At 33.1% G+C, this 60,327-nt stretch overlaps 5 protein-coding genes and 2 non-coding genes across 20 annotated transcripts; 3 read left to right on the forward strand and 4 right to left on the reverse strand.

Annotated features, from left to right (window-relative positions):
• Positions 1 to 14,078: 14,078 nt before the first annotated feature.
• Positions 14,079 to 17,917, reverse strand: LOC132050676 (uncharacterized). Of its 4 annotated transcripts, none has more exons than XM_059442048.1 (3): positions 17,522 to 17,917; positions 15,570 to 16,665; positions 14,079 to 14,365 (listed from the first exon to the last, which is right to left on the reverse strand). In XM_059442048.1, exon 2 carries the CDS (start codon positions 16,581 to 16,583, stop codon positions 15,573 to 15,575), a length of 1,011 nt encoding a protein of 336 aa, XP_059298031.1. In that variant the 5' UTR covers positions 16,584 to 16,665; positions 17,522 to 17,917; the 3' UTR covers positions 14,079 to 14,365; positions 15,570 to 15,572. The 4 variants fall into 4 exon arrangements, with proteins under 4 accessions (XP_059298031.1, XP_059298033.1, XP_059298030.1 ...); XM_059442050.1 differs by lacking the exon at positions 17,522 to 17,917 and adding an exon at positions 17,151 to 17,165; XM_059442047.1 differs by lacking the exon at positions 17,522 to 17,917 and adding an exon at positions 16,908 to 17,057.
• A 7,709-nt stretch (positions 17,918 to 25,626) lies between these two features.
• On the reverse strand, positions 25,627 to 26,503 carry LOC132051253 (nuclear transcription factor Y subunit B-1-like). Its single transcript, XM_059442495.1, has one exon. It carries the CDS (start codon positions 26,317 to 26,319, stop codon positions 25,786 to 25,788), a length of 534 nt encoding a protein of 177 aa, XP_059298478.1. The 5' UTR covers positions 26,320 to 26,503; the 3' UTR covers positions 25,627 to 25,785.
• A 12,189-nt stretch (positions 26,504 to 38,692) lies between these two features.
• Positions 38,693 to 41,490, forward strand: LOC132050677 (glutathione S-transferase). Its single transcript, XM_059442051.1, has 3 exons — positions 38,693 to 38,943; positions 40,066 to 40,114; positions 40,666 to 41,490. The coding sequence occupies exons 1-3, from the start codon at positions 38,797 to 38,799 to the stop codon at positions 41,109 to 41,111; spliced, it is 642 nt and encodes a 213-aa protein (XP_059298034.1). The 5' UTR covers positions 38,693 to 38,796; the 3' UTR covers positions 41,112 to 41,490.
• On the forward strand, positions 39,910 to 39,982 carry TRNAA-AGC (transfer RNA alanine (anticodon AGC)). Its single transcript has one exon. It is a non-coding gene; the product is annotated as a tRNA-Ala (tRNA).
• Positions 41,491 to 43,232: 1,742 nt separating the features above from the next.
• Positions 43,233 to 43,303, reverse strand: TRNAG-CCC (transfer RNA glycine (anticodon CCC)). Its single transcript has one exon. It is a non-coding gene; the product is annotated as a tRNA-Gly (tRNA).
• Positions 43,304 to 45,457: 2,154 nt separating this feature from the next.
• Positions 45,458 to 48,821, forward strand: LOC132050679 (universal stress protein A-like protein). Of its 4 annotated transcripts, none has more exons than XM_059442055.1 (4): positions 45,458 to 45,780; positions 47,001 to 47,095; positions 47,789 to 47,910; positions 48,456 to 48,821. In XM_059442055.1, the coding sequence occupies exons 1-4, from the start codon at positions 45,588 to 45,590 to the stop codon at positions 48,541 to 48,543; spliced, it is 498 nt and encodes a 165-aa protein (XP_059298038.1). In that variant the 5' UTR covers positions 45,458 to 45,587; the 3' UTR covers positions 48,544 to 48,821. The 4 variants fall into 4 exon arrangements, with proteins under 4 accessions (XP_059298038.1, XP_059298039.1, XP_059298037.1 ...); XM_059442056.1 differs by having other exon boundaries at positions 45,459 to 45,774; positions 46,998 to 47,095; XM_059442054.1 differs by having other exon boundaries at positions 45,464 to 45,780; positions 46,998 to 47,095.
• Positions 48,822 to 49,502: 681 nt separating this feature from the next.
• Positions 49,503 to 57,966, reverse strand: LOC132050678 (serine/arginine-rich-splicing factor SR34-like). Of its 8 annotated transcripts, XR_009413497.1 has the most exons (15): positions 57,811 to 57,966; positions 56,406 to 56,494; positions 55,915 to 55,980; positions 55,742 to 55,816; positions 55,247 to 55,364; positions 55,117 to 55,163; positions 54,946 to 55,003; positions 52,600 to 52,649; positions 52,430 to 52,486; positions 52,240 to 52,334; positions 52,051 to 52,149; positions 50,786 to 50,870; positions 50,595 to 50,701; positions 50,300 to 50,519; positions 50,029 to 50,161 (listed from the first exon to the last, which is right to left on the reverse strand). XR_009413497.1 is itself a non-coding variant. In XM_059442052.1 (14 exons), exons 2-13 carry the CDS (start codon positions 56,487 to 56,489, stop codon positions 49,934 to 49,936), a joined length of 1,011 nt encoding a protein of 336 aa, XP_059298035.1. In that variant the 5' UTR covers positions 56,490 to 56,494; positions 57,811 to 57,965; the 3' UTR covers positions 49,503 to 49,825; positions 49,932 to 49,933. The 8 variants fall into 8 exon arrangements, 2 of the variants coding, with proteins under 2 accessions (XP_059298035.1, XP_059298036.1); XM_059442052.1 differs by lacking the exons at positions 50,595 to 50,701; positions 50,786 to 50,870 and adding an exon at positions 49,503 to 49,825 and having other exon boundaries at positions 49,932 to 50,161; positions 50,300 to 50,333; positions 57,811 to 57,965; XR_009413493.1 differs by lacking the exon at positions 50,786 to 50,870.
• Between the last annotated feature and the right edge of the window lie 2,361 nt (positions 57,967 to 60,327).

A 60,327-nucleotide genomic window follows, 5' to 3' on the forward strand; every position in this document is an offset into this window, starting at 1 on the left:
TTATATATTGGTGCAACTCAAAGCGAATACAGGACTTGCAGTTTATGGATTTCTACAACAACCTCAAGTTCATATACATTAATATCTGGATTCATAGTTAAATATTTTTAGATATTTAGTAAGTTTCTTAATACAGATAAACTCAATGAACTGAGTGCTTTAAGGCTAGATCCACCTCTGGTGCATCTCCTACAATTTTTCTCATTTAGCATTTTGACAGTTCAATGAATTCATCTTGTTGTGTTGCATTTTTCTATGTTCGATGAAGCATTTAACCTTTAGGGCAAGTTACACATTTGGCCGGTCGGTCTAAAATTATACATTTTCCGACTATTACTTTAATGGCGGATATATAGCGTAAAAATTCCTTTAATTTAAGCAATTTCTAGCATTTTGGGACCATTGCAATGACATGAACAAAGTTTTCAATATACTAGAACTGCTTGTCATGAACCAACATGCTCAAATTGATTCCCAGATTGCAGTAATACATGTTCATGACATGTTCTATCAAATATGTTTTCAAGTACTGTATTAGCAGGGTATGGAGGACTCAGATTAGGGTAGAAGGCTAGTAGATAGTATCGTTTATCCTTTCATATTAGTAGTCACATTATCGCGATATAAGTTCTTATGCTTTGATTTCTGCTACTATCTCGTTATTCGTGACTTTTGATTATCTTATTTTATCTCGTGATAGCCACCGCTTCCTTTGCAACCGCTTCATCATGGTTTAGTCGCTTTCGTTATTTTCATTTCCATATCTCTTTGAATTTTCTTGGCCTTATCTGACCTCTTTTATGCTTTCTATTGACCCGAGGGTCTTTCGGAAACAGCCGTCCTATCTTGGTTGGAGTCAGGTCTGCGTACACTCTACCCTCCCCAGACCCCACGGTGTGGGATTTCACTAGGTTGTTGTTGTTGTTGTTGTTGTATTAGCAATTCATCTGAAATGGTTGCTTGGCTTCAAAAGTTTTAGTTATTCACAAACTAGAGAAATTATCAAAACAAAACAAGTAAAATCAAAAGCATAGAAAAAAACAATGTCGAAAAGGCGACCAGATTCTGGTGGGCAAAGTTGGGTAAGACCAGATTCTGGTGGGCGAAGTTGGGTAAGTATGGGTAAGTATCTGGTGGTGGTAGAATGCGTTTGTCGCCATTGAAGTATACTTTTCGAGGAAATGCCCATCCTTGTTTAAGGGTAAAAATGTCTTTATCTTCCTGGAGAAGCACTTCTGATTGAACATTTCCAGTTGGCCCTACTTCCATAAGTAAGTCATTGTAGAACTTCACACCATAAAACATTCCTGTGTCATCTACATGGGAAGATTTACACAAGATTATTAATGTCTTTTCTACATCAGGCTCCTTTTTGCAACTAAGATTAATTTCACGTATCACTGAATTTTACTCGCTATAATAGTCAAGTCACAAAAGTATTTCTTGTCACGTTGAGATAACTGAACTTTACCTAGTATAACAATAAAGTGGTCACAAAACTATCTTTTGGCACATTAAAGTAAGCTAACTATGTGTGAATTGCTCAAGGAAAAAAATGACGGGAAGGTCAAATTTCTGGTGCAGGGTAATTTTTTTCTGCATTTTTGCTTCATTTAAATGTTTCATAACTGTCTTTTGTTTTATAAAATATGGGTAGTCAAAAAATTTACACTTTGGATTTTTGTACCTTCCGAGCTAGCAATTTGGCCTTTTAGTCATTTATGTTTTCTGAGCGATTCACACGTAGTTCAAACAAAATATAGTTTTGTCACTTTATTGTACGTTATAAGTTTAATTTGACTAATATTTTTTTTGTTACTTTACTGTTATAGTGGGTAAATTTTGGTAGCCACGTGAAATTTATTGTTACATCCATGCAGTATTTCAGAGAGTTCAAGGACTTACTTATCGATTGATACGGAAAGAGAGGCTTGTAATCGAAGCTAAAAACTTGAGTTACATTATTAAGATTTGGATGCTAAGCAACAAGAGTCCACTGTGTGTAATTGACCCTGTAATTGAAGTTGGTAACAGTAATCTTGAGTCTCCAGTACTCCTTGTAGTTTAGCTTCACATGCCAATGGATTCTAACAGGACACGTATGTTGTGTACGCTGTAGTAATGGCGCATTGTCTTTCCTTGGAGTGTTTACCCCAACCACACGGGGGCGGAGCTACACTAGCCGAAGGGTATATAAGTAAAATTTTATTGTATTTGTAGATATACCGTGAAATGAACACCCTTCAAACAATCGGAGTTAGTCTGGCAGTTAAGGGTGTTCAAAGCACCCTAGAGGTTGCAGGTTTGATCCCCGAGTTACCGGTTTTGCTGCTTATTTTTAAAATGCGACAGACCAAATGCTAGCTTAATTTACTTATTTTTTTAATAAAAAATGGAGCACTCTATGTTTTGAATTACGTCACAGTACAAGGCTTTTAGAATAATAATCTTAGTTTTTAATAAATTTATTTTAAAAAAGGGAATTTTTTTAAAAAAAAAATAGAGTAACAAATTTTCTATGACTTAGCTAATATTAAGTAGTTAGATTTAAAATTTTCTGTGCACCCGCTCATCAAATTTTTTTTTTAAAATTATTTGCTACTTCAAAAGTTGAACACCCTTATCAAATATCTAGCTCGGCCACTGCCACCACACTGAGTAGTTTGGAATCGCTCCTGCGCTCTTGTGAATTAGAATCATGTAAGGCGAAAATGTAGCATAATAAACATATCTTTTGTGAAGAAGAAGGATAAGAATCAACCTAGCACTTCTGAGCTACCGATGTAAATCTAGCATACTTATATATATACCACTTCTAATTCTTGCAATCTCCACTATGTCTATATACCCTACCATGGCCCTGGTCAGCTTATTATCATAACATTATCCGAACATATGTTGTGGAATGTGCAATCCGATCCAAATATGAATGCATGTGTTGCGAAACGTGCAACCTGATCCCAAATATGAATGCATGTGTTGCGGAACGTGCAACCCGATCCTAAATATGAATGCATGTGTTGCAGAACGCGCAAACTGATCCCAAATATGAATGCATGTGTTGCGGAACATGCAACCCGATCCAAATATGAATGCATGTGGTGCGGAACGTGCAACCCGATCCAAATATGAATGCATGTGCTGCGGAACGTGCACCCCGATCCAAATATGAATGCATATGCTGCGGAACGTGCAGCCCAATCCAAATATGAATGCATGTGCCGCGGAACGTGCAGCCCGATCCAAATATCCCCTATAGGTACCCTTTGTACACTTCTAGTGCTCATTCTTTATCTATTAGCTTCTGTGCTCTTCCCATGATGATTACTTATCCATTGACGCCTACATGATTACATAAGACTTATAAGCACATTTCTAAGCCATTAGGACTTCTTCCCGATTAACTAAACCTTAATCAAATCCTGGGATACGTCATAAGCCTCTCTTCTAGCATTAAAAACCTCATTAGGGATCTCATAACTAGCATACTATTCATGTCTTACAAAACATTCCTTGAGAACACATTTCTAAATTCATCGGACTGACATAAAGTCGTTATACCTTCGATTACCATTATCGAACTATTATTATGGACATATCTCACCTTGAAGAAACAATAATCATAAGATGAGATCAACATCAATAATAAGATTAATAACCATAATCATGAGATAAGGATCAACAATATCATAAGAACATCCAGAACATATGCTTCTAATATTTCGAAGAGAGGAATCATTATGGACATACTTTGTGTAAGCTCGAAGCAATGGAATCATGACTTAGGAAAGAAAGGGACAGCCTTAACATACCTTGCTGCTTACTTAGCCACTTAAAGTCTACCTTCTGAGCTTGCAAATCTACATCCAAGATGATTCATACAACAATCAGGTCAAAGGAACACTTTCACACTCCTACTTAGCTAGTTAACAAGTTAACAAAATTCGGACAACATTTCCCCTATATTATCTACTCCAACCAATTCCAAAACAGCTCCTAAACATCAATAACACCATCAACAATAACATAATCAAGATACTACATGACAAACATAAACAAATCCGTCCAAAACTTCCTTTCAAAATCAACCCATAAGCCAACAACATCAAGATATCAAACTACGACCTTTATACTATATTTTCCTTCACTTTAAACCATTAAATTCCTCCAAAACCAAATCAAGATGAAGAACATACCTTATACTTGAAGAACTTTAGACACACCAACTTTCTTCAAGAACAAACTCACCACAACATCAAGTAGAAGCAAGAACAATCACTTTTCATGAACTAGTTTAGTGTAATCTTGTTGAATTCTTGATTCAAGAGGCTATGAGTGTTTAGGAGAAGTATATGGATGTTTCTAGATCTCAAAAGAAGTGTAAATGATGATAAAAGGGGGATAATGGGGTATTTATACCCTTTTCCACCGACTTTCCAAGTGGGCCCGCGGAGAAGCCATCTGGCAGCCTATCTTGAAACGCCCATAACTTTATACTACGATGTCGTATTGACGAACGGTTTATTTCATTGGAAACTAGACTCACTGAACTTTAATTTACATAGGTTATGTATTTCATAACTCCTCATAGTCTAGTAGATACACCTCCCTCAAGTTGGATCAGAATTTCTTATCCCAAATTCTATCAAGTTTTCTAAAATTTCGACAAACTTAATTTCTTGGATTCGCTTGATCCCGAAACCTTTAGACACTTGCTTATCACTTGTTAAAAGAATTCCTTAACCTTAAAAGGGTTCCATGACCTCTCCGAGGTTACATTAGTTTACTTACGACGCAAACGACGCGAAAATTTTCGAGGTGTAACAACTACTTAACCATAATTTTAAGCAATAGAGGTTATATTTCCCAAAAGTATGTTTAGGCAGGGGTTTACTTTGAACCTCCAACATCTAAAAGCAAAATCAGGCATTGAAACAACGCGCCAAGATACGCTCATCATTAAGTGGTGTCATTTTCTTATTACAAAGTACTTGATGCATAGTATTAATATATATGTTTAGTAAGGTAACCCTATTCTAAAAGAACTAAAATCCTATTTTACTATAATTACAAATTCACCATAAATAACTATTATAATTATACTAGGATAGAGTTCCTACCGACTTAGGATTTTACCGACACACCGACATGACCGGACAAACTGGTCGGCTCACATTCGGTCTCAATAATAAAAAGTCAAGTCTACAATAAAGGCTGATTTACTGATATAGATAGAAAGACCAATATACCCCTATGGTAGCCAAGCAGGCATGTTGACCCTGACCTGCATGCTTATTACCTCTTATGTAATAGTAGTAGATAGTAGAAGTAGATGTACTCTGAAAGTATACGACATACAAAATTGTGTTGTGCAAATTTTTAGTAGGCGATTTTATTAATGGATAGACGCGAATAACTTTCTTACAATTTTTTTTGCACGGATTGCTCTTCATACGGACTGGTCTTTAATGTTTGCCCCTTAAATCACCGGTCTTTAATGTTTGCCTCTGCTTCTCTCTTAATGAAAATTTGTGGACCAAAGTATCCTTATTCACTGGTCTGCGAAACTAGAGATTCTGGGTTTGATACCCAACAGAGTTTGCATAAACTTTACCGTGTCCGGCATAAGTTCGGTACAAATTAAGTTATCTGACATAAATTGTGTAGTAACTAATTTGCTCGGCATAGATTAGAGAAACTTTGCCTCCCCCGCATAAGTTCTGAAGTTATGCCGGATAACTCAATTCCCACAGAATTTATGCCGCGCCGATTTTTTTTTTTTTTTTTTGGTTTGTTTTTTTGATGTCAGGAGTATTTTTAGCTGCTTTTTTGTTACTTAAAATCTTTGAAGGACAAAAATTAAAGACCAGCAATTTGAGGAGCAAACATTAAAGACTACCTCAAGATAGGGACATTCATGCGAATTGCCCATTTTCTCACAAGTCCTTATTCTTTTCTCAACCCCATAGCTCACCGCACACAAATAGTGAGATCTATGTGCGGGAAAGAATCTCTTATATACTACTCCCTCCGTCCCAAAAAAATGTCCTCTTTTGACTTGACACAAAGTTTAATAAATAAAGGAAGACTTTTGAAATGTGTGGTCCAAAACAAGCCTTAGATATTTGTGTGGCTGTAAATAATCTCATAAAGTTCAATTGTTTCTAAATATAGAAAGGGGACAATCTTTTTGAGACAGACTAAGAAGGAAAGGAGGACAATCTTTTTGGGACAGAGGGAGTAGTAATAATGTTAATATATAATTCAAACAAGTATATACTTATATGCACCATTCTTTTCCCAATAATTCCTTAAACCACGTCCGAGAGTCAACCTTCATTCCAAGACTCAAAATTAATACTCCCTCCATTTAAAAAAGATTGTCTTACTTTCCTTATTAGTTTATTTTAAAAAGATTGGCACATTTCTATATTTAGAAATAATTTAACTTTATGTGATGATTTACGGCCACACAAATATCTAAGGCTTTGTTTTGGACCACACATTTCAAAAGTCTTTCTTTATTTCTTAAATTTCGTGCAAAGTCAAACTAAAACAATGTTTTTGGGACGAAGAGAGTGGAAAAAAAAAACCTCATGGTTTTAGAGAAATTTTCACCTGGTTAGCTAAAATAACTTATTTCTCATTCAATAGACAAGCCCTAATATTAATCCATTTGGTTTACTGTTTTATCCACAATTTTAGAGTTAAAAAATAAATTATAAAAATATCTGCGTAAACCTCAAAATAATGTTGGAGGATAGTGGTTATGTATTTATTAACTAGTCGTGGTTGCCCGTGCTGCACCTGGGCCCAACATGAAAGTCTACATGTGCTTTGAGAAATGCAAGCTCTTGAATAAGAGAGAAGAATTTTTATGAAGAATCAATCGTTATTCATTTACTTAATATTGTATACGGTAAAAACCGGATGTATGCAAGACCGGTGAGACCGGGGACCGGAGATAAGAAGAGACAGGCGTGAGTACCGAGTCTTCCCTTCGGACTGGTGGAATTGCACCAGCTGCGGCTGATCTGAGAAAAGTGAAACAAATCTGTTTGGTCCGGTATCTCCGGACCAAATTACGCATCACAGCCAGTCCGGTTTTTCCATGACCGAGTTGATAGTGGTCGATAGTCCGATTTCAGCATGACTGAGTTGATCGTGGCCGTTAGTCCGATTAATCAGTTACAAAATCGCCACACGTCAACATCGCTCTGTCACATTGTACCGACAACCGTATGGGTGTCAGACCGTACGGCCCAACCTTATCCTTTTAGGGTTTTTTTTATTCTAAAAGGGCTTTATGTTGTATGCAAGGCCCATAAGGCAAAACTATAAATAGGGACATTTTTCTACTTTTAAGGGTTAGCTTTTTTGAGATCTAAGAGCATTGTAGCAACAAATATATATCAAAATATCATTTCTATCCTTGGCCCGAATCAGTGGAATATTGTTGTCTTTATCTTACTCTTCTATACCATTAAGCTTAATCATCCATAGCAACATATTTATTCAAGTCATTAACGCATATATTCATATATACATACCATTGCACACGAATCCATATATATATATTCCGCAAAAAACCAAAAATAGATTAAAGTTTATCCACATATCCTATACCTCACGTACAAATTCAATTGATTACCTAAATTTGGGGTAAATAGTTTGGCGCCCACCGTGAGGCTAGGATAATAGTGGTCTTTGATCTTGGCTTCTATCTCTTACCCATTAAGATTGAAAAATCTTTTTTTTTTTTGTCTCTGTGAAAACGGACCAAATGGCAAGCAGTGGATAATCTAGTCACGTCAATGTTGACACCCGATTTTGTCCCGCCTCTTTCCAAAATATTCATTTGTGAATAGTTATGTATACTTTACCTCAATTATTGGCTTTCTATTAATATGGTCGTTTTTCACTATCCAACTATAGTCATCGCCTATTACCGTTATTATTATTATCATTATTATTATCATTATTGTTATTATTATTTATTATTATTATTATTGTTATTATTTTACCATGCTGCGAGCACTTAATATTGTAATTGTTAATATTATTATAATCGCCATATTATTATTATTATTATTATTATTATTATTATTATTGTTACTATTATTATTGTTATTATCATTAATATTATTATTTATTATTATTATTATTATTATTATTATTATTATTATTATTATTATTATTATTTTTCATCATACTGCGAGCACTTAGTATTATAATCGCGATGGTCACTCTTAACATTTCTATTTATCATCTTATGCAAAGCGCATGGCATTTATTTTATTTAACGATAGCATTTCTTTACTGCACAACTTTCATGATATATATACACATTTATTGCATTTATTCGAGTACTGGAAAATATATTTTTACACACGCTACTATATAATTAAACAAGGAGTGTTCGTCATTTAATGTTTGAAATCTGGTCCTAATTGGGTCAATAATAGTCCCATCCCCATATCCCAACTTTTCCACGTGGATGCCACGCAAGCGCCACGTCTGTGCCAAGTGGTCAAAAACACACTACCAGCACACATCTCCCACATGACCAGCACATGCCTTCCACATTTCCCACATGTCCCTGCCACGTGTCGTCCCCATACTGGCCGGTATTTAAAAAAAAAATTCTAAAAGACTAAAAAAAAAAAGGATGACCCCTCCCCAGAAAAACCTAATCCCTTCTCTATGCCCTCTCCGCCTCCTGTGACTCAGTCCGTCGTCTTCCTCATTTTTGGGTCCGTTTCAGCTCTCATCGGCCCGTTTCAGACTTGGCCTGCCCAATTCGAGTAAGGGCTCTGCGTTTCTGCGATATTTGTTGACACCCAATTTTGCCCCTCCTCTATTCTAATTAATAAATCAATATCTTATTTTTACCTTTATTTTATTATAATTTCTACTACTATAGTTTTAAGTATTAACACGTCATACATCGCTACTTACTTATTATATAAGATATAACCTAGGTAATATTTTACTCTATTATCGCTTCGTTTATATTTTATGTACTAATGTTCATATCCTATATTAACGCTAAATTACGAAATCTATTATTATGGTCACAATTATTATTACTACTACTACGTAATATTTTTGATCTAATTTAGAAGCCAAAGAAATACGGGGCAAAAGATAGTTCAATCCCAAAATTTGGACCACAATAACCCATATTTTACACCCAAATTAGCCTATTACTACTTCAATTCGGACCAACTGAGTCCATTAGAGACCAGACCAAACACAACCCAACCAGACCAAACACAACCCAACAAAATAATAGCCCAATTTTCAGCCAAAATAGCAGCCCATCCGAAATACCCGACCCGACCAGACCGGCCCAATATTTTCACCCCTAAAACCCTTTAGCCGTCTCCCTTTCCCCTTCTTTCATCTCTCCCCTTCTCTCTCTTCACGCCACCCCTTCCTCTCTCTCCTCCCTCTTCATATCTCCTCCATTTCCAGTAAAAACCCCAAATCCCCTTTCACTATTACCAGGTTTTGCTACCCCATTTCGGATTAAGTTTAACTCATACACACAGCCCGACCTTGTCGTCTTTTTCCTCTTTCCTTTTTTTCAACAAGGATCGATTTCTCACAACAATGGCAAACTTCGAATCATCCCACTTTCGTGCAATATCTTTTTCCCCTCTCATCTTCAACGATCTGGTCAACACAAATGGCCAAAAAACTGTTGAAGTTTCTGAAAAAAATATCAACTTTAGAGATTTGATTTCAAACGTCTACTTCACTTCAAATCCCGCCCAAAAAAGAGGTGACAAACCCTAGTTTCGTCCACTATAAATACATCTCTAGTTCCTAGCCGAAAGGGGGGAGAGGGATTTAAAAAAAAAAAGGAAAAAAAGAAAGGAGGAAATCAGATCAGCAAAAGAGGGCATAGCCATAGCCTTATAGAAGAAAGAAAAAATCGTCAAGAAAGTTGTTCTATTTTTCTGATTTGAGACTCGAGTGAATTTGGGATTCGTCGCGTTCGAGTATAGATCCGAGACTCGAAAGCCCTAGTTTCACTGCGCCCGAAGAAGGTGACTCTCCCTTCTTTAAGTCATTTTCTTCAATTTTCCGATTTGCTTTTGTGTTTTATTTAGTCCAAATATGTGTTACTTAGCTTACTTTTGGGTTATAGCATGCTGGGTAGTTAATCCATTAGTCATATAAATACTTAACATCTGTGAGCGTCTATACGTCTACTTTGGTTTAGTTAAATTCTGGTATGGCCCTGTAATAGGTATTCATAGCATGTTTAGGCAGTCTAGTTTAGCTTAGTTGCATCATTTCTTTGTTTAGATGACCCGAAAGGTTAATTAGTCTGTTGGTTAAGAAATGCTGAATGATTAGTTTCGATTAGTATGTATAGCAAATATGTTTTGTATTAATTAGCTTCAGTCTGTTTATTTAGGCGTATGAATAGCCTAATCAGACAAGCATAGATACATGAAGATTAACCTGGGTTAATTTGTTTGAAGCATGTTCTATTTGTGATCTGTTTGGTTTATGTGGATTAAGTTAGTAGGAAATGGTTAATGTCAATACATTGTTGGTTCCGAATTTGGTTCTAAGTATATGTTAGCTTGGCCCTGTTTGCTGTCCTGTTATGGAGAATAAATGATAAAGTTTGTTGGGCATTCATGATGAGAAATGTAGTCTCAGGGTCTAAAAGATGATATTGTTTGAACATGGTAGTACTAGCTGTCTAGTTCACTTTTGGGACCTGGTTGTTGGATTTGTCGAGTCTCAAACAAGTCTTGAGCTGTTTGGTATTTGCTTTATTGCCATTAGTATTCCTTTTGTTTCAATATGGTGCCTTTGTTAAATCCTTGCAATACCATCTAAATAGAAAAAATGCAAATATCACTATGTCATCTGATCAATGCCATGTCGGATCGATCTAGAATACCTTAAAGCATGATACATAGTTTAAACAGTTCATAAGTTGGTTTTTGATGAATTTCGGGTGTTGGCATGAGTTTGAGTTTAGTTCACATAGTTTTCAGCATGATAAAGTAGGATTTAAACGATGTTAGCAGGTCTAAATAGGATTTACAAGGGTCTGAACTCAATTAATTCCTGCTCAAAAATGACTTAAATGATTATCATATTGCAACCAGTTTGGAATTAAGACTCAGGCATCTATTCCTCGTTTCGCTGCTGTAATAAATGACGCAATGAGTTTATGGTTTGAGTTTTATTTTTATTTTTATAAATAGGATTATTATAGATTTTGCGAAAGTTAAGGTTCAAAGTGAGTTGTTATTTTGTGTGGCTGAATCTGTTTAAAACTGACCATTGGAGAACAGTTAGAGTCTTTTCCAAATCCATTCTTATTCAGGCTGCCTCTGGAAAAAGCCATCCCCTCTTATCTGCATGACCTTTCAATTTCTGTGGCTTCATTTTCTATCGGTATGCTAGGCTTGAGGCTTCATTTGTTTAATCTTAATTGCATCTTTGGTATCCGGGCATCAGAACATTTTAAAAAATTACCCTCCTATGTGTCGTTGAGTGTCCTGGAATGGCTTGGGTTTGCCTTTATCAAACTTAGGCACTCCTGTCCACATGATAAATCTTGCTTATTCCCTCCCCTCATCTAACTGCCTACGCAATGTTAAAGTAAAAAAAGAGAACAGCAACGTGACACTCACACTATGTGTAAGATTAAATGTGTTCAAAAAAATCAGTGGAATCTTCGGATGTTTACTCTCTTTATTATCTCTTGAGTTTTGAATGTGCTAAAGGCTCCTTAACAGGTAAAACGTAGAATGAGCAGCTTAAAGTATCCGAGCATGCACTTTGTTTTAACTGGGCTGACAGCCTTAGCTTAAAAATTGTAAATCTCAGTCCACTTATGCCTGTATGAATTCGCTGAGTCTAGATGCGTGGCATGTTTATTTTTATCGTTCTTTTTCTCTTGTATGATCAACTTTCTTATGGTATATCAAGGGAATATACTCAAATATACAGAATGTATTCAGCCTATATGCATTTAGGTATACATAAGTTGGTACATTTGTGGTATATAAAGTGTATCATCTTATTGGTTTTGTTTTCATTCCTCCTAGCAATTGGGCCTCTGAACGACATTTACGCTTAACCCGTTATGTACACTTTCGGTTTAATAATTTGTTTCGGCCTAAACTTATTTCGCATTGCCCAGATAAGGCTTGTTTAGCTTAGATTGTTTATTTCGTGTGTTTGCTTGATTTACATACCTTACTTTGTTTAAGTGATGAAATTATATGCTTATCGGTATACTAATCCTTTTCCTTTTCATCTCTATGCATGACCACCACGCGTGAGTCCGAGCGACTTGTCTCCTCCCGCATTTGATGTTCGGCCGAAGCCCAACGAAACATTTTCATCGAGTCAGCCCATCAGGCTGCAAAACAAAAACAATTATGGGCCAAAGCCCAATAGCGTGAACAGTTCTCAACAGTTTTAAAATGGGGCAGCCCGTTCCCAACAACGTCATTGATCACAGCAGTCTAAAATGGGCTGAGCCCATTCAACTCATCTGCTCTTCTATTTTATTTTTGTGCATCTAATTTGTGTTGTATGACTAACACCTTTGTTTGTTAATTTAGATGAACTTTAGCAAATTAGTGGGGTTTAGTTTAATAATGGGTAATTGACTTAAGGAAAACTGATAATTAATTCCATAAAGTTTCATTTTCTTCTTTTTATACTAAAGTTATTTATAATACTCCTAGTATTTATCTTTCTTAGGATAATTGATTTTTTTTTTTAAAAAAATAGCATGACTACATATTTTGGGCTAAAAGAATCATGATCCACTCTTACTATCTTGGAAATTTAGAAATGTCATTGATACACAAATCTTCAAGTCTCTAATTAATAGTGAATAAATTACTATAGGTTTGGAGTTAGTTCAAATGTTTTTCACTAAAATATTTATCTTACTAGGTGATTAGTCAAAGAAAGCCTATTTATAAAATTATTTTTTGCATTAGCCATCTATCTATCATATCTAGTCATTAAATATATATATATATAACTGTTAAAATCAATTAACACCTAGTTATTAAGTTGTTTCAAACATTTGTAAAACGTTGCACCATCTTACACTTTTTCAACTTATTTATAATTAAACTCTTTTACGCAAAAAATTATAATTTTCTACAAGTCTTATTTTTAATAGCATTATTATATTTCTATTTATAATTTTAGCAACATATACAAACTATCTTCCAAACATTTAAAATGCTATATTTACACTTAGCCTAACCAATCATAAGTCCGGTCGGATTAACCATTATTAATGGAACTTAGAGGATGCCTAATACCTTCCCTCTAGGTTAGTTGAACCCGTACCTAGAATCATTCGGTTTTGTAGACTTTAAAAACAAATTAACTTTAGATAATTATTTTAATTACCTTAGGTGTCCTAATTCACCGTAAATAATTAGGTGGCGACTCCTTAACTTTAAATAACCCCGAAATTACCCGGATGTTGTAAACTATTTTGACCCCGATTAAAATAGGGTATGACAAATCAAATATCGATCAATTCATGTCCAAATGTTTACCTAGGAGCTGTTTCACCAGGAAATCTTTTTTTTTTTTTTTTTTTTTAAAAAATATTATATTAGATTGATTTTTTTAACATGTTTCGAAAATCTGGCACAAAATTTCAACTTGTTTACCAATTAAATGTATGTCCAAAATTTCTACTTTTACATGAAGGAAAATATTCAAAATAAATAGATATTTTTACTCATTTTTTGGTGCCTGATAAATAAATAAAAATGTTTTATTTTTTTTTTTTTTTTTTTTGCAAAATAAATAGATTTTTTTACTCATTTTTTGGTGCCTGATAAATAAATAAAAATGTTATCACAAAAATATTTATAGTTAATTTTGTATTATTTATAAATAAAATAAAAACAATGAAGCTTCCTCGTGGAATGGAAGGACCAAAGTCATGAGTGGACAGCTAAGCATATAATCAACCAAATACATAAAACTTTGATAAAAAGCAGAAGAAATTGGTTTGGTTATGAAGACTAGGACCCTCGACTACTCGAGACTTTACATCATCACTAAAAGATAAACAATAAGACAATTAGTTGAAAGATACAACAAAGACAAGTCAAGAAAACTCCAACAAAACCACGTTAGATTTGGTCCACCATAGGTCTTGTCAAAATTGGAAAAATAGACTTCACTCATATCCACTAATTAAAAGATGCCAAAATTCTTTGTTGAAGTGACAAAACAGATTAGCATGAAGAAAAAAAAAAATCACTATAGTCCTAAATTCATCATTCATTTTTCGGTTCATCATCCTCTTGATTCATGGTTGCAAAAAGCTGTGTCACCCCTGCAGGAATAAAAAAATGAGTGAAAATTAAAGGAGATAAAAATTCCAATTACTGCAGAGACAGAGATCTAATAAGTGATTTTTTCGCATCCGCCCAATCCTTAGAAGGCAGAATTACCCGTGCAAAATATACAAAGATAGCTAGCTCATATATAATCAGCGTTGGATGTTTTACAACAAAATTGTAGACACCTCAAAGGTGTGGCCTAGTGCCCAATAAAATATGTGAAGACTATGAGAGAGACCAGGTTTCAACTAATTTCATTACATGAGCTAGTAAAAAATAACACACGTATTAAAATAGCCGAGGTACGTCCCAATTGATTCAAAACAACACACGTATTAAAATAGCCGAGGTACGTCCCAATTGATTCAAACATTTGTAACTACCGTTGCAGGAAATGTGACGGTATATGTACAAAATACATCGACAATCAATTTATAAATTGAAGTATCAAAACAAATTGATCATGTTTTAAAATGCAATTGTACACATGAGAGGGACCACAGCTCAAAACTATGAAAGAAACCGAGGGTTCAAAACTATGAAAGAAACCGAGGTTCAAATCTAGTTCCATGAGCTAGTGAAGATTAACACACGTGGTAAAATAATCTAAATACATGCCAACAGACTCAAACACTATTGTTATAAAAGAAATGAGATCATCCTCCAAAAACAATCAAACATTCACTTTATTAAATTAAGTCTCACAAACTTTAGGATTAATCATCTATTTTCATTGTATTCAATTCACTTCATGGGATTCATCATAACCATAGACTAGACAAGAAGGGGTTACTCAGATCGTAAGCGCCCTTCACCTTCAACCCGAAGATTGTGAATTCAAGTCACCAAGATAGAAAAAGAAAAGCCCCCGGGGAGGGGTAAAAATAAAAAAATAGACAATTTTTATTCTAACAAACAGCATTTAATCATCCTTTTAAGCGAAACCCATTACGTTTAATTGCAAAGCTCCTTAGGGAAATAAGGAGAGTTATAATTGAACTCAAACTTATTACATATAAAATTTCAACAATAAGCTTGTGAAAGTTAAGGAGCTTTGAGATTGAACTCAAACTTATTATATGAAAGATCTCTATCGATACCACTGGATTGCAAGCCTAAGTTCATAGATAAAAGCTACAAACAAATAAATTAAACAAGGAAAAACAAAAAAAAAAATTATTCCTCATGCATACTTACATGTTAGATGTCTTTGCCCTCTGTGTGATCAACTTTGCAAGAGTTGCAAGTGTTCTCCTTCATTAATTCAGACAACTTTCTGACTCCACAACAACTCTCGACAATGCAATTATCAAATATATGAGTTGTTCTTGGATTAGGACCATGAGTGGTCACACAAGTGTAGTCCTCTGAACTCTCCATTTCACCAAAATCCCCACAAGTATTTTTCACCTCAATAGAACTGGGAATTTCAACTTTGAGCTTTGCTCCAAATAAGACAGGGAACTTTTCACTATTTTCTATAGGATCAATGAGAGCAAGTCCAATGCTTTCTGATTCCAACTTGTTATTTGAAGGACTTTTAGTGATGGGGTTTGGTGGTTTTCTATCATAACCGAAAGGGTTCCTAAGATTGAGATTTTGCATGCCATCATGAATGGAATTTGGGCTAGTGACAGATTCAACGTCATACAGCCGACCCCGACTTGTTCGAAACTGAGGCGTTGTTTTAATAGCTTTTGATTCCAACTTGTCATTTGGAGGCTTTTTAGAGATGGGGTTTGGTGATTTTTTATCATAGCCAAAAGGGTTCCCAAGATCGCAATTTTGCATGCCATCAAGAATGGAATTTGGGCTACTGATGGATTCAGCATCATACACCCGACTTGCTTGGGACCGAGGCATGTTTTTCGTCTTTGTTTTAATAGTTTCTAATTCCGACTTGTTATTTGGAGGCTTTTTAGTGATGGGGATTTTTGATTTTCTGGCATAACCAAAAGGATTTCGAAGATTGTAATTTTGCATGCCATGGCCATCAAGAATGGAATTTGGACTAATGACAGTGTTAGTATCATACACCCGACCCCGACTTGTTTGGAACTGAGATATGCTTCTTATTGCTTCTGTGTCAGATAGGCTTCTTGTTAAAAGCCCATTGAAAATTCTTGGAGGACCTAAAAAGGGTGAATTTGGTTTATTTGTGTGATTATGGGTGGAATTGGGAGAAGGAAAATTAGAACTTTGATCTGCCATATCAACCTTTGTTTGCTAGTTAGTAGTCAGCCTTTCTTCTTGATTTGTAACTCAGCATCACCATTTACAACTTTACTGAAGACTGCAAATTAAAAGCAAGTCATGTTAACAAGAATAGTTACATGCATAAACGAATTCAGAATTTAGAGATATTAATTTTGGTAAGTATACTTTCAAGCCTCTACATATAGATACCTCAAATAAAACTCCTAAGCTCAGATAAAATATGACGGTTGTGGTAGGCCATCGTCGTGTAAAATTAGTCAATTATAATGACTAAATTGATTTTGGTAAGCATACTTTCAAGCCTCTATATATAGATACCTCAAATAAAACTCCTAAGCTCAGATAAAATATGACGGTTGTGGTAGGCCATCGTCAGTGTAAAATTAGTCAATTATAATGACTTCACCCCGCACCGAGCATAAAGCTTAAATGAAATGACATGATCCCTAACAAGTGATAAAAACATAATTTTTACTATGTGAATTCAAAATATAAAGAAGTAAATGAACGAAGAAGCCAACAAAATATGGTGTATATGCGTAACAAAATTAACGTATCTACCCAGCGTAATCTTTCAATTTAAGCTTGGACAAGGATATTTACATAATTCAAACAGAGAACAATAGAATTCATATAGAATTCACATGAGAAATTTGATAGAAGAAGACTGACAAGCAAAAAATACTTCATAAATACCTACACCCGTCGTCCCAATTTATAAGACACTTCCACCTTTTTAGTCAGTCCCAAAAAGAATGATACATTTCTGTATTTAATAAAAATTTAATTTAATTTTATGAAATGATTTCTAACCACATAAATTTCTCTGGTTTATGTTAGATCTCAAGTTTAGAAAATCTTCCTTTATTTTTTTAAACTTCGTGTCAAGTCAAACGCCCAAAGAGGGGTATATATAATAATAAGGAACTTACCCGAAACAATAACCAATATAACCTTCCATGAACACTGAACAATAGTTCCAAAAGCTGGGGGGAAAAAAATGGAACCTTGGAAATCTTGAAATTAAAGTGTAAAAAAAAAAAAACTGAAATCCAACTTAATTCTTAACAGAGAGGTGAGAGAAAAAGAAAAAGAAAAAAAAAGACAAAGTATTATTTTGTTAAAAAGAATTAACTCCCTTGAAAGCTAAAGCTCCAAATATATAGACTTTATTATGGTAGCTAAGCTGCATGAGCCTTGAGGATTTCACAAGAAAAAGGAGAAAAGAGCACTTTGTTTCTATCATTATAAAACTGTGAAATAAAATCAAGATACCTGAGAATAGGATGGTGAAGAAGAAATAAGTTTTTCTTGTTTTTTAGAGTGAAAGAAATAGGGGTTCAAAATGAGCTGAAATAGAGAGATATATAAGCATGAGAATTATTTTATATAGTTGATTTTAATATATTGTGTATTTTTAGGTTGACTCACAAAAAGCGGTGGCGGATTTATTCTGGTTTGAAGGGACTCAATTGATATGTGTGCTAGGATCAAACATTTTTTTTATCATATTAAAAATTATAATTGAAAATAAAAACGTAAACCCAATCTTCTATTGGGTATGGCACTGTCTGTTTGGATGCATATCATTTAACTATTGATCTTAAGTCACATGGAAAGGATATGGTTAAGGTATGTTTATACAGATTGAAGGCTCAAAGGGTTTGGCTTTTGGTTTGGTCTAGAATTGATACAAGGGCACATCTAACTTGCCTATTGACTATGTCACAGTGTGTGGTATTAGCAACTGCTCAGCCTACTGTGAATATGACAATAGTTGAGAAAGATGCTGCTCTTGTTATAACACAAGGAAGAATAAATTGGATGGACAAAGGGGACCAACACCTGATCTGGTTTTCTAAAGAACTGGGAATCTACAATAAGGCTGTTCTTGTAGGTACAGCACTGGTGGCAAATACCACAAGCAAAACACATGCTAAGGGAAGCTATTGCTGCATCACATATGCAGTCTATAATGCAAGCCATGCACAGAGGGACCTTAGGATCTGCTGGAGGTTTTATGAGAAAGTGGATACATTAGCTAAGTTATCATTTCATTATTTGGTCATTAGTAATCATAGATTAGGATGTATTATAGATCCTAGTTTGCTCAGTAGATTAATTTTAGCTTTTCTTAGCCTTTTGGCAACTATGTAAAGACGTGATGTGTTTTGGTTTTGAGAAAAAGTTATAAAATCAGCCCTAGGCCCACAAGCCTAGTGGATATTGCCAAAAAAAAAAAAATATATTGTTACTAGATAGCGTATGATACCAACACTTTGGATTATAGTGTAACTACGTATATGTAGTTGTGTTTGGGTAGTGAGAACCAAATTTATAATCTTGACTGATCAATAACCGCTAATAAAAGTGTAATTTTATTTCTTAACTAAATTCATCAAGAAAATATCATTTTGGCATAATACATAAACATACTTTTAAACTTAATCTCAATTGGCAAGTGTATATGCCCTTTAATTTTGAGTGTGCACAAGTAGGCACCTCAACTTGTACAAAATTGAACGCGTAAACACAAATACTGACGTGACACATAAATTTTGTAAGTTGGAGTGTTCAACTACAAAATGGAGACAAATTGAGATGCGTACTTGTTCACACCCAAAGTTAGAGGGCACACTTCCAAGATAAGGTCAAATTTGAGGCCTGTTTATGTATTATGCCTATCATGCTCCATCATAATTTTGATCGAATAATACCGGCCTTTCACCTGTGACTCACCGAATATTTGTTTGTGCATTTAGTAGTATAATTTAGTAATCAAGTAGTTGTATAATTTTCAAGTATATCAGTATCTATTGAGCTTTTAATTTGTATCTTGCTATTTTGGTGTCATATATTTATATGTCTGTATCGAATTTTTTTTCCTTTATTTTATTTTCTTTTCTTTATAACTAAGGATCTTTCTCAAACAACCTCTCGCCTCCACAAAGATAACAGTAAAATCTGCGTATATCCTACCCTCTCCTGACCATACTTGTCCGATTATGTTGTTGTTGTTGTTCAGTTAGTTTAATACTATTCCCTCTGTTTCAATTTATGTGAACTTATTTTCTTTTTAATCCGTGTCAAAATGAATGACCTCTTTCCTAATTTGAAAATAAATTCACTTTATGAAATGATTTATAACTACATAAATATTCGCACTTATTTTGAATCAAGTTTTAAAATGAAATGATTTATATTTTTACACAAACAATTATAAATTTTAAAAGTTTTCACTCTTTTTTAAATATTATATCCAATTAAATGAATTCACATAAATTGAAACGAGGGGAGTATTTGTTTGTAGTTATCTTTTGTCATGATTTCAAGCATTTTTGGAGTTATCCAACTTTTGTTCACTTTCAGGGGCCGACTTAAAAAGATAATGTTCTCTGCCACAAGTCACACTTCTCTCGCATGCACGCACGCATTTGTATGTGTGAACTGCCTACACTTTCACATCCTTTACCGTTCTCATACCATAAAAAAATATAAATAGTGGCGAAGCTAAAAAATTTATTAAGAAATTATTAAAAAAAAATTGTCCAATTTATGTGATGATTTTCACTTTTTGAAAGTAGGTTTCATTTAGTTTCTCATTCGGTATTTTGTAAACACAGTAAAGTCCAATTAAATTCTAATTCGCGCGGCGTAGGGTTCTTTCGGAGAAAGCGCTCTCAATCAAGAATTTTTTTATATCGAGATTCGAACCCGAGACTTCTTATTAAGCGAGGAACAGCCCGATCTGCTGCGTCACATCCTTTGATCAATTTGATTAAACTTTGAAGCTAAATTGGATTAAATTACTCAATATTTTAAGATTAAAATTTATATATCTGGAAACTACATGAAAAGTACTACTATAAGTTACAACTTTTTTTATATTAATTCAGTGAAAAAATATATTTTAAGATGTTGGTCAAAATTCATGCAATTTGAATTTCCAAAAATAAAAAATATCACATGACTCACGAAACATCATTTTACTCTTTTCACGCATACGTGGATAATTTTTGTCATCATACCTACTCATTGCACTTGAGTATCTCAAGAGTTCGTTCAGGTTATGCAAATGGCACTAAAAAGACCCTAATACTAATTCTAGCTACTGGTAATAATTTTAGTTTTCTATGTAATATTGTTACGAGGATCATCAGAATTTGGCTAGAAATCTCGACAATCACTATTATTTGTTGTTAAGGCAAGTCTTCTGACGACCTTACTAAAATTTTGCTCCCAATTTGGAAAAAAAGCCTGTTTTTCACACAATTTTTTCATAAGATCCATCTGCAATCAAACAGTAATTTTCTTTGAAAAATAACTCTTTTGCCCTTCAAACGGGCCAGTCTTTAATTTTTGTCCTTCAAAATCAAATTTATGAAGCGGGGCATAAGTTTCTTTAACGACACGGAACATAACTTGTGAAATATTATGATGCGAAAATGTAAACTTATGCCTCGCGAAAAAATTGTTTGTTGTGAGGGCCAAAAATTAAAGACAATCACAAATTAGGGGCAAAAGAGTCGATGACCCATTTTCTCTATATACTTTAGGCAATTTGCAGGATTGCCCTTCGCTGGGGGTGATCTTTAATTTTTGTCTCTCAAATCAGTGGTCTTTAATTTTTTCCCTTCGTTATAAGCCTCTTGGTTCCAGGTTCGAACTCCCGCTCAGTCAAAAATTAAAAGAAAAATTTGCAAGGCATAAGTTGGGATTTGCAGGGCATAAGTTGAGCTTCAAACTCTGCCTTAAGGCAAAAAATAATAATAATAATTTTGCTGGAATTTTGTAAAACTTTACGTTAAAGCCTAACTTTGAATAAAAGTTTGCCTTAGGGTCCAACTTCTGCCTTGCGAATCTCAACTTCTACCCTGTGAATCTCAACTTATGGCTTACAATTTATTTTATTTTTTTTGACTGAGCCTAAGTTCGAACCTAGGACCTCCAAGTGTTAAGCAAAGGGCAATATTAAACACCACCAATTTGAGGTACCAAAATTAAAGACCACCCCAAAAGAAGGACCATCCGCGCAAAAAAATGATATACTTTGTCTTATGGGCTTACTGATAAATATGAGAATAAAACATCAGCCTCTGAATAATGACGTAATCTTGTCTCCATGGAGAAAAAAAATTCCTTAAAGAGGCTATACTTTATATCGTGTTTGGTTGACGGTAAATTTAATCCAGGATAAATACAGTATAATTTTAATCCTGGATATCCACCTTATCCCATCCAACTTGAGATTATTTTATAAATTAGTCCAAAAATTATAATCCAGGACTATAATTTCGAAATAATTAAACCGCGAACCAAACGAGCCTTTTAAGGAAAAAAGCAACTAGTCAAGACATTTTCTTACACAGTACAATGCTATAAACCTTTTAATGTCTATAAATATAGTTGAAATTTTCCAATTCACTAATTGCCTCATCCCTTGTCATGCATCATAACCCAGATATTTTAAGATAAATTTAAGTTTTATGTACTGATTAATAGGGTAAAAATATTTATACAATCATGTAATTGTTATAGATTTGGTCAAACAAAAAATGCTTACAAGCTGTAAAATCATAAATAATTAGGGGTGATCAACTTGTGATTTTTGGTTGATTTTAACTTATAAGTACTTTATTTTAATATTCAACAAACGCGTAGATAAATCAAAAGGTATTTATAAGCTAGATATTTGACTAGCTTATAAGCTTATACCAACACATTATAAATCCTTATGAGAAAACCTAGTGAAAATGGTAAAGCTTTTATACGATTATTGCATATAACTTATCTACGTCCTTTTAAGCACCTATTTAGAAAGTCACCCAGGTAATTGGAAATGGGTATAATTGGGTGTAATTACACAGTTTGATATGTTTGTTTGACCGAGTAATTACTTGGTTAGGTGTGAATTGAGTGTAATTGAGAGGGTGTAATTGTACTCTCCAATCTCAAAGGGGGATTGAGAATTGGGTGTAATTACCCATTGTAATTATAAGGGTTACTTTTTAGTTTCTTTCTTTTTTGTTTTATTGTAACTTCTTTTCTTTTTTAATTTATTTTTATTTCTTTTTTATTTTTCCTTTTTAACTATTTTTATTTTTAAAATATATTTTTCTTTTTATATTATTTATCTTTCATTTCCTTTCTTCTCATTACCAACCTTTACTTCTTGTGATTCCATATAATTGCTCGTATGTTTTATTTTATTCATTTAGCATAACTGTGTTATTGTTCTAATTTTTGAAACTACACCTTTTAATATTAGAAAGAATGAGTCATTAACAAACTTGGCATATAACGAGTGATGTTATTAAAATAGAATTTCATTGTGAATGAGATTATAGACTTATATTTTCGCTTTCTTTTAAATTATATTTACTTAAGTTACGTTGGAACTTACTTATATAATGTTGCAATTTGACATAAGAGTATTATGTTAAACTTTTTCTTTTGGATTTTGAATTGAGGTCATATTTTCGATTTTAATTTTTTTGCTTTAGCACTATTGACTTGTTATTTCACATTGCATGTTGTTTATTTTTCACTTATAGTTGATAGATTTTTGTTGTCAAACATTTGAACAGGGTTATGACATTATATTTATAAATAATTTTCTTTTGTTAAACATCCAATCCATGATGTTCTCACAAAAAAGTCTGCTTTTAATTTTTTTAATTATATAAAATTTAAATATTATTAATTTGAAAAATATATATTGATTATTTTTTACAATATTAGTTGCAAATATATGATTATTAATTAATATATCTTCAAGAAAAAATGTGTTGTTAGATACCTAACTTGATATCATTTATAGGCACATATTTTTTAAATTTAATTTTTAATTTTTGATAATTAAGTTTTATTTTTAAATTAAACTAACTGCTTGTGTAATTGTCGCTTGTCACAACTAAACAACACACTTATAATTACACCGTAATTAATTACGTTGTAAACAACAAGAAAGTGTTGTAATTATAATACTGTGTAATTACTAGCCTGTATAATTACTACCCTAGTATTGCACCAATTCCAATTACCCTAAGATTCTTCTTATTGTACAAGAGTAGCATCAAAAGTGTTTCATTTGGATAAAATCTTGAGATCACAGATACATTGTATTTTCTTTCTTTGTCCCTTTCGGTAATAATCTACACGTCTCTTCTTTTGTACTATGTCTTTCCACCTATGAATCCATCCAAGATTGCAAATCCTCACTTGGAGGGAGTGAAAACAGTTCTTTTCAATTTAATATAGAGTACATAGGACCAGCAAGATGGAGACTTTAACAGTGACAAACTAAGCATTTTTAGAACAACTAAAATTTGTGGTCCTAGATTCTAGGGTTGCAAATTGAAACCTTTACATGCTTTATTAATACCTTTATTTTAAGATTTTATGACCTTTTATAGACTTATTAAAATATGAACAAAGGGAAGCCAGGATTATGAGTTCAAATCTGTATAATTAATTCATACTTGGTTAATTCTTGATTCACAATTAAATATTGAGAGATATTTAATGAATTTTCTATACAAAATTTAAGCAAATGAGTAATACTCTACCTCCGCTCCTGACTATGATCAAGTTACTTACATAAAAAAATAAATTATAAGTAATTGTTCATAATGAGTAGAACTAATTACCTCAAAGATAAGAGAAATAACCTGAATGCTACAACAAGTTAAATTATACTACCGTTTTATCAGCTCAGGATGATTCATAGAGGGGGACTAGTTTTTATATTTTATATTTTTAATTTGTTCCCTAGTTTTTGGTGGAGAGGGCTATTTGTTTTAATTTACTGATAATCCAAGTGAGTTGCATCATAATAAAGCCTTTTATGAGGCACAGAAATAAATGAATAGAGCAATTAGGAAATCCATTTGTACTTAAAGACACAAGTACAAGACGAGAGTAAGATGAAATTTGAAATAAGAATTGCAGGTTCAGGGCGACTGAGTTGGTTCAGGGAGTGGTTTCTCACATGGGAGACCTCGGATCAATTCCCCTTGCCAACAATCTTCTCAGTATGAATTCGTCGCACGGGACTTGCATAGTGTGGTTTACATCTCCTGTGTTAATTAAAAAAATAAAATAAAAATGGAATTCATCCCAACAAGGGTATTGAGTATCAATTGTTGATTTATCAAATGGGAGAAAATGAAAATTAAGGCCAAGAACTCATGCTTACCTCCACGATTCTACCTTGAAGAGCTAGGTTAATTATTTTTTATGAGGTGGTGTCCGGGCAGTTTGTGTGCACTTTGAACTATTCCATTCAGCACCCAACATGGGCGTCGGGTAACTTTGTTAACTGAAATTTAGGCAGATAAAAGAAATAATAATATTTTTTATCTCTGCTAAAATTTGAATCATGATTTCTTATAAATTTTATTCACTTTATTAATCGCTAGATCACACCTTTTAGTGCAGGTAAGGCTTAAAAGTTATTAGGCTCATCCTAATTCTCCCAGCTTGTGAAGAATGAGATGAAATGATCATAAAGAGAAAAAACACAAGAACCCAAAATCAAGAAACCATGACCAACTGGACGACTGTGACACAAAGATATATGAATCAGAAGAATTGTTCCAAAACCATACTTACATACTAGCACACAGAGACGGATCTAGGACAAAAACTTTAAGTTGTATCAAATCAATTGCTTTCAATTTTAACTACATAATATATACATATATAAGGATTTTTAAATTATTCTAAATCCATTGATTCTAAAATTTGAATTCTCCTCTCTTGTCACTCATATAGTATTTAGCAAAGATTGTCTTCATAATTGAAAAGATACAAGAAAAAGGAAGATGGAAATGCAAGTTTACTCATCAAAACACAAACTAGAACATGTCAGAGCTTTTATCTCATAACTTAAAAGTACACAAGGTCTCAAGTTCGAGCCTTAGGAATAGACAAAACTTCCGGTAGAGGAAGCGTTTCTCTAGCCATATGCAGCGAGAATCCAGATTAGTAGGACCAGTAGGAGAAGAAGCCTAAAAGATAGAAGGAAAACAAAGATGAAAACCAAGTTTCTCATGAAAATCCGTCCGGATAAACTCCTGGTAGAGAGTGGTTCCCCACTTAGTTTATTTCACATGGCGCAAATCCAAATTACTTCGACCAAGTAAGTTCTAGATACCAAATGGTTAAACAAAGAAAAAGGAAGAAGAAGAGAAACCTAAGGTATTGTAGGGACAAAATTGTTTTCGCCCTTATGATCCGTGATGGTGATTTTGAAAGGCATAGTTGGTGATGAAATTGTAGATCCCCTTTGTGTTAATTCATCTCTTTCCCTTTGATCTTCAAAATTATTCCCAAGTCCAACACCCTTATTTTGGTTAATTCTTTCACCTTCTAACTCTCTATGCTTGTGCAGATACCTCTTCAAAGGCTCAACATAATCATCAAACCCTAAACTTCCCAAAGCCCAGCAAATATCATCTCCATTCAAAGTTTTTCTCTTCTCGTTGTGACACTTATCAGAAGCTTCTCCAGTCACAAAGCTAATGAACTCAGAAACACATTCTTGCATAGTCTCTTTGGCCTCTTTTGAAATCTTTGCATTTGGTGGAAGAATTTGCTTCATAATTCTCCCAACATTAGCTATTGGCAACAACCTTTCTTGCTCCTTAATCACTCCATCTTCACTAATTGAATTGTAATTAGAGCTTTCTCTATCATATTTAGACCCTATGTTGATATTATCAACCATTTTTTCTCTCTTTCTTTCTATAAGGGGAAACCTATAACTTGATCTCTCAAACACAACTAGACACGTTGCACCATGTTGTATAGGTCTGTATCTGTTTCTTTATAAGCACATATCTGCCTTTTATTATGTTTAAACAAACCGTTTAACTTTTATATAATCACAATGCAAGAATGTATGACGTTGTCATGTCAACAAAAAGATAAATACGAGCAATTATGTGCCTAAAAATTAAGATAAGTACATGTTATAACATGTCAATGCGCACTAATGACGTATCTTTAATACTGTCAGTATATATAAGTTAATTCCTTAAATATTAATCATATCAGAATCGTGCAAAAGTTTAAAACCTGTGATGCATATCAAAGTCGTACAAAAGTTAAAATTTTATAATATCAAGCGAAATATAAAATTTAAGTAGCATCTATACGAAACATAATGGCAGGCAGATTCTCGCTGACGGTACTAAGTTGAGTAATATTTCTCACATGAGTATGTTTTCCAAGGATGCTAAAGATGGTTAGCTTGACTTTATAATATTGTTTTCGTCAATTAGTGACAAATGGTCCCCTCCTCTTTCTCTCCTAATTACTTGCTAATTAATCTTTAAGTTGAAACACTATAGTTGATAACCTACTTCTAAGTAGGTTTTGACAGGAAATTGTCACTTTGGCCTCCAAGAAACAAGGGAGACAATAAATTTTAATATAATATATATAGGTTTAGGTGGCATCCATGTGTCTGAATGTGGCAGGCAAAGTTTTTTAAATTAATGAAAAATGGGACACTAATTATTGGTGCTGATTTATTAACTTAATTACATGTTTAAGGACTAATTGTAACTGTTCCTTCTACTTGCTCTTTCCAAAACTTCAATATATTTCTCGATTAGTAATAAGTCCAAATTCCTTTTCTTTTTCGTCCTTTCCATTCTTGACTTATTCTATTTGCATTAGTATCATCATCGACTGAAGAATTCTCAAATTCTTATTATTTTTCAGTGGATGGCTTATAATTTTTCTTTAAAAACATGAAATCTTCGCGTATGAATGCCTTGAGCCTCTCTGCAATTAATTTTTCAAACAATTCTTACTAGTTGTGCACATTATATTTTACCCGTATCTCACCACAAATCGAAATATTTTCAAATTTGACAGTTGCATTATGCTATCGCGTCAACACAAATTTTTATTCTAATGGCACTTTAGTTACGGGTAGTGACTTGAAAGAAATACAAACGATGACAAAGTATAGGGCAAGAAATTAAATTCATGTTAGCCACTTCTTTCTTTCACACTAGTGAATTTGTCTGCGATTCGCACGGTTATAAAACATTTTACTTATTTTATGAAATGATCTTTTTCTAATTCTCGAATCTTAAGTATCCAGAAGATTGATTCTTATAAAAATTATAAGTATTTTTGATCTTTTTTTTTTTTTTTAATTTGAGAAAATAGTCTTTTACTTCTCCACCCAGTGTTCGGAACTCACATTAGGGTTCGACTAAATCCGAATTCGCTCCGGAAGTCTTTGAGAAGATAGTCTAAGCACGTAAGTTCATAAAAATTTCATGTCAAAGATATTTCGCAAAACTTAAAATTTCAAAAACTATAGCAAAAAGTCAAATCAAAGTATGACTTAGGGGTCGTTTGCTAGAGGGGTTAGTGGGTAATGTCAGTATAACATCTGGAATTAGATCTATCTTGTGTTTGAATTGGTTGAAGGTGCCAACTAAAATCACGATAAATTTTAATTTTACTACAATCATGACATTATTTATCCCATATAAAACTGGGTAGATAATCCTATGATTAAAAATTTAGGATAACCTTGGTCCTTGTATTGAACAAAACGATCCAAGCAGATGAAATTTAAAGATGAAAAGAAGCCATCACCACAAAACAAAAATGAAAGCCTGAAAAAAAAGTGTCAAAACCATTTTATATCGAAAAAAAGTTTTACACTAATCAAATTATAATGAAAAACTAAACACACGTTCTCATAAATTTTTTTTTTTTTTTTTTTTGTCTTCTATGGATACTTCTTTCCCGGGACGTACGACATTGCGATGTCATTCATGCTAATGTTAGCATGGATTTTCAAGATTCCCTACCTAACTTGGAGATTCTAAAAACTAAAAAAAGTATGAAAAAATAACAACCTAAACAACGTATGCAAATCAGTAATAGAGAGTGTAACCAGATAAAATAAATAACCACAATATATCAAACAAATAAAGGAGTTGCTGAAGAACATTTCTGATCATTGAACTTGCCAATGAGACCTCCTTGTGGTGTGGGTAAAATATAACTATTCATACATATATATATATATATATATATATATATATATATATATATATATATATATATATATATAATCTAAGATGTGGATTTATTTGTACTGAAACTTTAGGTGGGGATATTAAATAGGGAAAGGAAATTAAATATGAAAGTTATAACTGAAATTTTATGTAAATATTGACAGAGAATTGAGGAAGACATGGCTAGAAACCTAGATATCGCACCTCAGTGATTTAATACATATTAATACACATTGATTAGAGGGGAAGAGGAAAGAACCAACCGTTGCTCTTCTTTTGTAAAGAGAGGGGGAAATCTTTGATATAAAACTTGGGTATTGCATTTCAATAGTTTAATACACACTAACACAAATTAATTAGAGAGTAAGGGAAAACGTATGAATATAGATCGTGGGCTGATTCAGCCTAATGCAAAGATTATTTGGGCATGAGTGCTCCATTTATTGTATCAATCATTTTTTAATTCATAGGTTAATTATTAGTAGACCAAAAATTGCAATAAAAATTGTCAGAAAAAGGAGAAAAAAAGATTAATGCAAATGGTGACCGTAGAGAGGTGCCACATCATCTTGTCTACGCATAGCTTAATATTATATATAGATTGTCAGAAGAAATTCTGTGAATTCGTTCAAAGTAGTATTTGTTTTGTACACATAATTCTATATATGCATGAGAAACATTAGGAACATTGCAAAAGCAAGTAGCAAATCTTCTTGATTGACCTTGTAAAGCACATAACAGAACTTAGGTAGATAAACTCAATCGGGCAATTTGCAGGATTTTCCTTCGTTGGGGGTGGTCTTTAATTTATGCTCCTCAAATCAGTGGTCTTTAATTTTTGTCCTTCGGTAAAAGCCCCTCGGTTTCGAATTTCCTTCAAACCCCCATTTAGTCAAAAAAATTTAAAAAATTAGTAAGGCATAAGTTGGGATTCGCAGGGCATAGGCATAAGTTGGGTTTCAAACTCCGCCTTAAGGCAAAAAAAAAAAAAAAACGGGAATTTCGCAAACATCTGCCTTAAGGCAAACCTTTGGTTGGGTAAAAGTTTGCCTTAAGGCATAAGTTGGGGTCCCAACTTATGCACCCCAACTTCTGCCCTACGAATCCCAATTTATGCCTTGCGATTTTTATTTTTTTTCTTTTAACTGAGCCCGGGTTCGACCCAAGATTTCTAGGTGTTAAGAGAAGGAAAAATATTGAAGACCACCAATTTGAGGGACAAAAATTAAAAACTACCCGAAAAGAAGGACAATCCACGCAAAAAAAATGAACTGAATCGTGCTAATTACCAAACAATAGATCATTTTGTCGGAACTTCAGGTAGAAATGTTAGAATTTCAGTCATATGAAACTTTAGATACAGCATATCTCATGTTTATCAAAAAATTTACAGGTTAAATAATTTTAAAAATCTGGATGCAAATAGAGTGTCCAAATAAATTTTTGACAAAATGAAAACACTCTGTTTTGAAAATAAATTATGTGGCTGGATAATGGGACTTCATGGGTTAGGGCCTGGCCCCTTAACCTTGCTAAAATGGCCCACTATTGACCTAGGCCCATATATAAATGGGTATGGGACTGGACACCTACATATAAAACTTTGGCCCATCAACAAATTGACATGCCTTATAAGACCAATATCCCTCCACCAATTTCCTCAACTTCTATTTTACCAAAGTGAAAACTGTACAAAGAAATTAGGCTTAATACATAGCCAACTGTTTAAACTTGACAAGTTATTTCATTTAGCCACTCAAACTAAGCCATGTTTCAATTTGGACACCTCAACTGCTAATAAAGTGATTCAATTAAATATTTTAGGTTCAAATTTTGGAAAAAACATTACGCGTGTTTTCATTCTATTAGGTAGTTAAGTTAACGACATAAAATATGTCATCTCCTTGAAATGTCTGGGGTTTACGTCTGGGGTTTATGTCTTATTGAGGCGAATGCGTATAACTAAAGGAGATGACATATTTTATGTGGTTATATTAATTTAACTACCTAATAGACGAATGAGAATAGAACCAAAAAAATTCAAAATACGAACCAAAAGTTCTAATTGGAACACTGTGATATGATCCGGCTTGTGAAAGACACGGATTCAACAACAAATACGCAGAAACTAAAGATAGATTAGAAATCAAATATGAGAAGTGAAGAAATTGGGATGAGAAATAGAAAGATAGAGTAAGATCCAATTAGTAAAGAAATTATAGGCAAACTTAGGTATACGAAACCTAAACCCTGATAATCGATTCCTACTAATGAATCTATACTATTTGATAATCAACCAAGAGTAATCCAAATGAATCCACAGATGAACAACTCAATTGAAAATTAATAGAAAAGGGTTTCATAGCCAACGATGGAATCCATGTGATTAACTATCACTAATCACTAGATTAGCACTACACTAAACTACCAAACAAACTATCACTCAATTTAGAGTATTCATCTCAATTCAACATAATCTAAGTAATTCATCTTAATTCAACATAATCTAAGTAAATGAAATGGCTAAGTCTTATATTTATCTCTTGAAATTTAAAAGAAGACTAAACTAACTTATTACAAAAAATACGCTTTAATGAAGTAAGGGCGCTGTTTGTCTTCTTGGATGATGGCTTATTTTCGAAAATTAATCCTTTTGCATAAATAGCCACCTTCCGGCCTTTAACCACCCAAGCTTGCAATTGTAGCTACTTTGGTCTCTCGACTTCTTCCTCCATGCTATCTTCCATAGCTTGAAGGTCCTCCAATAACTCTCTTTAAGTGCTTTCATAGCTTCATTCTCCCCGAACATAGCTTCTAAAGCTTGAAAGTCCTTGTCTCCGCTTCTAGTACAAGTCCTTGGATAAAATTGAGCACTTGAGCCATTCCGGATCGTATCACACTGTCTTAGGAGTTGAGGTGTTCAATTAGAACTAAGCTTTGTTCGAGTGTATAAATGAAATATCCTAACAAGTTTAAGGGGTTGTTTATGTATCAAGCCAAGAAACTATCTAAGGCCAATCAATGACCTTAGATTCAACATTAAAAAAGATTATGAACTTTAGCTTTTACCATGACAAGTAACATCTTATAACAAATTAAAAGATACTTATAAATGTAAACGTTTTGTAAATTACCATTATATGTAACTTAAGTTTATTTAAATATTTTAATAGTATATTTGGCTTAACCTCCTTAACAATACTCACATCTTTCGTATGGAGCAGAAAAAAAAGCCTTGACCGCGAAGGCAACAGCTAAATGAAAACATATTCAAAATGATGACTCATAGTTATTATTGTTTATATGATATTTTTTTTTGCAATATTCTAAAACTTATATATATTAATTAGTACCGTATATTAAACTTCACTTAAACACCTTAATTAGATTTTAGTGGTTAGGAACCAGAACCTTCTTTAAACTCTAATGTTAAAGAACCTTGTCGAAACTCTTAATGTTAAACGGGTTACTCATTTTTCAATTTTTTTTTTCAGTTACTCATATTTCAATTCGATGAAGTTAGGGTGTGTTGGTTTTTCATGTTAGGTTGGTTAAAGTGTTTTGAAAAATATTTTTTTTAGGAAAATAAGTTACTTAAAAATGAAGAATATAACTTTCCTAATAGAAGTAGGGAAACCAAGTTAGTAGGGAAACCAAGTTCTATAATTGACATTCTAAGTTGTTATCTTCTATCCACCCGGCACCCACTCAATGCCTTCAACCACCGCTCCTGGACTACAGAGGCGGATTCAGAATTTAAATTTTAGGGGTTCAATTTTAAGATTTTTAAACTGCACCCATTATATTTTTAAAGTTATGGTTTCATATCTACTATTTATTACAATTTTAATAATTTTTTTGAACCCCCCACTTTCTATGTTAGATACGCCCTTTCTATGCTAGATATCCCACCCACCGTCACCCTGGGGCGTCTCTACCATAAGGCCACTAAGGCACACCTTAGGGGTCATTCGCACGATTGCCCTTCGAAGGCCTTTGGCCTTTAATTTTTGGCCCTCAAATTGGTGGTCTTTAATTTTTTTTTTTTCCCTTCACCTAATACCCCAAGGTCCTGGGTTCAAATCCCGGCTCAATTAAAAAAAAAATTCGCAAGGCAGAGTTTCATAGCAAAATTAGGCTTATTCGGGCAAAAGTTAGGCCTTAAGGTAGAGTTTTGCAAAACTTCAATTGAATTAAAAAAAAAAAATTGTCTTAATGCAAACAAGTATAATTTTGCCTTCAGGTATAGAGTTTTGCCATGCCTGAAGGAAAAAATCTCCCTTAAGGCAGAGTCAAATCAAGGAGAGTTTCAACCTGTGCCTTAAGCCAAAACTCTGTCTGAAGGTAGCAAAACTCTGCCTGATCAGGGAGAGTTTGATGCAAAACTCTGTCTTGCGAATCCAAACTCCACCTTATAATTTTTTTTAAATTTTTTATTAAGCGGGGGTTCGAACCTCGAATCAAGGAGTTTTTAGTGAAGGACAAAAATTAAAGACCCCCAATTTGAGGGGCAAAAATTAAAGACCAGTGTCTTTGAAGAGCATTCCACACAAATAAAATGACGCCTTAGGCCCCATAATTATGAGGGCCCACCTTTAGTTATTAATATAAAAAACATATATTTATTATGTGTTAGTTTTTTTTTTTTTTTTTTAATTTTGAGTATTTAAAAAAAAAAATCAAGCTGTTGTCATAGAAAAGAAATGACAACTTTACTTTTTTACCATAAGATGATTACACTAACTTGTGGAGCCCCATTTTTTACTACTATTAATATATATTTGTTAATTTTTCATTTCTTTGAGTAATTTTAAAGAACAAATTCAAGTTTATTGGCATAAAAATAGATCATAAGAAAATTAAACAATTTTGCTTCCCAAAGATTGAAAAAATAGGTTTCACACAAAGATAAGTATAACTTTTATTTTAGGTGAGTCCCAATATTAGAGTTTGGTCTTAGACCACAAATATAGTTGAGACACCCCTGCCGCCACCCCAAACTTCACTTTCTTCTCCATCCCACCACCATAATGTTTTGCTATTTTATGTATAAATACTTTTTGAGATAATACTTTCTTGTTTACTTATCATCTAACATTAAAAATAAGTAAGAAACGTCATAGTTTTCCAAAAAAACATTTTGAATGGAAAAATATTCTCCCATCATACAAACTCACCCATAATATGCAGAGTCAAAGTTTGAGGCAAAGTGGAGCACATGACTTCCTCCGATTATGGGATTGCAACGTGCAAAAGGGTGAAGAAATAAGAAAATATCTATAACGTATAACGACTTTTATCCACCAAAGTGGTCACTAGATGAAGAGAATTATTACCACAATATTATTATTTTTTCTTTGGGGTTTTAATCGTTCAATATTTGAAATTCAATTAAAACTTAACTAATTTGGTTTACGCTAAGTCGGACCATTAATGGATCATTTGGTGCAAGTTATATGCTTTTGCTGACCGATGTTTGGTTCACTAGATTAAAAATAAGATTTACGAGATATATTACAAAATATGTACTTATTTGATTTCTTTATTTGTCTTTGTTGACATGTAAGTAGATTCTTTGTTTGGATGTACATTTATTTATAATTTTTAACCTTAGCTTTTATCTTTTTTTTCCTTCTAAAACTTCTCAAGTTATCATCTTTTCAAGTAAGTATTGATATAAGAAAAGAGTTTGAGCAAAGATATAGTTGTGCCAATTAGTTATTTTATCTACTAAGGATAATGTTTAGTGATCCCAACATTATTATCACACGATATATTTATTGTATTCCATTGTACATACACATACTATATAAAAATAATATTATAATCATTTCTTTATTTATAATATTATCACACATTATGGTTGATTTAATATATTAAAAGAAGAGTTATCCCGGTATATTTCAAAAATGTGAACCATTTTGTATTTCCGTGTATTTTTTATCAAAAAATGAGATAGATAATTTCATCATTTTAGTATAAATAGTGAAATAAAATAATTCTTTAGTTTAATTAGTAATTTTATAATCTTGCATTTATTTTAATTTTTAAATTTATCCTTATCCCACTGATCATCTTTGTCTGTTACGATCCTAGTGTGCCATTTTAAGATAGTGATAAATAATCCTTCTTCATTTGTTTATTTTTTTTCACACAATGCGATATATTGGCCTTTATATGAGATAGATAATTTCATCATTTTAGTATAAATCGTGAAATAAAATAATTCTTTAGTTTAATTAGTAATATAATCTTGCATTTTATCTTGAAATTTATCCTTATCCCACTAATCAAATGATCCCATAAATAGTATAAATAATCCTTCTTCTTTTTTTCAACCGAATTTCTTCTCAGCCTACTAAATTCCTACGTATAAATAATCCTTGAATTGCCTATATCAGAATTAAAAAAATTAACAAAATCTAAAGGACTCCCGTGAAAACATCCTTTTTTATTAAAAAAAAACTCAAATTCGAGACTTGTTTTTAAAAAAGTGAAGGAATTGGTAACTCCAAAATCTTTTTCTGCTGCCCATCTGCTTAAAGACGAACAAATAAAAAATGGATTCTTAAAGAAAACCCACAAGAAAATTCAGATCGAACAATAAAGTTATTTTACAAAAAATAAAATAAGGATAAACCTTCGTCCTTTCGGCTATATTATTTTATGCTATTTCCCCTTCTTTTAGTTGGCCAACCAAACTTTAATTTATCCGTTTGCTGCATGTCCCAACCACCGTTCTTACTTTTACTGATGAAAAAATTGTGCTTCGTTCCATTGTTTTCGAAGCGGATATAGAATTTAAATTCCGTAAATTCAGAGATGTAGTGTATATTACATATGGATTCAAATTATATATGTTGAGGGTGTAATTTTTTTTATAATATTAATGTAAATAAATTTATCATAGCAGATTATGTATTTCTAAGTTTATATATCAAATTTAACATAAAAAAAAGTTCTGCTATCAAAGATCAACTTAACATGATAATATAAAATGTCAATAAACATAACTTAAACTCTTACGTTTATAATTTTTATTATCATACACACATATGGTCCGGCAAAAAGCAGTGAATCTGATTACACTCGCTACTACAAGTCTACAACACCAGATTGTTCATTTTATTGATTTTAAAATTATATTAAATTAATTTTTTGTAAATAAAAAGAAGCTCAGCCAAACCTCTTTAATTTTAATTTGCTAAATTTCTATTATATATAAGTCGCTAAAAGGGATGAACACAGCATCCCGTAATTGTACAAACAGTTATTTGAGTTATACAATTCAAGTCATCCACGTGCTCTTTTATTGTCACAAGCTTTTCCAAGCATGTCTCCCGCATTAATTTGCGGACAGAAAGTCATTTATGCCCACTTCCAAGTTGACCGGTCCGCGTTAGCTATATAAATTGTACACTTTAATTAATTATTTTTTATTCGACGTAGATATATGTTATAGTATTAATATTTATTCTCTTCTCATGTATATATGTATGCACTTCAATTTTAATTCTCCGATATATATTTATTTTTCTCCGTGCACTTGGACACTTATATATAATGAAAATGAGTAATTGATATAAAGGGAAAAATTAATAAGAAGAAAAAAAATTTATTAAATGTGAAGAGAGGACGAACAATAGCAATGCAAATTTGTATCAAAAGTTATATAAATTGTATACTTTAACCAACTACTTTTTTATTCTATTTGAGCATATGTCATAGTACTAATTATTTATTCTCTTCTCATGTATACACGTATGCACTTCAATTTTAATTCTCCTACATATATTTATTTCCTCCGTGCACTTTTACTTATCCAATTTTTATTTTTCACATTCGTTAAAAATTAATAAATGAAGTATATATTTTATCATAATATTCATATTTATTGTTGTATAGTCTCAATAGCACTAAGAAAATGATTTGAAAATGAGTAATTAATGTGAAGGGTAAAGTAAGACGAAGAAAAATTTATTTCTCCTGATATGTTAACGTGGACAAGTAAAAGTGAAGGGAAAGAGTGACTTTTATCCTCGTTTTCCTTCTTTGTCAATACTTTACTTATTTTACTCTCCTTTACATTCTATGATTATTGTTTCTTTATTACATTATATTTTCATTTCGGAATTAAAATTTAGTGATTTACGATATAACATATATCTTTCTAATTTTGATTTCTTTATAACAATTATTTTTATCTATAATTTTTAATATAAAATTTTATAATGTAACTAATTTACCCCTTATTAACATATTTTTTAATTAATTTAATAAAAATATTTTATTAGTTTTGTTTTAAAAAATTCAATGTATACAACAATAGTTCTTATGTTTAGATCTGAACAATTAGTTAATTGCGATGGATATCAACCTGTCGGTATGCATATAAGATATTAAAGAATTTAAAAGAAAAAATCTAGAATCAAAATATTAATTTTTCCTCATATTCTTACTAATTTTCTTTTTCACATCGATGAACAACTTTCATTGTCATGATCCCATCATATGTTTTTAATTTTTAAACTCCATTTTGTAATTAGAATTAAGTGATGATACGTAAAATACATTTTATATATGTTGCAATATATAATAAAAATTAGAATGTTATTAAAAGTTATTTATAAAATATAAATCTTAAAAATTGATTAATTAAAGTGAATAAATATTGTTGAGCCCGTGCATTATACGGGCAGAGTTTGCTAGTCTTAGCATAAATTGCAGTGAAAACTTCAGATCGAGATTAATTTAGCATATTTTTACGAGATTATATATTTGGACGTAGTGCATGACATCTTTGTGTGATATATGCCCTTGCGTAATATAATATTCCTCGTAATATCCTAGAAGTTTCTGGCATACTAACCACTTACTCCTAATAATTAATATTAAATTAATATTAATATAAACGCAAAATTATCTACTTTTGTACGTCTGCTTCACCAAAGCTGCTTTATTTAATTCTACGTGTGAAAGACTTGGAAAAGTCTTTGCAAGTTGACAACTTTTATTTTTCATTTTTATTTGTCGGTATTCAAACGGATCTACACAAGAAGTATAGTGGAATAAATGAGGCCTTTCAACTTTAATCATAAATCTCGAATTTAAAAAGGAGAATGGAAAAGTCTTAATAGAACAATAGAAATAACACCAGGTTGTAACATGTAGCACCTTTATTTAAAACATATCAAGTCTTCTAAAAATTTATTTAAAATTTAGTTATTTTTGACAAATTTCTAAACCTATTGTTGGTTCTTCTTCTTCACACCTTCGAGCTTGATTTCAAATTCAAACCATAAAGTATGAAGTTAAGCTTTAGCATTTTGGTTTGAATTTGGACTTCATTCAAATTTCAGATCTAAAGTTAGGCTTTGACCGAGCCCAGCTTCAAATTTGACGAGGTAAATTTAAAAACATTACACCAGCGATTTCAATATCAAACCCTCATGTCTGAAGTTGATTCTGATGCGGCTAAACTTGAAGTATTTTTCATATTTCAACTATTTTCGTATAAGGGTCTTAAAATGACTGTTGGTGCACTTCGCCCGAAGTTTCCTCTATAATGGCACTATACCACGTGAATCGAAATTGTTCATACAGCTAGTTTCATATGCGACTGATTATATAAAAGAAATCTGGCCTAATTAATTCTGATCATCAAATTAATGGATTCCAAGTAGCAAATAGTTAGATCTCAATTAATGAAACTGGTATGATAATTCTTATTAATCAAGGTAGTAAATTTCAAATACCGAATGATTATATATATATATATAAAAAAAAAAAAAAAACTAATCCAATTAATCCTGATGAATTGAACTAGTAACTTCAGAATAACTAATAATAATACCTAAAAATTAGCCTAATTATTCGATATCTACCGAAATAGTCTTCATTTTCACTTTCAACTGTATCCCCACACATATCGGACAATTATGATACAACTCCCAACTACCACTACTTTCCATTTCCAATTCCAATAAGGTCATTCTAGAAGAAAGGAGATAACCTAGTTATTATTAGGTCTATATATACACAACACACATGCCTTATCCTCATCATTCAAAGTTTTCTCACACAACTATAGTTATTCACGCTATTTCCTTTTTTCATCAACACAATAATTTTCTGTCTAGAAAGTAGTAGTAATAATGGCGATCAAGGTTCATGGCCCTGCCATGTCACCAGCTGTGATGAGAGTCGTAGCTGCACTTAAAGAGAAGGATCTTGAATTTGAGCTTGTTCCTGTTAATATGCAAACTGGTGATCACAAAAAGGAACCTTTCATTTCCCTAAACGTAAGTAAATCCCATCTTTTTTCTTAACCTGTTTTTGGTATGCGTTATTGGGTCGATAAGGCTAAGGTCTGTGTACATGCTATCCTTTCGGACCCCACTTGTGGGGGTGACACTGGGTTTGTTGCTGTTGTTGTTGTAAGAAAATTTGATCTTAAAATGTACTGATTATGAGTGGGGTTGGAATAGATTCGATTTATCACATACAAGAAGGAATCTTTTGACTTTCGTTTCCCTCAAATATTCGATCTTATTTTTATGCCCTGTTTTTCCATGTCTTTTTTATTCCCATCTTTAGATAATTAGTGGGCTTCGAGTAGATGCAATTTATAATTTATACAATTTATGTGATGTAGTTTGACTGAGCATGTAGATTAAGAGATAAAGGAATGGCCTTTGAATTTTATGGTTTAAAATAAGTCAAAAGATATTTGTGATTATAAATTATCTCGTAAAATGTAAAAGTAAAATTTAAAATTGACTTTAAATAAGGAAATGTGTCTTTTTTTTGGACTTACTAAAAAAAATGTGTTTCATATAATTTGGGACAGAGGGAGTATTAGTTCTTAAATTTTAAGTTGCGGTGGGTGATAAGTAATCTTTATGCTTAAACCAAAGGTTTCGAGTTCAAGTTATGAGTGTAAAATTATCTTAGCGGGTATTTATCGAGTTGATTTCTCATATGATCTCTCAGAAAGTCATTTTGTTTGTGTTGAAGGAAATTAAAATCAATCAGAAATGTGACTTTCTGAGATAATAACTATTAGTGGAATAGTCATTTGAGTAATCAATCTGTATTTTACCCCAAAGTAACATTTCTTGGCCCAAATTTGGATTAATCGATCCCCAAGCAGTCCCGGACACTGAATGGAAAATCAAATTATTATTATTATTATTTATTTTTTAAAGTTTTTCACTTAAACTAAGAATTGTGGCCTTTACCATCTGTTGAGCACATCTAAACAAAATGGGGATGTAGCTCAGATGGTAGAGCGCTCGCTTAGCATGCGAGAGGTACGGGGATCGATACCCCGCATCTCCAAACTTCTCTATAATTTTTTTTTGGTTCAATCTTGATAAACAAAAAAAAGAGTATGTACTTATGATTTTCTTTGATTCATGCAGCCTTTTGGTCAAGTTCCAGCTTTTGAAGATGGAGATCTCAAGCTTTTCGGTAAGTTACGTTTTCGAAGGCTTTAGTCAATTTTTTATGTCATAAAAAAAAAAATATAACCATTACTACTAAAAAATCTCTATTTTTCTACTAATTCCCCATTAAAAATTATTCAGTGGTTATTTCTCACTAAATGTTAGTAGGAAAATTTAAATAGTAGTGCTTTTCACACGAAAAAATTAGGAAGTTTTCGGGGTTTCAATGGAACCTATTTTTCAGCTTGCGTTTTCCCACTAAGATTAGTTTGCTGGAAATGAGGTAGGGAAATTATGTTTTGTAGCATAAATTTTTCATTCATATCGAAAATACCGAATTCACTTTTCATTTTTTTAAAGTACCATAAAAACTTGCCCCAAATCAATGAAAATCATCACATAGTAGTGATTTCACTTGAATGTATTAATTACATATTACCTCCGTCTCTGACTGAACCGATTAACTTGAATTTGCATCGACGTACAGTCCAGTACGTCCCATTGAATGAGAAAGCGCTCTCTTTTATCTTCTTTCTTCATTTAGGGTGTTGACATATGAATTATTGTCAAATGCAGAATCAAGAGCCATCACCCAATACATCGCTCATACATATGCAGACAAGGGGAACCAACTAATAGTCAATGACCCCAAGAAAATGGCAATCATGTCAGTATGGATGGAAGTCGAATCCCAAAAATTTGACCCTATTGCTTCAAAACTTAGCTTTGAGATAGTTATTAAGCCAATGTTGGGCATGGTAACTGATGATGCGGTTGTGGCAGAGAATGAAGAAAAACTTGGCAAAGTTCTTGATGTGTATGAAGCAAGACTTAAGGATTCAAAATATTTGGGTGCTGATATTTTTACACTAGCAGATTTGCACCATGCCCCTGTTGTGAACTACTTGATGAAGACTAAAGTGAAGAGTTTGTTTGATGCTAGGCCTCATGTTAGTGCTTGGTGTGCTGATATTTTGGCTAGGCCAGCTTTCGCTAAGGCACTTGAGTTGAACAAACAGTAAAATTATAGTGTCACATAAATATGGCCTACTATGCTTTAGTCTATGTTGCTTGGACTTCTCAAATATACTGTTGCATCCGTGTTTGATTCTATAAAAATACACTATTTTTAGAGGATTTGACACATCTATGTCGACGGTTTTGAAGAATTCAAGCAATATAGGTATCAATAGGTTAATAAAATTGGGCCATAGTAACACTCTTTGTAATATTTGCTTTATGGTGTTTTTCCCTTTTTTTTTTTTTTTTTTCCATCCTTTGTCCTAAGATGTCCTAAGATCTGTGATTTGAGTGTATTGTTGTACCGCAAATGTTCTCTTTTTTATTGAATTCCTCTTGTGAGTGAATCCTATCAATTATATTCTTCTAAAATTGCGGTAATGAATCGCTTCCAGCAGGTTCATTCAGTGTTCACTTTGAGCTTTACTCACCTAACTAATCGTTTGCAACAACACCAACGACAAACCGGTATAATACCCCAAGTGGGGGTGTGATGAGGGTAGCGTGTACACAGAGAGGCGGTTTCTTATAGACGTTTAGCTCAATGAAAGATAAGAAGGAAAAAAAGAAAATAAAAATAATAGTGAGATAATAAGATAATCGAAGTAAAAGAAACAACCACCTTGTCCTATGTTTGCATTAGGACTCAATCTTCTTCTATCAGTTATTCTGATACCGGTAAATTCACCCTATTCAACTATAACGCCATGGTAGTATCATTGTTCTCACTATAAAATAAAATATGTTAAATTACACCGAAATGCAGCAAATTTGGCATTAGTGAATGGCTGAGGCCAATATTTTTTTAGTTGACCACCACCATTACTAAAGTTGAGTTCTATGGAGTTGTTGGCCGACTAAAAGATGCGATTCTAGACATTTCAATTATCAATCAAGCTACTTGGTCAAACTTTATGTTCACCTATAAGTTTCTTATGAAAAATCAGTTTCACGTAATATTTTACAATTTTAAATTTGAATACTCATTTTTTCAATGTAAACAAATGTTTCCCAAATCTCAAAAAGCGGTTAAAAATAAAAGATTAATTAAATTGAATAGTAGATAGCACAACGCCACTTGCAATTGTTTTAGAAAGTTACATGCATTTGTAATCGTACCCTTATGGTTCGTTAATTCCTATTTTAGTTCTAGAAGCATAATTTTGGTACTTATTCTTCAAAGATAAAGAAAAAGACTAAAATTTGGCATAGCTTTTTGTTGTTGGAGTCTATTACCTAACTCATATACAAAATTTAGAAAATTAAGGTTGTTGTCTCCACCTTATTGAGCAAGTTAGGATTAGCATTCTGTCATGTTCATTCAATTATTGTGACAATAAAGAATCCTCATACAAAGAATCAATTCATTATGGTGGGCATTGGTGGCCCCTATCAAATATTGCACCACTCAATAAAATGACATGAACCTTTTTTTAGGTCTCACCTTTTTCTCTTTATAGTTTCTTTTTTTTTTGATATCTTACGATTACTAATTAATTACTCTCCCATATTGGTTTTGAATAAAGGAGTTGGCAATTACTTTGCAACTTAGTTTCGTATGATTGTTTTTTTTTTTTTTTTTCATTTTTTTTTTAAGTCTTACATAGCGACTATTGCACCTCATCGTTCTGAAAGTGCTATTAGCAGTAGCACTAGGATTGTTTAAAGTTTTATTATTCCTGATTTGTCTGCTCTTAATTAAACATAATTAAAACTGACGACGCTTAAATTTTTATAAGTGTAAAGCAAAGAGCAACATGAAAAGAAAAATCGATATATGGCGATAAAAATTAACCATTTGTTGTAACTATCAACAAGTGCAGAAATGAATGTTTTACTACAATGAGTGGAGTTGTGAGGACGAAAGTAATCCAACTACGAAAGAGGAATATAGTACAGAAACAACTAAGGGTCGTTTCGTAGCTGGTTAGGAGCTAAGTTATCCATCTATTAAATCCCGCATAAGTAATACTATGTTTAGTAAACCACATAACTAATATGAGGAAATCCATATGATACGCTTTCATTTTTAGTCTGTCCGAAAAAGAATGGTAGATTTTTATATTTAAAAATAATTTAACTTGTTTTAAGCCACAAGTTTCCAAAAAATTATACCAAGGTGATGCGCATCCAGGGAATCGAACCCTGGTCAGTACCGTGGGAGGGTACTATGATACCACTACACCAGATGCGCTGCATGATATAGGCCTCCAAATTTAATTATAAGTTTTAATTACTAAGCCAAGATCAAGAGAGATTTTAAGCCTCAATTGTGAGTTACCTAAATATTGTTTCTATTGATTCTAACATCTCTGTGTTTGAATGTTGATGAAATGTTAATGCAAGCATTAGTTGTTGCTTTCACGACTCGAATATGTGACTTATAGGTCACACGGAGACAAATTTAGCGTCGTTTCAAGGCTCATTCGAATTTTCGGATGAAAGTTAGACTCAACTAGTTATTAGAGGTAACTTCATACTCGAAGGTCTAAAGTTTCAATTTTAGCAGTTACTGTCTCAAGATAGTGAAGGTCTTTCACCAGACTAATATATAGGGTAAGTAATTGAGAGATACTATACGCAGTTCTTAAAATTAAGGTAAATTGTGTTTAAGGGGTTTTTGAATGGACTGATTATGAAATATTTAGTTAAAGTTTACAACAATAAACTTTACATTTTACTAATATAATCTTTATTTAAATGTGATATTTGGTATAAATTGCTGCTTAATCAATGCAGCATTTGGTTTTAGATGTTATTGGTATGTCCCTGTTTCATACCATTAGGAATTTTGTAGGGTCACGGTGTCTCCATCCTCAGATCAGGACTTCTACACACCTCCAGAGAACTATTTTGTCCATCTTGTTATATACACTTCCTCTGTTTTGGCACTTCGTTCGTATCATTGATTGGTTCCATTTTCATTAACCGACTTTGAACCTTTAATAGAGGCAAAGCGAGGATTTCAATTTTGTTTTTTTTGGATTTTAGAATGACGACTACAAGTGATAATAATAATAATAATAATAATTAGATTTTAAAGATAGTATTTATATATGTTCAATAAATTTTTTAACACAAATTCACTGTTTGAATAAAAGTATTAAATTCGGCCGAATCTGTATCTCTTAAACTGTATGATCCTCGTCACCAGTCAGCTAATACTGATAGTGGTCCTCCTATGGACCTTTGCCTTCCCTCCATTTCCACAATAAGAAGAAAAAGCTGAATTTTTCTACAAAACAACTGTCGTAAAGTTTTGTTCTTCGTTCCGTCGTCGACCCTATCTATGTTTCTATGGTGGCCCAAGAACTTCCTTGAGCAATATTCGATTTTTCAGAGAGAAGAATCACTAAAAGTAGACCTTCGAGTTTCTAGCTCCGCTATCTAAATTTGCACTATAGTTGTTGTCCTTAATTCGTAAGTACAAATTGGAACTACTTTCTAAATGGGCAAGAGTAGGAACGGGACACTTTTTCAACGAATGATAAATTATTTCATTTTGAGATAATGGTAGAAAACACACTTGAATTATCAATTTCTCGTGAATTTCACACCACAACTATCACCTGTTTCCCTTTTCCTACATCAACAACTATCACCATCTATGTATTAAACGTCAATTATCATGTGTTTTGTTCAAATAGAAAAAGGAAACACTTTTTAGCTGCGGTGTTTTATTTAGTGCTTAGTCAACAACCTTCGTATAAAACGAAATGAATGAAATAGGTAATAGAGTATATACAACGGTGGAGCTAGAAGTCTCGATATTGGTTCAGCCGAATTTAAAATCTTTTGCTAGCATACTGGATGCGGGTTCCCGAAACTCAGTAACTTTTATGTAGGCTCTATATTTATATTGCGAAATCTACTAAATATATAAGAAATATCTATTGGGAACCAGCGACAATAATGTAACCTATTTTTAGCTTAATTGACCTTCTGGATAGGGCTTCGATTTCCCTTGGACACATATATAGAATTTTTTATTTTTTTTAATTAAAAATTATTGTGAACCCAAAAAATTTAAATTGTGAATTTGTTTTTGTTCTAACAGCATATTTATGTTAAAAAAATCCATTATATATCTATAATTATTAAATATCGAATCTACCTATTTTCACTTATAATCGTCATATTAAAATTCAGAACTCATAAAATTGAAATTCTTGCTTCGCGAATATTTACTGTGTAGTATGTTGACACGCACGTCAAAGATACAGTTCCTGTCCTTTTCTAGCATCTTATTCCAGAGAATTCTATATCTCTACAATCTTTAACCATCCAACCAACAAATTGAGTTGGATTCCATCAGATAAGAATAAAACAAACCCCTCACCTTTATTTCGTGTTCAAATAGCCTTTTGCTTTGCCTTTTTCATTATAAAACATCTTAAAGAAACATAGTTTTTTTCAAAAAAAAAAAAAAAAAAAAAAAAAGAGAGAAATATTTTTAATTCATTGAATTATATTCAAAAATGGCAACAACAACAGAGGAGAAATCAGTGATGGTGGTGGGAATAGAAGACAACCAACATAGTTTTTATGCATTGGAATGGACTTTGGATCATTTCTTTAAGAATTATTCACCTTCAAATTCTCCTTTTAAACTTGTTATAGTTCATGCTAAACCTACTCCTTCTATCATCGGCCTTGCTGGTCCTGGTATGTGTTATTATATTTTTTCAGTTCTATTTTGTACAATAGCGTTTGACTAGACACGGAGAATTTAACGAAGAAGAAAAAATTCTCCTGACACATATTAAAAGTACTCTTAAAACTCATGGTATTATATATGTCATATGACAATTTTATTGGCTATAAGAGCATGATATCAAGGGAAATATAAAAATAGATATAGTTAAAAGAGTTGCCCGTATCTGACCTTTTCTATGTTTTTTGTTGAGCCGAGGGTTTTTCGGAAATAGCCTCCTTACCTAAGTAGGGGTAAGGTCTGCGTACACTCTACCCTTCTCGGATCTCACGTTGTGAAATTCACTGGGTATGTTGTTGTTGCTGTAGTTAAAAGAGTTTTTACATATAAAAATCCTATACTTTTCTTTTTACAACAAAACTAAAAAAAAGTGTCATATAAATTTTTCCAACCTACATATAAAAATCCTATACTTTTCTTTTTAAAACAAAACTAAAAAAAAAAAAAAGTGTCATATAAATTTTTCCAACCAATATTAAAAGTAGTCACAGAGCTCTGTGGTTTATATATGTCAGGATACTTTTTTGAAGGAAAAAAATTATTACGTGTTACGCTATTGGTGAGGTCTCAACTTCGAAAGATATGGAGCTCATCAAGTGAGCTAAATCCTTGTATCAGGGACACTTTTATTGGCTATAAGAGCATGATATCAAAGGCAATATTAAAAATATAAAGTTAAAGAGTTTTTAAATATAAAATTATTATATCGTTCTTTTAGTAGAACAGACTAAAAAGGATATGAAACAGATTGGGTACTTTTTTACCTGATGAAGTTTGATTGGATTGTTTAAGACACTAATTGACTTGTTAAGTTTGTTAAACCAAATAAAAGTGTGATATATCTGACTGTGTAAGCTTTATTTTTTCCTATGAGATGGTCACACGATTTAATAAAGTTTGGAGATGGTGAGTTCAAATCTCACAATATCCGTTATCGAACAGAAACTAAATAAGCAACAGTGTGCTCTCGTTATAAGCTTTTTAGATGAGATGGTTATACAATTCAATTTTTAATGATAGTAGAAGAGAATTTTACCATAATTGTTGAAAAGATAGTTAAATTGTGAACAAACTAACAAAGTGGTACTTCTCATATCATCTAGGAACTCTACAAAGAACTTTAACGCTTGTGAGGAGTATTTAATGATGTCTTGATTTCCTATATGATGAATAGCAGGTAGTGTGGACATTTTGCCAGCAATAGAGGCTGATTTGAAGAAGATTGCTGCAAGGGTTATGGAGAAAGCTATGGAGATATGTCATGCGAGAAATGTAATTTATCTTCTTCTTCTTTTACTCTTTGAACAATCTTTTTCTAAAAACTAAAAATAAAAATAAAACATATTTGTACTTGTACTATTTGAAAATGAGGAACTTTGCCTTTCATTAAACTTTTGGTCCGATGTTATGCCCTTGCCATTAGGAGAACTCGTTTTTGCCCTTGACTCATGACGAAACTCCAACTTGAGGGTAATTTGGACATGTAGAGTTCACCCCATTTCACGCTGGAGCTCCGTCACTATCAATGGATTAAAAGTATTTTGAAGAAAAAAATTGAGCAATTTAGAATGAGATATGGGCAAATTTTGAACATTTTCTTGTATAACTATGTCTATGATCACCAATTTTTTTAAATAGTTAAATTTGCACTTGTATTATTTGAAATAAGCAACGTTGCCTTCCGTTAAATTTCGATTTAATATTAACGTTAGGAAAACTCGCTTTTGCCCTTTACCTATGATGAAGTCCAAACCTGAGAGTAAATTTTAACCATAGGGAAAAAGTTGAGTAGTAAATTTCACGTGGAATTCACCTCATTTCACGTCGGAGCTCCATTAATAGCAAGGAAAAATACAACCAATTAGCTAACGGTAAAAATTGAGTAATTTAGAATAGTATATGGGCAAATCTTATTGGGTATCTTTCAAAAATAACAATGGGTTTTGCTTTTTAATCTTTTTGCAGGTGAATGATGTTAAAGTTGAGGTTGTGGAAGGTGATGCTAGGCATGTCCTTTGTGAAGCTGTAGAGAAACTTCATGCCTCTATCTTAGTTGTTGGTTGTCATGGTTATGGAGTTATAAAGAGGTAATTCTTCTTTTCTCTTTACTACATAATTTAATTTATATATGTACTGATAGTGTATAGCTTGTTTACATATCTGAAAATTGTGACCTAAGATAACATTTAATTGTTGATGATAATTATGATATGGTAACAAAGCAAATCAACTAAATAACGTGTTATAGCCAGTTAAATTGCATTGATGATGGATCGTGCCAACCTTATTTAAATAGCCAGTGCATATAGATCAAATCCAACAGAGATTGATTAATAACATGTGTTTTCTTTTGTCCTAAGATGAAAGTATAGCAATTAAACAAGGATTTAAGTGATACACATTTAGTGAAAAAAATCAAATTACACTAACACTGTCATTTAATCTAATACAACATGTTGGTTACAATTTTATCAGGTTAGCGTAGCCTCGTAATGATCTTATAGGTGGTCTGATTGTATATAACTTTTTTTGGCACTGTCAGTACATAAAACTTAATGAAACTCGAAATTTTGCTCAAGATGATTATAGTAAATTTACTAATAATAATAACATTGTGCAATTGATTCTGCAGGACTGTTTTGGGTAGTGTAAGTGACTACTGTGCTCATCATGCCCACTGTAGTGTGATGATTGTGAAGAAGCCAAAGACTAAATCATGAATTGTTTCTACTGGGTATCTGATTCTTGTCTAGTCAATAAGTTCTAGAGATTACAAATATGTGACCAATTTCTTCAACTCGAGGAGAAACTCAGTTGATTGTGTGTATTTATTTGATTTCGACTCTCAATATCCATATTTAGTTTTTAATATAAGGTTTATAGTTGTAGTGTAACATACTAGTTGCAAAACTTCAGAGTCTTGTGTAGTAAATCACAAATTTATGTATGAAATAAGAGACAATGCAGTGTATGAGCTAGCCTCATGACAAATATATCATGTTTGTGTGTTCACAAAATGATTAGCAGCACACAAACTTGTTATAGAATTAGTAGCTCCTTAATTAAAGGGCTCTAGTTCTTTCAGAATTAATTTTATTTTCGATAGGTGCAGTTGACAAGAAGCAGTCTTAAGTTTCAAGAATTGTGGCATTGAATTTCTCTACCCTTTTACATACAAATTAGTAAGTTTTGAACAAACTAGTCAGTTCCATTTCTCAATGGGACTAGAAAGGGATATAACTCAACGACTTGTCAACAACATACCGTCTAATCTCACAAATGGGGTCTGGAGCGGGCGGTACATATAACTCAATTAAAACCTTAACCTTTTGGTGAACAAACTAGTCAGTTCCATTTCTCAATGGGACTAGAAAGGGATATAACTCAACGACTTATCAACAACATACTAAGTCTAATCTCACAAATGAGGTCTGGAGTGGGTGGTACGTAGTGTGCACAACTCGACTTATCGACAAACAGATATAAACATCCTTCAATCGTCAGGATTAAATGTTCTCTGCATTATGTATGTTTGACCTCTGAATTATATATATATATATATTAGAATGTGTGACCAAAAGCTATGGTTTTTCAATCAAGTTCATAGTTATAGGGCAGGCAGCGAAGTCTTCGACACAAGACCCCATGCCACCAGCAAAACAGAAACAAATCTTGGAAATAACTTAAAAAGTCATAAGGGTGCCACATAGTCATTACATAAATAGCAAAATCTGTAAAATTCCGAAACATAATTTTCGATTCTTACCATCATACATGCAAAAAGGTTTTTATCAATACTAAAATACTGCAATCTTCCAAAGTCATAAAGAAGCAAAGGTTTTACAGTTCGTTCTAATTTGATCATGGACCGAGAAATTCAGAAGCCATTTCATGTTTATAGGAAAAGGTGACACCAACAAGCTCATGCTGATCTTTTCAGGCACAACAGCACTCTCAATCTCAGCAACTGCGGCAACAGCTTAATCCCAACACAACTCTCACCTGTAAAATTGAAATCAAAAGTCACAACAAAATTTATGGTAGGTTACGCCCTGAACAACCCAATGACTGTCCATTAATCAACAAAAAGACATATGAGGAAGAGGACCTTCACAAACTCCCACTGCGACTCCGGCTGCGGCTCCTGCTCTGGCTTCTCCCGGAATTGCGTGGTTTTGGGCTTTTACTCCTGCTCCGGCTCCTCCTGGAATCACGTGGTTCTGGGCTTTTACTCACGCTCTTGCTTCTCCTGGAATCGCGCGGTTTTGGGCTTTTACTCAAGCTCCGGCTTCTCTTGGAATCACGCGGTTTTGGGCTTATACTCGCACGTTTGGGGCGCTAAAACCAATCCAGTCAAATATAAAATGCCAACAAGCAAAGAGAGGATTCAAAATAATTTAAAAAAACAAACACACACACAAAATCAAATACTTAATCCAGGTTTCCATTTCACTTTAGAAAAGACATTTGACTTACAGATGGTACTGGGGATCTGGATCTTGATGGAGATCTGCAAAATGTCCAGAAACAACTCAATTTAAATATCCAACCTTCTGCTTAACAACTTTCATCCAAAGTTGCCTTGATGCCATTTCCACGTCAGAGTGGCCATAATCAAAGTAGATATGCAGAAACCCGTAATCATTTCACCATCCCAAAGAGAAAACAATGAAATGTATGAAGCCATGCAAGTTACCTAGTTAAGCAAGAGTTCTAGTCAATAATTTAAGTTTGTACTGTTTGAAAACCAATTAACAGGAAGCGAAAGAACCCATTAGTGTCTTATTAGCTTGGCAGATGGTGATCCCAAATTCAAATTGAAGTTAGTATTGCCAGTCCAGCTTGACCATCAAAATCCATGATCTTCTCGTTCCCAATCTAGCATCGATGGACATTCATGATGCTCATCAGAGGAGAGACACCATAAAAGATTCCGAAGTTGCCATCTAGAAAACAGCATACCTCCACAACAAAATTTGTTGTAGGCAAGACCATATCCACTCAAGATCCTAATATGCAATCCAAGATCCTCGCATATATCCAATATCTAGAAAAACCAACAATGTGACTTCTCATATTTACAAAGGAAATAATATATGATTGTACCTTGACAACACAGAATATTTTCCCTATATGACGCTTCCAAAATGCAAGAATAACAAGAAGCATAGGAATAACCAACTCCTAAATCTAACACCCCCCAATTTCGTTTCTAATGGATTCTGAAATGCAGTATCAAGACATCTTTTTGTAACTGAATGACCAGTGACCACACATTAAATAGCAGAGCTTCCAATCACAGTTAGGAAATCTGAATATCATAGTAAAAAAATGTGGATAAAGAAGAAACAGAGCACTAAGTTCCATAACTTGTTTGGTTTATCAAATGTGGTTTGACACTGCTTTCAAGTTCAAAAATCTCCATCACCCTGAAGCAGAATGAACTTTTTTTGGATAAAGACGTCCTAAAGCAGAATGAATTAACATCTAGGCATCTCTATACCAAAAAAGCAAAATTTTACCTTACCATAATATAAGGCCTCTTGAAACTACAATATGAGCAAGATATTTGCAAATTAAAACTTACCAGTCACCAATTGAGCCACCACATATTGGTCTAAGATCTTAACAAATTTCCGAAAGGTTCACTTACAATTTTGAAAGGACGATGTCGATCCTCAAACTGAATGAAGGATTAGAAACTTTACGTTCATATGCAATACACATGTTCTATTGCACTATATGTAAAAAATAAGGCCGTTGAGGGGCCTCAACTTTCCAGATCTATTATAAATAATATACAACTAAAATAATGCTTCTCTAATAAATCAAAAAATATGGGGAACAATTAAAATGAGTTTTTAGATGAGCTTTGCAATTTGAATTTGTCAAATTTACAAGCAAAGATATGTGAAAATGCGAAATCAGTCACATGGCAAGACAACTTTTGCTTCATGACCATCTCATGTCAACAGCAATGCAGAATTTAGTCAAGGTTCAGGGTGTTAGAAACAAGGTGCTCAGCTGTGCTTGCCCGCTAAATGAATGAAGTGCAAGATGCAACAATTAATTCACAGGTACCTCTCACAACAAAAGATTAAAATGATTCAAATCAACTCATAGATTAGTAGAAGGACTGGCATAAAATATATATTAACCTCATACTATATGTAACTTTTAAATCCCGACAACAGAATGGGTAGCATATAACCAGTAAGGAAGATTACCTCGACACCGAGCGTCCTTTTAACCCAGAACGGGGCTGAGAAGACACAGATCTAGAAAGAGATCTTGCACGCTTTGAAGATTTAGCTTTGGGAGATTTGCTGCTAGGAAAGAGAATATCAATGAGATCCGTAGTAACAGTAAAAAGTGAAGTCACTAGCTATAATATCTGCAAACTACATTAACCACACCTTCTGCTCCGGCTACGACTGCGGCTACGGCTACCACTCTTTCCTCGTGAGTAAGAACGGCTGCGGCTTCGGCTTCTAGAATCATGTTCCTTCACCTACATAAGATGGAGCATTAGCGTATAAAATAACAAAAGAAAAGGCATTAAACAGTCTATATAAGCAAAGTATTTAAATTATAATCACAACATACTCGAATTGTCGAACGAGAAAAAGCATTTCGAAATTCAGATTCATCGAGTTTTTTAATCTACATACAAAGAATATTAGTAGAACTTGTTAGTCAAGCATAAACATATTTCAAAAATATCTTGAACTAAAATTGAGGATAACATACGGAATAAGAAAAAGGATACAACTTACAGCATATTTCATGTCGTCATAGTTGGTATAATCCACAATCCCAGTTGTCCCTGAAGAGCAAAACTATTTGTTACAGTCCGCCATGAAGAATTAGTTAAGGAGAGTGGGTTCACGAATTGTAGCGAGATTAGGGTGCTTCACACAATGAAAATTGAGTAGAAGCACAAGAAAACCATTTCAAAGTTATGGCATCACACATTTGATATACACAAATAAGAGAAAACTGAAGCACGATACTTTTGTATATACCCAATATAGATAAAATTACTTATCATGTTTTAAAAATAAAAAAATAAAAAGAGATAAATGAGGTCAATTTTAATTTGTGGCTGAAAAAATAATTATCTCGAATACCTAATGGTAAGATAAAGCTAGTTCCAGCTAAATCGTTCAAACTAACCACAAACATACTAAGGCTACTTTCCCGCTGACTGTTGGAAACAATAACAGTACATACTTGAACTAAATCTTATTTTGCCTCTACTTAATCGTACTTCCAATTAAAATGTAAGACCTCTATTAACCAACAGGTGATAGTACATGCCTAACAACACTTGCTTTCAAAAGATTCTACGGGTTCAGCCCAATCAAACAAAGAACATTCCAGAAGAGAAGATAAATTACTTATCTAGTTAAACAAGAAAGAGTTCAGGGGGGTCATATACTAAAAGCTGGATTACCCTCTTTATAACATTTATCCTGCTTATTCAAGGTTTTTTTTTTTTGTGTGTTTTGGGCCGGGGGCCGGGGGGGGGGGGACATTGGTTTTGCAATCTAGATATTACTTCCAGACAAGTATTAACATTTGTTATGTGTAAAGCAGAGGAATACACAAGTGAGCACAAGATGTCATTCAATATGAAAATGAAAAAAAAATGAGCTCTCTTCTTTCCTTCTATCTTCTCCTTTTCGTCCACAGAGCTCCCACATACCTCTCCAACAATGCCCCAAAACGACTAATCTCCTCTTCTACACCACCTGGGTTGAATCATTACTGCCTACCCTCAAACCCACACCAAGGGGCATTTCTTTTAAATTTTGCTCTTTTCTCTCTTTTTCTGCTCTGTTTCTTTTTCCTTGCTATTTTTTATGCTTTATGCCTTCTCCCTCCCTCCAATTTTTTCTGTAACTTCCTTCATTTGCTTTTGGTTGATGTAATATTCTTTTAACTTTCTGTTATTCTTTCTTGTTTTATTATATTGCTATGGCACCAAAAGAAAACACTTGTATAGTTTTCTGACTTGAACGGATGGAGGTATTTTTTGAAAGATGATCCACAATTATCAACTTCAGCCAAAGGCTGTTACAGGACTAGACATTTTAGACCAATCCTAAACAAAACACCAGATTATATGATGTAGCTGACTGGATCTAATATATCAACCCTGGCCAGGATTAGTAATCGCATCTATAATAATCCCATTAAAACTGTGGGACGATATCACTTTATCCAGACAAGTAGGCTAAAACATTACTCCCTCCGGTTCAAAAAGAGTGTCCACTTAGCCTTTATTTTTTGGTTCAAAAAGAGCGTCCACTTACCAAATCAAGAAAGAATTAAAACTTATTTTTCCAGATTTGTCCTTATTAAAATGTTAAGTGACCAAATCCCAATACCTATTTAATTAGGGGCAATTTAGTCAAATTACCTATTTTTACCTAGAAGTTAACATTTTCTTAAGTGGTGTGCAAATGGCTTACTGGACACTCTTTTTGAACCGGAGGGAGTATAGTACAAGTTAACCCAAAGATCGCCCAAATATATACTTGATGCAACTTACTGCAGCATTCAGCAATTTTGTACCCTCAATAATAGCCCAAAACTTTCTACTCATCATGCCTTGCTATCAGCTATTCACAGGCCATAGAACAAAGTATGGATTTGATCCGGTCTCCAAAGATAATATTAGCTGTTATAAGGGGTAAAAGACACTTGAAGATCCAATGATGAACCCACAGTTACATTCTACTCAAAGGTTTAAAAAAGGATTCTACTTTGAGAAATCCCTTTTACCTCATTATGAAAGATGACAAGCTAACTCAAGACTGTTAGTTTTACAACCACCAATACAATTGAGATTCAAGTTGTCCAGCAAACAAGTTTCTATTTTCAAAAGAAAAGATCATAAACCCTTCCTCCCACCCCTTCTCAAAGAAGAAAATGCAAAAGAACAGAAAATAAAAAAATAAAAAGAGAAAGGGAGCTTTAGAGACTTGACTCTTAATTTACCTATATATGTTCCTGTATAGGCAAGCTTCTTTGGTATAGTAAAAAACAAACCTTCATATAACCCAAGAGACAAACAAGAGAATCATAAAACTAGTTTATGCTGTCTATCAACTTACCACTCCCCTCACGGAAAACTTGTGAGAAGCAAACATCCCCAGCTCGACGCATGTGATCCTGCATAAGAAACACGAAATACCAACATTCAGCAGCTAGAATATAAATACCGGAAAAGGAGGATCACTTTTTTAGCCATGGTCCTTATAATGTACCACTCAGACACCACTCACCTTGAGATCCTGCCAGGATGCTGAATGGGGCAATCCGGTAACTAAAACTGAAAATAAGCAAGTGAATTAGATCAAAAAGGCATGAAATGCAATGAAGAACACTACACAAGCACATCTATAATAAACGTGCCTCGATACTCTGTACGTTTGGGCGCTCCAAATTTGTGATTAGTACGACCACTATCATTACGGCCACTATAACGATCATTTGCCGATGAGTTACCACGCCCACCATGTGCAAGTTCAACCTGTGCAAATACTGACAATATGTAAAATTTCAAAGCTTAAGCACCTAATAACGGAAACTATTTAGCATATGTCTTAAATGTATTAGATGTGTTAATTTGCCTTGAAAGACTGACTAACATTTAAAGGAAACAGAACTGAATAAAGTGGAATCGATACAGACGATTTCTATAACTGATCCCAACTAATTTGGGACAACCATTTAAAAGAAAACACATAATGGTTTAGGTGAAATGCTAAGGTCAACGAAAATGCAAATGAGACATGAATTGGAAACCCTGATTCAGAAAAAATGCAATTGACACATACTTCTTAAAGCAAACCAAGAATACAGTTGATTTATGTGTGTGTATCCTATATGCGGTTAAGATTTACTAACCCTCAAGCGATGCCCATCAAAATCATAGCCATCACGCCCACGAATAGCATCATCAGCATCGCGAGCCTCTTCAAACTGTTAATTTTTCCAACAAAATGATGTCAAAATAGCTTAAAATTTTGAGAGGGGTATATCCAATGAAATTCATCTTAGCAAGTGCAGCTAAAACTCACCTCAACGAAAGCATAACCAGGGGGTCTTGGTGGAATTTTCAGATCAATATGTGCTATCGGACCATACTACAATTACACACGACACATATTTTAAGTTTAGGATTCAAATAAACTGGACTAATAAATGAAATCCAACTAATAGCCTGTTTGACCAAACTTTTGGGAGGCCAAAAGTGCTTATAATTTTCAATAAGTAAGGTGTTTGGCCAAGCTTTTAGGAGAAAATAAGTGAGCAGAAGCTGTTTCTTATAAGCTAAAAAAAGTAGTTTTTCTCCAAAATACTTTTTTTGAAAAGCACTTTTGAGAAAATACACTTAGAAGCACTTTTTAAAAAGTGTTTCAAATTGATTAGTCGAACACAAATTGCTTCTCACCAAAAGTGCTTTTTTGAAAAGCACTTTTGAAAAAAAAAAACACTTTTCAGAATAAGTTGATTTTAGAAGCTTGGCCAAACAAGCTATAAAGTATGAAGCTAATCGGTCAACACCTACCTTGTAAAACAAATCCTCCACTTCTCGCTCGCGAATATCACCAGGAAGATTGCCAACATAAATTGTCCTACTTGAACGACTCATTTTTCCTAAAAAAAGGATCAAAAAAATTACAATTAAACCTAACCTAAAACAGAACTTAGATGAAAAACAAAAAGAACTAACCAGTTGGTGCACGCACACACATACATACAACAACAACAACATACCCAGTGTAATCCCACAAGTGGGGTCTGGGGAGGATAGTGTGTACGCACATACATACATACCAAAAAAAATCATAAATATAAGGAGCGCACAATTACATACATATATTATGTATATATACTTATGGTCCTACTTGAACGACTCATTGTTCCTAAATAAGTCCAAAAAAAAAAAAATTACAATTAAACCCAACCTAAAACAAAATTTAGATGAACAACAAAAAGAAATGAGTCACCAAAACACAACTTCAGCAACCAAACATGAACTAACCAGTTGGTACACGCACATACATACAAAAAACCAACAAACATATAATTGGTGCACAATTACATATATACATATATTATGTGTATATATTCCGATAAATGATTAGGAAATTTTCAAATAATTTATACTGTGTTTTGGTTGACGGTTCGCGGACTAAATTATCCCAATCCTGTGATTATAATCCCTAGACTAATTTATCTCAACTCCCAGGTGGGGTGGGCTATCAAGGATTAAGTTTGGGATTAAATTTATACCAGTTGGTGCACGCACATACATGCAAAAAACAAACATGCATACATATAATTGGTGCACAATTAAATACATATATTATGTATATATAATTTGATAAACTATTTCTCTATGCTGGATCTACCTCTACACAAGTTTTTAAACTGAACTGAAAAACATTTTTTTGCTCAACATAAAACGGAAGAATAATTAAGAAATAAAAAACAGATCTTTATAGTTATTTCATATACATGATTACTATTAAAGCACAAATTTTTGTACCTTATTTTGTGTCTCACAAAATTGACACTAAGGGGTTGTTTGGTTAGCGGACTAAATTATTCCAGGATTATAGTCTTGTGATTATAATCATTAAAGATAAGATGGGATATCCAAGATTAAGTTTGGGATTGAATTTATACTGTGTTTGGTTGACGGTATAAATTTATGAGTCACAAAAACACAACTTGAGCAAGCAAACATGAATTAACCAGTTGGTGCACACACACATACAAAAAAAAAAAAAAAAACATATAAACTAGTACACAATTACATACATAAATTATGTATATATAATTTGATAAACTATTTCTCTATGCTGGATCTATATCTACACATGGTTTTAATTGAATTGAAAAACAATTTTTTGCAGATCATTACAGTTATTTTGTTTACAAGATTATTATTAAAGAAAATTTCGTACCTTAGAAGATTTGATGAAAATACAGAGCTTAGAGAGAAAAGAGGAAATTTTTCGAAGGTTAGGGTTTTAAAGGGATAAAGGGTTGTGAAGCTATAAATATCTTGTTCTATAGCCTGTTTGGTCGTCTATCATATTGGACACGTCTATCCACTATATTAATAGAATATACTTAGGCCTCAGTTTGATTATGACGTCTAAATCTGAATGCACGTTTTAAGAATTAAGATAGGTGTTTCTAGATTTAAATGTTAAATAAGACGCTTATTTTGGATGAAATCTTAAAAAACATAATGTATTTATTTTCAAATTATAAATTTAGATAAGTTAGCCCAAACAAACCCAATTAATTTTTAAATATTTTAGAGAACAAATATGCTTTTTAATACCAAACACTAAAAAAAGTATTTGATAAGCCAAAAACGGCTCTAATTAAATCGCTTTTTATTTTTAATATCTGAATATACATAATGTATTTATTTAAATATAGTAAATATACAGTTCAAATAAAAAAAAGTAATTAAATATTAGAGGACAAATACAAATTTTAATAAAGTAAAAACAGTATTTGATAAAAAATGAAATATTTATGTTTGTTGTAATGATGGAGATGTTTGTAGTGGTGATGGGTGGGGTTTTGGGGGGTAGCGTGGGGGTGGGGGGGGCGGGGGGTGGGGGGTGGGAGGGGTGGGTGGCCGTGGGTCTTGCGGTGGTTCGTGGGTGAGAAGGGTGGTTGGGGGTAAGGTGAGGTGGGTGGTGGGGTTAGGGTAAATGGGGTGGGGGTTGGGCGGTGATGAGTGGTGGGTAGGGGTTAGAATGGGTAGGTGGGGGTTTGGGATGGTGTTGGCGGTGGTGGTGTGTGGGAGTGTGGGGGTGTGGGTACGTAGGGGTGAGGGGGTTTGGGTGGTGTTAGTGGTGGTAGGGGAGGAGGTAGTGGAAGGTTGGGATCAGCTATCGTATACAAAATGATAAGGTTGACTTTGTTCAAAACCGAACCCCAAACTATTCGTAACTTAAATTTATGTGTAAAAAATTATTAAAATTGTAATAAATAAGAGATACGAACCCCTAACTTTAAAAATATAATGGTTCAATGCTTAAAATCTATAGTATTGAACCCATAAAATTTAAATCGATCCGTCTCTCGATTGCGTAGGTGGTGGGGTGGAGCCGATGGTAAAAGTTATCTATACAAAACGATTAAGACTTTGTTCAAGATTTTAATAATTAAGACTTATTCAGACCAAATAAATGCTTAGATCTTAATATAAGTAAATGCACTTAATCGCCTAAGGTCTTAACCATTCAAACCTCCGTTAAGTGGAAACGAATGGGGCCTAATTGTGTGAGCCGTGAGGCTTTTCTATGTTATTAGACTCAAATTTTACATTTTAAAGTTCACAAACTTTTAAGTTAGCTAACTTGTGAGATAATAAAATAGTCTCATATAATAGTTCTCCTATATAAGAAGTGAGAGTGGTATAGCTAAAGCAAGCTAATCTTTATTGACATGCCTGCTTCCAGCCGAGGGCAATGCGGTCAATTCATGCTTTTCGTGTGGCCCCATATCTCAATTTTGCTGACAACTTTCTTTATCTTTCCAATAATGTGAAGCCCTCTTAGTACTCAACCTTTATTCTTTTTTTAACTGGAATGTGCAATTGGTTTGCACACTTACAACCCTTCACTATTTAAAAAAAAATCTCTTTGATAATTCTATAATTCAACAATTCATTCCACATACTTATATGTAACAATTTTATTATCTCTTAAAGAAAAAATAACTCTTCGTAAAATTATATAGATTTAAATTTAGATGTTTGGTTACATTATTACCTATTGATATCATTTTATACAAGTTCTCATGAAATGCAATTTCAATTGCCGCACAGAGTTGCAATTTGTATCGTGCGATTTTTACCTCAGCAAATTCAAATTTTAAAATTTATAAATTTCACGAAATTATAATTCTACGTGTCACACAAAGCTTATTTTTTTTCTTCATTTTCTTAATAAATCAAGCAAAATTAAAATGAAGAAAATGTAAAGGGAAATAATTGGGTCCGTGCACCGCATGGGACATATCATCTGGTGTTTGTTATGCGTGACACAAAACTTGAATAAAAAATCTAATTTGGTAATGTCAGAAAATATTTTTTCCATAATTAAACTTATGGAACATACTTAGTTGAAAACAAGTTCAGGGGTTCAATAGGAACAACACTTAGTTGAGGTGTCAAAATGAGGGCAAAAAAGACAAGTTTAGGGGGCTGCACATGCATTAAGCCTTAAAAAAAGTAGCTAAATATTAGAGAATAAATACAAATTTAATAAAGTAAAAATATTATTTGATAAAAAATGAAACATTTATGTTTGTTGTAATGATGGAGATGTTTGTGGTGGTGGGTGGGGTTTTTGGGGGTATGGTGGGGGTGGGAGGGTTGTGGGAGTGGTGGCGCGGTGGGTCTAGGGGTAGGGGCCGTGTGGTGAGGAAGGTGGTTAGGGGTAAGGTAGGTGGGT

The sequence above is a fragment of the Lycium ferocissimum genome, chromosome 3, assembly GCF_029784015.1.
Source record: "Lycium ferocissimum isolate CSIRO_LF1 chromosome 3, AGI_CSIRO_Lferr_CH_V1, whole genome shotgun sequence".
NCBI classification, from domain to species: Eukaryota; Viridiplantae; Streptophyta; class Magnoliopsida; order Solanales; family Solanaceae; genus Lycium; species Lycium ferocissimum.

Excerpts from the sequence above, each read along its gene's own strand:
- LOC132050676 (XM_059442048.1), bottom strand. The coding sequence starts at position 16,583 with ATGGCAGATCAAAGTTCTAATTTTCCTTCTCCCAATTCCACCCATAAT.
- LOC132051253 (XM_059442495.1), bottom strand. The coding sequence starts at position 26,319 with ATGGTTGATAATATCAACATAGGGTCTAAATATGATAGAGAAAGCTCT.
- LOC132050677 (XM_059442051.1), top strand. The coding sequence starts at position 38,797 with ATGGCGATCAAGGTTCATGGCCCTGCCATGTCACCAGCTGTGATGAGA. Across the intron at positions 38,944-40,065 it reads AACCTTTCATTTCCCTAAAC|CCTTTTGGTCAAGTTCCAGC; the intron begins GTAAGTAAATCC and ends TGATTCATGCAG. Across the intron at positions 40,115-40,665 it reads TGGAGATCTCAAGCTTTTCG|AATCAAGAGCCATCACCCAA; the intron begins GTAAGTTACGTT and ends TGTCAAATGCAG.
- LOC132050679 (XM_059442054.1), top strand. The coding sequence starts at position 45,588 with ATGGCAACAACAACAGAGGAGAAATCAGTGATGGTGGTGGGAATAGAA. Across the intron at positions 47,096-47,788 it reads AGATATGTCATGCGAGAAAT|GTGAATGATGTTAAAGTTGA; the intron begins GTAATTTATCTT and ends ATCTTTTTGCAG. Across the intron at positions 47,911-48,455 it reads GGTTATGGAGTTATAAAGAG|GACTGTTTTGGGTAGTGTAA; the intron begins GTAATTCTTCTT and ends TTGATTCTGCAG.
- LOC132050678 (XM_059442052.1), bottom strand. The coding sequence starts at position 56,489 with ATGAGTCGTTCAAGTAGGACAATTTATGTTGGCAATCTTCCTGGTGAT. Across the intron at positions 55,817-55,914 it reads CTGGTTATGCTTTCGTTGAG|TTTGAAGAGGCTCGCGATGC; the intron begins GTGAGTTTTAGC and ends AAAAATTAACAG. Across the intron at positions 50,162-50,299 it reads CCAGATCCCCAGTACCATCT|CGCCCCAAACGTGCGAGTAT; the intron begins GTAAGTCAAATG and ends GATTGGTTTTAG.